The sequence below is a fragment of the Neltuma alba genome, unplaced genomic scaffold (genome assembly GCF_004799145.2).
Source record: "Neltuma alba isolate B1F8T4 unplaced genomic scaffold, ASM479914v2 tig00006923_pilon, whole genome shotgun sequence".
NCBI classification, from domain to species: Eukaryota; Viridiplantae; Streptophyta; class Magnoliopsida; order Fabales; family Fabaceae; genus Neltuma; species Neltuma alba.
In genome coordinates, this window is record NW_021634621.1 from 1 (window position 1) to 54,637 (window position 54,637).

Consider the following 54,637-nt stretch of genomic DNA (forward strand, 5'->3'; position numbering starts at 1 on the left):
TTTATCAGCCCTAGTTTTGCCTCTTGTAGCCTGAACACCACTTTCCACATGCTCTGTTCTGCTGGAAGATGACCCTCCCAACTCGGACCCACCCCACCTTGGTACTAAACCCTCCAAGCTCTCGCCAGCCACAACACATCTCGTGCGGTTTCCAACCGGGCTCACGTACTTCCCTTTCCTGAATTGATGGTGAATTTGCAGCTCCCCCCTCCGACTTGCTCCCCTCCGGTCCGGTGGCCGGAGAGAAAGAGAAGACGGCAGCAGGAGGAGATGGGTGGGATCGGACGAGGCAGTGTCTGATGAGGAAGCAGCAGACGTACGTGGTTGGGTTTGAGGTTGAAGCTGAGAGGGGGAAGGACTTGATTCTGCAGGAGGGAGTAGAGGGATTTGCTGAGAGGAAGGAGAAGGGAGAAGCTTCCATTGGCCACTGGTGTATCTGGTTCTTTTGGGATTAGTGGAAGAGTCGAAGGGGGAAGAAACAGTTGCACCAGGGGAGACATAGAGAGGAGTGGAGATTATAGGAGAAGCACAACGAACCGGTTTGTCGCAGGCTGGGGCTGATGATGATGATGATGAAGATGATGAATTGGCCTGGCCGGCTGATCCGAAGATTCCTCCACGAGAGGAGAAGATGAAATCTGCTGTTGCGGGAGTGTGTGTCTGAGACTGTTGCGCCTTCGTCTTGGCGGCGTCTCCTTGGTCACTCATCTCACACAAAATGGGCCCGATCGAGAATTAAAAAAGAGAAATAAAGAGAGAGTATAGTGATGAGGGCGGGAGAGAAAGGAGATTTGTGTTAGGCATGAACAGGAAGCATCGGCATGGAACTAGCTAGTTTGGCTGAGGAAGTGGCAATTATCAAAAGCAGCTCAAAGGGAAAGTGAGGAGAGAGAGAGTGGGAAGTGGTGGAGGCGAGGGAGACGGCTCAGCAAGTTTAAGGAGTTAATTAATGGAGGCAGAGTTGTACTATTGAAGGGTGACACTCATCCAGTGTTAAATATACGAGTTATAAGGTTTATATTTATTTTAATTTTCAGGTCAAAAAATTATTTATTTTAATTTTAAGGCCGAAAAAATATTTATTAGACATATTAAGAAAATTTTATCAAAAACTGATTCCAATAGATATAATTAGATAATTAACTTGATGAGTGTTTTTAATCTATATCAGTTATATAACTTTTATAATAAAATATTAATACAATATGAGGAGGAGTAAGAAAGGGAGGGGGAGAGAGATATGGAGGGGGGGAATGATTAGGGAGGGTGATGAGGCATGATGATGATTGTACTGAGCTCTGAGAAACGCGGCTGTAAGAATTTGTAACATATCTCTCTATCATTCAATGTTGTGTGTCCATATGCTTTTCCGATGTTTGCAAAGTTAGAGAGAGAGAGAGAGAGCTTCCCTTGTTGCAGCAGCAGCAGCGTATAGTGAGGGAGGGAGTGAGTGGAGACTGAAAACTCTGCAACTCAGAGAGAGAGAGAGAGAGAGGGATTCGCATTAACAAGAGCCACTGAGAATTTCTTTAAAAAAAACAAAAGTGAAATTGGATTGTGTGAGAGAAGGAGGGAGCCGGCTACGACGCGTCAATGAAAGGAGCACCTACTCGCTTGTCACCATTTTGGCTCACTATTCATTCCCTTCTTTCTCATCTCTCTCACTCCATCTACTTGTAACTTTCTTATTCGGCCTCTCACTTTAATTTCAGCAAAATTTAGGAATAATTCATCATTCAAAATTTAATTAATAAATAAGATTTAAGATGATTGATTGTATAAGAGAATATTAGTTACACACAAAGAAAAATAAGTTACACAATGAAAAAACAGTTTGCATGGAACATTATTTGAATATAAAGAATTAGTTTATACACAAAAAAGATGATTTATACATAAAAGAATTTCATTTACATAAAAAGAAAATTAAATTACACATCACACAAAGAAATATTATTGCACATAAGAAAAAATAAATTACACACAAAGAAAATTAAATTGTACACAATAAAAACTAACTTGTACAAAAATTTTAAATCTTATTTGCCAATTAAATTTTCAATGAGAGATTTATTCTAATTTTTCCTTAATTTTATCCTTTTTACATTTTTTTGATATATTTTTATGATCTTTTATTGGGCTTCTGTCTTCTCTGCGCGCGTCTCAGTGTCAGTCTCATCTCTTCAGTTCGGTCAAGTGGGGTATCTATCGTCTTCGTTCCTTGTCACGGCACGCATACACTTCCATATATATATATATATATATATGGAAGTGTATATATATTTATATGGAAGTTTATGCGTGTATACTCGTCAACTTATTCTTTTTTTTGACCAAATACTCGTCAACTTATTCACTCCCTACTATCTGGCAAACTTTTAATACGCACCCACGCCATAAAAAATCATACATTAAACTGGATTGATGACTTCTCCAAGGCGTCTTGACTTGATGCTGGAGAGAGTGGCTTTAATTTAATAATTTGTACATTCAATTGGCCAATCTTACAGTGCTTTTAAGGTGCTTAATGAGTTCCTTTCAATTTTAAAACCACAATTACAGCCAATTACATTGGTTTTACTTAGCAAATCTGCAATGCTCCAAAAACATCATTTCATGGATTTTTCCCCATTTTTGTTTGCATGTATCTCCCTCTATATGTATATATAAATATGGTGAATATGAGATTATTCTCAATGTTTATCAATTCACACATAATCTAATGTTATATACAACTTAGAACTATTTTAGAGATATCATGTCATATTAATAAAATTAAGTAATTTATTTTGCTTTCTTAATCCATCATAATTAATTAAATAGCTTTTACATTTTCTACATGCATGTTTTAATAGGATCAAATGAATGTTAATTTTTTTTAGCAAAAATACCAATCAAATTTAGTTGGAATACCAAAATTTAAATTCAAACGACTTGTTTAATAAATTTCTAATAACGTGAAAAGGACTAATTATGAATTTCTAAATCTTTTTAAATAATCACGTTCTCCTCATTGTTTTCTCAAAGCCACCTCTTCCCAAAGTCAATATCACCATTCAAGATTCTGAAATTCCTAATTAATACTTTTGATTTTATTGAAATTTGTTAAAAGTGCAGACATAAATCTGAATTTTGATATTTTAGCTAACCTTAATTGGGAATTTTCCATATTTTTTAATTTTCATAATGATTAGTTGGGATTTTAGGAGTTTATTATATTCTGGCATGAAAGTTAGGTGAAATGAATGTTCCATCTATTGTATTAACTATAACTGTAAACGATCCTGCTACTAAAACGAATTAATTTTACTCTGTTTAGCCAATCCGAAGCAATATTAAAATTAAAAGTTATTTTCTATAATATATAATTCATAATTTCTTTTTTCTTTTTCAAAATATTGACCTATCATCTAAGCTATAGGTCAGTTTATATTACAACAACTGGACTAAAATTTAGGTGAATTACACTCAACATTACATCTTAATTAACTCAAAAGTTTAAAAGAATTAAAGTGCAATTCTGTCATGAAAGTTTTCATTCAAAAACATTAAACACTCGTAAGATTTTTAAGGTTCAAATTTAATTCAAAAGTTTAAAATTGTAACAGTTTTGTCCCATGTTGTTAAAAATATTGTTATTTAACGTTACTATTTTAACGGTTAATATTATTCTTTTAAAAATAGGAGACAAAAGTGTTATATGTGAATTTTTAGAGTAAATTTACATCTACAAAAAATTTTTAGAGCAAATTTATACCTTAAACTAAGTTTAAAATCTAAGCCTTCTACTTATGTGTGTATATATCATGGCAAGGTGAATAAGATTTACTGCGTCGTATCAAGTCCACTTACTCTCGGCATCCTAACACATGAAATACAGTAGATGTGATTAGAAAATTGGTCACTTAGTCCTTATAATCTTTATGTAATTAAACTTAATTTCTGAATTAAGCAACTCAATTTAGTCGAGCTATGAAAGCCAATGGATTAAAAAGCTAAAATTTGAGGTATTTAATTAGTTGAACAAATTAGACTTTGAAGAGTGAGGTAACTAAACTGTATATCATTAATAATTTTTTTTTCTATATATCTTTTAAATACTACTACTTCCAATCCTAATCATAAGAGCTAATTGACTAATTTGATAAAATTAAAAAAAAATAAGTTAAGTTAGTTATTTGTAATAAATAGGTGTTTTTTTTCCTAAAATATCATCGCTAATCAAGTGTGTTGGATAGAACTATCATTATTAGAAAGGCTATCTTAGAAAAAAAATACATAAATATTAGAGATAAAATTGATTGGAATTTTATATTTAGAACCAAAATAAAAGTCAAACAAGGTCTTATATTAAGGATCGGAAGTAATATGATTTTTTTTGGTTGATTTTCAATGCTTTATTTCTTTCTTTGGTTTTCATTAAGGTGCAACTTGATCAAGAAATAAGAGAGTGATCTATTAATTATTTTGCATTATTGGTTTGAGAAATATAATGATCCATAACATAATCTCACTCTCAGCCACTCTCTTAAATGCAGGTCACCTGTAGGGAAAGTTATGGTTTAAAATGCGAGTCACTTATAGTATATTTAATGCTTATATTTTAATTTTATTCTTATTTAATTTTTATTAAAAAAAAGAATTGAGAGATATGAGAATTATTTATAAATATACAAAGAAAAATTTTTAATAAGGATAAAATTAAGATTTTTTTGTCAATTTAATATATATTTTTAACTTATATTAAGAACTAAAGTAGTATTATCTATCTATACGCATGCACGCGTGTGCGCGTAAAATTTAAATACAAATAATTAAGCTCTAAATAATAATAGTTTGGGGGGGGGGGGGGGGGAGTACCTCCATTAATCATTCACTCCGCCACTATTCTTTACAATATTGGCCGCTTCCCCTCAACGCTGCCTTTTCATCAATGCCTTGTCGTTTTTTTGTTCCCTTTGTCCTTTGCCTAAGTGAATAATGCTGATTTGGACTGCATTATAAAGCACTTCTATACATTTTATCGAAACAAAAAAAAAGGTTAAATTATTAATTTTATCTGAAAACAAATTAATCTTCGATTTTACGTCCATTCAAGTAGAAAATTTTTCAGAGGTGCATGGTATTATCTCTCATAGTTAATAATTTTAAATAAAAGTAATATTAAAAAATTAATTAATATCCCATCCTCATGTTAAGGACCATTTACGCTTTCCAAAAAGTATATTATAATAAGCACGAGGAGTATGATATAGAAAGTTTCTTCACATCATTTTTTTTTTCACGAGAATACTAATTAAAATACTAAAATTTAGACTCAGAGATACTTCTCTGGTCCTATTTATAAAACAGAGAGAGAATGTATTTTTTGTCCTATTTATAGGACATTGAGAGAAATTTTTTGTATAGATGCACAATGTTACCCCCCATTTATTATTGTATTGACTCTGTTTATATGAAGTATAATGTATATTAAATAGAAATAAAGTTAGAAACCTATTAAATTTTAAATGAGAGTTAATGAAGTTTAATGTTTTCTTTGATCTGTGTGAAACATATTGGAAGTGTCTTATAAATAGGAAAATTTCTAATGAGGCCATAAAAATTAATCAGGGATTATTGGATCTTGTAAATTTACAACAATACCCCCAAATAGTTATTAGTCCCTTTCCTATCCCCTCAATTAGAAAAATATTGAGAAAAAAATTACTCGATTATTATGCACTTGTCGTTATTTTCTGTATATCACTATTAAAAAAACTCTTTTTATACCATCTAATTTATATTGTTTATTGTGGCAACGATGTAAAAAATGCAATGGATAGTATTTTGCAAATATTGATAGATTTTTAAACTAAAATATACTTTTCACACCGCTTGTAAAAAGTATCAAAAATATTTTTTAAAAAAATAATATTTACAAAATTTTTAGACTGATTTTTCATACAATCGATCTAAAATATACTTTCTACACCAGATATTTATTACAACTTGTATAAAAAGTTTTTAAAATATTTTTTAAAAAAATAATATTTACCAGCTTTGGCAAGGTGATTTAAAATAAAATATAAAGGTTTAACCTACTTTTTTTTGTGGTCGTCTCTTCTAAATCAAATTTTATTTTCTAGTAATCTCTTTAAGTTTTTTACAATCTTCTTTTTATGTTTCGTCTATTAGTAACCTCAATACTGGTCTTTTTATTCATACTTTTCTCTTTTGTACTGTGACATCTTCTTCGTGCTTGTCTCCTTATAACACATCATGTTTTCCATACTCATTATTTTCTTCAAGTTTATCAACTTCTCCACCATCATTAAGTAGAGATCCATGCTCACACCATCTAGAACTATAACCATCCATTTAAATCTATACTATCTCAAACTCTCATTGTATTGTTGTTCAAATGCTCATATTATCTAGATCTGTACCTGCCTTCATCACCGCTATATTTATTTTAAATTTATACTCTTTTTCTATTTGTTTGTTCAATGAATAATTTTGAACTTTGTTAAATATTTTTATTGTATGAACCAATATGAACCAATATTATTTCTGAAAAACTTGGTTAGTTTTTTTAGGTCTCATTAGATCTGATTGTTTATACTTTTATACTATTTCTTATTTATTGGATTGTTAGATTGTTTGTTGTCATGTTACAAGGCCTGGATTTCATAAGATAATCCTAGCTTTTTCTGGATTTTATCAGATCTTATAAAACCGCAAGTTTTTTTTTTTTTGGTTTTATTCTATACCGGTTTTGCAACCAACGTAAAAAAACATCGGATTTTAAACATCGCTCATTTTTATACTAGTTATTATGTCAAATGGTCATTCTAATCTTTGTGAAAAACTTTTTTTAGTGGTGTATCTTACTCATTTATTATTTATTATGAGATTTTTTCCTAATTAAATTGGTTATGTGAAAGACAATGTAGTTATTGCTCCAGAGAGATAAAACTTAGCTAGCTAGGACCAGGGGGCGCGTTGTTTTTTCCTTTTTACCAGAGGGGGCGCGTTGTTACTATTACAGGTAGAAATAGATTTGAATTTTTTGGGCTCCTGGCTGTTGAGAAAATGACCCCTATAGCCTATATGTCAAGAGATGTAGGGCAATTATATTGTATGTACTTAGCATCATGATTTATTTTTAAGGAAGAAAATTAACTGTACGCAGCCTTTTGGCCTTCTAATTAGGTGTAAATTTGTATATTAAAATTTCTCTTATCGGTTTGGGATATTAATTAAATCTAATTGAGTTTATTACTCTTCATATTCTAAATACAATGTTTACACTATAAAAAAAGTCTTATATTTAAGACTGAAGTATATTTTTATTACCCGTTCCATTATCATTAATATTTTTGAAGGACTGTTGTCAAAAAAATATTTTTTGAAGGATTATGTGTAAATACTCATTTCCATTTCTTAATAAGTTGAATAAAAAAATTCCATAGACTTGCAGTTTTTATATAACAACTAGTCATGCACACTGGAAGTAAATGTTAACAATATTAATAATAAATTCTAAAATAAATAATATATAAAAATTTACATATTTTCCTTTGATTCGAAACAAGAATCTTAAGTGTAATTTTTTATTGTAAATTAAGGCACGCGTATAGACAAACAACTAATTAAAAGTAAAATACTCTAATTATCTTTCTATTTTATTTAAATTTCAAAGGAAAAAATTGCAAATAAAGATCTCCGAAATGTAAAATTGTGATTTGGGATTCTTAATTTGGAAAATAGCAAATAAGAATCCAGTCCTATTTTTGCAAATATGAAATCATGATTAAATGTCTAAAATGCCTCTCAATCAAATGACAAGTTAACTATAAGAAATGACAAGTTTATTTTAGCGAATGACAGCTTTAGTAGATCAAATCACAACTTGGTTGAGAATATACCAAATGACAAGTTGACTATAGGAAATAACAAGTTTACTTTAGCGAATGACAACTTCAATAGTCCAAATCACAATTTAGCTGAGGGGTATTTTAGACATTTCACCCACATTTCATATTTGCATAAATGGGACCAGGCCCTTATTTGCTATTTTCTAAATTTAGGATCCCAAATCGCAATTTTATATATTGAAGGATCTTTATTTGCACTTTTCTTATTTCAGAAACTTTTTTTCTATTTTGAAAATGTATATAAACATCTATTAAAATAAAAATGAATATTACACAAACCTTCCTTGTATATTTGAGATTTTATTTGCTATTTTCTAAATTTAGGATCGCAAATCACAATTTTATACATTGAGAAATCTTTATTTGCAATTTCCCCATTTCAAAAACTTTCTTTTTATTTTGAAAATATATATAAACATCTATTAAAATTAAAATGCATATTACACAAACTTCCTTGTATATTTGAGGTTTTATTTTATATTTATCCAATCGTTAGGTGACTATTAAGTTTGACTTTTAAACTTTTATTTTGGCCAAAATATCCCTTTTTAACATAAAATTTATTTAAACATTTTTATTTGTCAAAAAAATAATTTTTGATATAAAAAAATAATTTTAATACATGTATTTTCAAATTTTTAATATGAAATAAAATTTATTGATTCTGATTATATATAAAATTTTATATTTTTAATTTTTCACTGCATAAAAATAATAAATAAATATTCTTTCATCATACAATATAAATTGTCTAAGTCTGAGAGACTATAGAAATCATTTAAATTTATAATGTATAACTTTTCAATAAAAATTTGGTTAGAAACATTTATAACATATCTAGTTTATTATATATTATTTAAATAATTAATCAAACTTTCATTTAAGGTTGTTATGTCTACATAAACTAATTAATTAATGTTCCATCCCAATATGACAAAAACACTAAACAAATAACTATTTGTCAAAAAAATAAAATAAAATTAAGGAAAAGGAAAAAAAATTTAGATTCTTCAAAACTTTTTAGCCAAAATTTAGAGACTTAATACTATGAAGGACAAATTAGTAAATAAAAAGCGCTTTAATATAACTTTTAATTAAAAATGTTTTTAGAATATTCTCAATGGAGCTAACAATTTGGACTTAAGGCTTTGTTTGGTTCAACAGAGGAGAGGGGAGGAGAGGTTGATTAAAGAAAGAGGAGGGGATGGGAGGGGATGTCATGATTTTGTTTGGTTGGAAGGAAGGGGAAGGGAGGAGAGATTTCTTGTTTGATTCATAAGAGGAAAGGAGGCGAAGTAATTATAAATTGACAAATATGCCCTTATCTCTATATTTAGACTGATTTATTTTTTTATTATAATATTTATATCAAAATTATTATTTCTTAATTTATCAATTAAAAAAAACTAATTTCCTCACTTACATGTGATAAAAAATGATAAAACTAAAAAAAATTAGAAATACGATAAAAAAAGTTTAACATTCTATCCCATTAATTTTATAAATAAATGTATTAATATATATGATATGTATATATTATATAATTATAACACGCACGTTATGATATATATATATATATTAATATATATGCATGTTATCTGAGATTATAATACACACGCGCTATGATATATAATTATAATACACACATGTTATGATATGCACATATTAATATATATGATATGTATATATTATATAATTATAATGTTATATTATTATCATCAAATATTATTAGTGGCTAGAAAGAGAAAGAAGTAAAAAAAAATTTTAAATAAGATGGACAAACTTGAAATATTGAAAAGTTAGTATGGATAGTTTGGTCAATATTAGACATAATATTTTTCTCCCCTCCAAAAAAAATTCCAAATTTGGAGGAGAGCATGGGGAGGGGAGGAAAGTACTAAAAAACAAATTTCTTCCCTCCTCTCCCCTCTATTTTTTTAAACCAAACACACTTATCACCTCCCCTCCCCTCGCCTCCCCTCCCCTCCCATTAACAACTTTCCAACAAAACAGAGTCTAAGTGTTATATTTTTAAAATAGAAAAAATATCAATGTAATTAGGACAAAATGTAAGAGATGTCAGAGTATTTTACTCATTAATTAATAGACACATCATACAAATTAGGGTTAAGGTGCGCCCAGCATCCCAAACTATTTTTCCAGGTACATCCAGTGTCCTAAAGTAATTTTCGGTGCATCCAGTGTCCCAAACTAATTAAAACGGTGCATCCAATGTCCCAAACTAATTAAAACGGTGCATCTATATCCCGGGCTAACAGAAAAGTTAAGTTTGACCATTAGTTGACCGAAAAATCTGACGTGACGGACACGTAGGCGTCTGATGTGTGTTATTTTGAGGAGTTAAAGTGTGCCCAGCATCCTAAACTATTTTCCCAGGTGCACCCAGTGTCATAAAGTAATTTTTGGTGCATCCAGTGTCCCAAACTAATTAAAATGATGCGTCCACATCTCGGGCTAACAGAAAAGTCTCGTTTGACTGTTACCTTCTTAATTCAGCTGAAGGTTGACTGAAAAATCCTGCATGGCGGACATGCAGGCGTCTGATGTGTATTATTTTGACTGAAAATTCAATTTATTTCCTCCTCTTCTAACATTTATCTTCTGCCAGTTTTTAAACTTAAAAAAAATAAAGACCACCGATCCACCCTCTTAAATCCTGGTACATGTACCACCCATTCAATCACATCCTCGTCTTTAACATTTTATCCAATTTCTTCTACCATTCCGATTTGAAACCACAACTGCTGTCATAGCACACTTCCATCTTCATCTCTGTTGACTCCTCATTTGACTCGCATTTGCTTTCCTCCTCGTAGAACACAGTAAACTTTCCCTTGGTCACTCCATCGACATCGTCGTTGCCTTCCGAGAAAACACCCGCCGCCACCGGGCTCGTCTCGGGAGTTTTAGTCAAAATAATACACATCCGACGCTTGCGCTGAATCAGCAAGGTAACGGTCAAATGAGACTTTTCTGTTAGCCTGGGATGTGGACGCACTGTTTTAATTAGTTTGGGACACTGGATGCACCAAAAATTACTTTAGGACACTGGGCGCACCTGGAAAAATAGTTCAGGGTGCTGGGCGCACCTTAACTCGTCAAAATAATACACATCTGACGCCTACGTGTCCGCCACGTCAGATTTTTCAGTCAACTAACAGTCAAACTTAACTTTTCTGTTAGCGCGGGATATGAATGCACCGTTTTAATTAGTTTGAGATACTGGATGCACCGAAAATTACTTTAGGACACTGAGTACACCTGAAAAAATAGTTCAGGGTGCTGGGTGCACCTCAACCCTTCAAATTATTCAATGAAGACTTACATATAATTTAATACATGATTTAGTAGTGAAGCAATCCAACAATCCCAATAGTTAGGAAGTGAAATTTTGCATGATAGCATCCAATATAATTATTTGTAATTTTTTAATTAGATATTTACTTAATTAGCTTATTAAAAATTTTTAAAATTAAATACCGGAAACTATAATACAAAAATTGCAGAATCATCATATGGCCATAACAATCAAACTATCTTAATTATAATTTACATTGAATTCAAAGTAATGGACAACGCAAGGTTAAAAAAAAGAAGAAATAAAGAAATAAAGTGATCGAAAATTTATTAACATTTTCGTACTATTTATTGATTGAATAAAATTTTCTTTCCTATATCTATGCAATAAAATAATCTGTAATATAATATCTTTCTAAATATAAATAATTCAATTATTTATAAAAATATTTTTCATTATAAATTTTAATTTTTATAATGAACCAATAATTGATAATTATTCATAAAAGAGCAGAAAGTTAGAAAATAAAGATCACATTATTGATCCTTGTAGGGAAATAAAAATTACCGAAAATCTCAAAAAAAAATTGAATTTTAAAATTGCAATTCAACATTTTTATTATAATTTAATAGTATTTGACTACACTTGAAAAGAAAATGATAACATATTTTTGTAGCAATTTCTGATTTGAGATTTTTGAAATTTCGGAAGTATTTTTTTGGGATTTTCTCCCGAGATTAAAACGATGGCCAAAAAACAGTACTTAAAGTTAAAAACAAATTTTATATCTTTACCCAGAAAAATAAAGCTTTTGTGGTTAAAATATGTAGACACGATGTGAATTCATATCCTTGTAAAGTATGATATCCGCCCCTTTTAACAAGATAAAATTTTAACCGCAAATAATTTGATTTTATATTTGCAGAATATAGGTGGGTTAAAATCTTAACAGCTCTGTAAAACAGGAACTGCGTATCTAATGCATATTACCTCCGGTCCTAATTATAAGAGCTAGTTGACTAATTTGAGGAGATTAAGGAAACAAGTTAAATTAGAAGGATTATCTTAGAAAAAAATATATAAATATTAAAGACAAAGTGGATTAGAGTTTTATATTTAGAATCAAAATAAAAGTCAAACAAGGTGTTATACTCCTCCGGTCCTAATTATAAGACCCAATTGACTTATTTGAGGAGATTAAGGAAGTAAGTTAAGTTGGTTATTTATAATAAATAAGTGTTGTCATTCTTAAAATATCCTTGCTAATTAAGTATATTGGCTAAAACTATCATTATTAGAAGGATTATCTTGAAAAAAAATGCATAAATATAAGAGACAAAATGGATTGGGGTCTTATAATTAGGACCAAATAAAAAGTCAAATGGGGTCTTATAATAAGGACCGGAGGAGTATTAAGGACCGGAGGTAGTATAATAGATTAGAGTGTGTGCGCATCTATTATCACTAGCCCCATAAATATTTCTTGTTTTTTTAATACAGTGCCCCATAGATATTTTTAATTCTGAAGCCAATCTCAGTTTGCACCGCAGCAAAATATACAGGGAGGAAGTGATTATTTGATTCCGTTAATAATAATTTTCCCCCATCGTAGATTATTTTTGTCAGTTATAATAATTAAAAAAATACGATTGCAGAAAATTTTTTCCCCATCGTAGATTATTTTTGTCAGTTATAATAAATTTTGTTGCATATAGAAACAAGATTACAGAAAAATTTACGATATGAACATTTATAGAAGAATCTATTTGATTTGGAGCACATTCCAAGCTCATGGTACAAGTTAATTTCATTACAGCAATGAATATACGATGTAGCGATGAGCACTGGATGAGATCCGATTTGATCACGAACAAATAGTACAAGTTTAATGTTTTTATTTAGTATTATATTAATTCAGTAAATGTATCATTATTTTCAAATTCACCTTGTGAGGTAGGCATGAGTTGGCATAATACATATAATAGCGTTCGGGTTCCAATTTCCTTACAAACGGCATCACGGCTTGGTTTTGTCCAAATCGTATGTGCAGATACTAACATGAATTGGTCTAATTGGTAAGAAATAGGCTCATAACCCATAAGGTCGTGAGTTCGAATTTCACTGCTGATATGAAAACTTTATTAGTGAGTGATCTGTAAGTACCTCTATAAACGTTTTTTGAGCCTTGAGGCATGTCCTGACCCTAGTGAGTTCCCGAGACCCAACTCACTTAAACTTTTTCGTAGGAAAAAAAAAAAAGGTATGTGAAGATGACATTGAAAGCCTGTAATTTCACTTCTTTTAAAAGCATTAAAAATGGGATTGACCCTTGTTTTTGCCTATAAGGGATCGTACATGAATTTGTGCGTGCGTGCCACTCTTTGAAGCTAAAAGTAGGGCTGAATTGAATTGCGGCGACAAGGATTTGGTAGTTTGGGGCATCTTCAATATGTGAGAGTTAATAGACTTCATACTTTAAGGAGAGATTGTTTGAATGGCCAGTGTAAGTGAACTTGAGTTAAGTAGTAAATCTCAAAATTCTCACATCATATATAGTGGGGAAAAAAAACAACTATAAACTTGAGTTCTAATATTTTGACTTAAAAGCGTAGATTTCCCGTTGATGCTTGTTTGTACTTGTTTTCTATTTTTAGGTTTTGCTGCCTGTTTTAACTCCATTTTTGCAGTTCTCAACCCGGATCAAATATCTAGCTATAGGGTAAGGTACCTCTAAATGTCCCACTTTCTAATATTCTTTGTAATTCCCCTAGCTTCTAAATGTATTTTTTTTCTATGATTATTAGATTTCATATAAAATACTACCTCCGGTCTTTAATGTAAAAGTTCGTTTGACTTTTATTTCAGTCCTAAATATAATATTCTAATTCACTTTGTCTTTTGTATTTATCTATTTTTTCTCAAAGTAGTCATTGTAATAATAGTAGTTCTAACCAATATACTTAATTATCAAGGATATTTTAGAAAAGATAACCCCTCTTTATTACAAAAAATTAACTTAACTAATTTTCTTAATTTACTCAAATTAGTCAACTAGCTCTTATATTAAGGACCGATGATAGTAAGTGATATTTTAATGTCTTATGAGCATGAAATGGTGTAGTTTTGAATTTAATATATTTTTCAAAGAAAAATGCTTTAAAAGTGTTTTGTTTTAATTTGATCTTTTTGAAAAATAAAAAATTCAAAATTACAACGTTTCATCCCATAAGATATTAACATTTCAGTTTTTATATATAGAATTTAATGATCAATAGAAAAGAAAAATACATTTAACCCAAGGGGCATTAGAAAGTGGCGCATTAGAGGCCTTTTGCCCAGTATCGACCATACTAATTAAACGTGCATAGCTTTTGTATAATTATGAACTAAATTTGCACCCCGTCTTGCCTTTTTATTAGCATTATACAATTATATATAACGGAATATAAGTTAGATATATTCTTTCGGTTCTTAATATAAAACCTATTTAACTAATTTGATTAGATTAGGAAAGTTAGATAAATTAGTTAATTATAAGAAATATGATATGTTTTTCCTAAAATACTATAATCATCTTCTTTAATATCCTTCCTCCTTCTCCTACTTGATTATGATTGGGAGGGTATCAATAGAGATAACTTAGAAAAAATTGATAACCATGAGAAATATGTCTTATATTTAGAACTAAAATCAACTTAATAATTAGATTTTATATTAAGGACCAGAGGAATATTACACAAAAACATAAGTTTAATAATCCAATACATTTGTTTAATCAATTATGCCTATATATCAAGTGTATGCCTGTTTTCAGGTAAAGCAAATTGTTTATTTAGATTGTTGCAGTTAACACATGTTCTAAACAACTAAACAGGAAAAATATGTCTCTAGCTGGGGAGCTAGTTGCTTCTTGCAAACACATATACTTTTGAGAAGTCATTAATTTAACGCAAAAATCTCAAAGACCATTAGTTTCTAAATCATCTCACATTGATATATTTTTCGATCAGTCCTCCTGAAACTAAAGATATATTCTAATAAACTGAGAGCATCAAATTCAGCGTGCAATAACTTTCTGTGTTGAAAGCGATATGAAAAGATCCAAAGTTGAAGCTGAACAATCCCGCCAAACATGCTTCCATCTGCTTCTACAAAAACACGCAAAAGACGAAAAAAAAAAAAAAAGAATCAACATGCACAATCATCCATCTTCAACACATTACCCACTCACAATGAACAGTCCATAAATGCACAGAAGAAGAGACGACGAATGGCTTCATTATCCTCTCTCTCTATACAGTACTCTATTCTTATGACGCCCTATTGGATGATATCGAAACTGAATATAATATTTTACTTGTGAAAATGGACTACAAATCTATGTGTGTTTATATAAAAAAATTTAGATTCTCATTTTATATATATATATTTATATAAGGTGCTCGATCATATCGATGCATGATGCATCTACGTCTTACTTTGCTTTAGAATTTTGATATATGCGTAAAAGGGCCAACTTTAAATGAGAACAATGTCTAAAGATGATCATTACTGTTCAGCAACAGAGCAGAAAGACAAAGAATGTCCCCAAAAGTCGTGCTTGACTTTCTGCAACTTTGACGATTTATATATACATATATATATATATATGTATATATATCAACAACCCAAAACGAAGAAAGAAGGAAGTTGACCATCGCGCTTTGCTCTGCATATAATATATATATGTACATATAGCGTGTTTGTCATGTTCCTTTCGTCATAAAACAAATATAACAATGTTTTGTATCAGTGTATCATAATCAAAAGTCATTCAGCTTGCTTGATCTCTTAGCTGGCTAATAATAATTATAAGCTCTCTGAGTCGACCATATGACAGAGAGAGAGAGCGACCACTCATGGGATATATGTTTCCATAGTGCATGTTATTAAGAAATACAAGTAAAACTAAGTGCTATAATATCTCCGACAAGTAACATCAAATTCAGAGGCACAAATGTGTGTGGACAATGGACACTGTGTTATTGTGGTCTCTGAATCAACATGAATTTCGGGTTTGGATCCATTCAAAATTCTGCAGCTCGTGACTGCTACACAGCACTATAAATATATATCATCTCTCTCTCTCTCTCTCTCTCTCTGTGTGTCCTTTTGAGTATAAGGCTGCAAATGCGAAGCTGGAGAGCATCATGAAAGCCATGCATGCATGAGTATATATGATTATTATATGTATAAAGACATAAAAAACCAGATAATCTCTCTGTGCCAATAATCCTCCATTTTCGTTGTTGCAGTTCCCCTAGAGTGTTTAAATTTCTAAAACCGTTAGCTGTAGAAACACAGAATGACAGGTAAATGGCATCTCATGAGTGGGGGGAGAGAGAGAGAGAGAGAGAGAAACCCTAATCCTATATATAGTACCCTATACCTTCCCGTAGGCCGGCTCCTTCGTATATTTTCACATATATAGATAGCCCCCTCTACCTACCTGTGTGTGTGTGAGGATCATATGTGCGTGTGTGTGTGTATGTTACAATTCTTCAAAATGGACACACAGATACAGTGAGGGAGAAGAGGCATGCTTTTATGGAGGTTAATTGGAAATCACTCCCTTGTCTTTAAATGTTGCTGTGATAGGGTACAGAGGAAATGCTTTCAGAAGCTTTTTTGCAGATAGAGAGGCTCTTTTGCATGAATGCAGGAGGCGGGGTTCCTATATTACTTTCTCTGAGCTATGAAAGCCCTAATTTACCTCGAAAGCAAAGCCTTCGTCTCCTATAATATTATGACTTATGAATAATCTTCTAGGGTTCCTGCTAACTAAGGGGCTATCTAGGGGGACGTAGGACGATAGGTTTGGCCTCTTTTAACTACACAAATATGCACGTTGGGATTTGAGTTCATAAAGCTGTTTCCCAGACCCCCTTTTGTTTTTGGCTCTTCCTCTCCCACATGCTTCTTCCTCTAGCCTTTCTCAATCCACGTTTGACTTTTCTTTTTTCTTTTTTCTTTTTTCATTGTTAGTTCTGTTCCTTGATATATCCTTATGAGAAGGATCTCCAGAACTTTTTTTTTTCAATATAAAATACCAACTTGAATTTCTTGACATTTAATTTTGTTTGGACATAATTGGCCAAACATGTCAAGCATCTTGCAAGCAATTTTACGAAGTCATCACTTTTTTCACGAGTAGTTTTTGGACACACTAGGAAGTATAGGAAATGTCTTACGGCAAATGGGTTTTTATTACTAGTTCTCTACCTTTATATGTCCCTTATGAAAAGGAACTTTGTGTGTGTGTGTGTGTGTGTCAACTTGAATTTTTTTTTACATTTAATTTTGTTTGGACATAATTGGCCCAACATGTCATGCCATCTTGCAATCAATTTTACAAAATCATAACTTCTTTCACTAGTAGTTTCTGGACACATTATGAAGCATGGGAAATGTCTTAAAGCAAATGGCTTTTTAAATTCTTTTTTTTTTAATTAGGAAAAGTTTAAGTGAGTTGAGTCCCAGGAACCAAGGAACAAAAAACCGGACCGAACACTAAATCTTTGAGGTAGTGGTTCAAGGGTTAATGGATCAGATCGGGGTCAACTCGGATCAAACCGGTCATATTAAAATAATATAATTTAATTAAAAATGACAAAATATAACAATACTAATAATTACTAATAACAAAATATAAAGAAATACAATAAGAATTTGATTGTAATAATAATAAAGTACAACAATATTGAGAATTTTGATCTTTATGATTTTTCAATAACTAAAATTAATAGCTATTGATACCAAACTTATCATTAAAATTCATTTAAATCTATAATAATTGAGATATTAGGAGTTAAATAAGAAAAAATAGGATAAATATCAATATATTTATTTAAACCGGTTCATTGCCGGTTCATATCGGGTTTTACCGGTTCACACCGGTTTAACCGGTTCAATCCGGTTTGAACCGATTCCTGGTTTAGCTTATGAACCGGACCGGACCACTGACCGGTTCACCGGTTTACCGGTTGAACCGGCCGGTCCGGTCCAGTTTTTTTTACACTGCCAGGAACTCACCAGGGTCAGGGGTGTGCCTCTAGGCTCAGAAAGCGTTTACAGAAGTACTTACAAATCGCCTACCAACAAAATCCTCATATCGACAGTGTGATTCGAACTTATGATCTTATGGGTTATAAGTCGACTTCTTACTAACTGAACCAACTCTTGTTGGTGGCTTTTTAAATTCTTTAAATGATATTAATTAAGAGAGATTTGGTATGTTTGTAACTCAATCCGCATGTTTTGACTCGGTGCAACTTAGTCCTTATAGTTTAGACTCGGTTGTAACTCAATCTTTGAAATTTGACTTGCTGCAACTTGGTCCCTCTAGTTTTATCCATTTTATAATTTAGACGTCCTTGGGTTTTTGAAAAATGAAATTATATATCTAATAAAAAAAAAGGGGCTAAATAATAAAATGGTTAAAAGTATAGAGACCGATTGCAATGAGTCAAATTTCAGGGATTGAGTTATAATCGAGTCTGAACTATAAGAATTGAGTTACACAGAGTCAAAATATAATAACTATGTTACCAATGAGTGAAAACTATGGGGACCAAAAGATCAAATTTTCCAATTTTTAATCATGTGTATCACTCTTTGTTGGCTTTTATTTGCCTAAATTTAATAGTCAATTATTTTAAAATGTTCAATATGAATAATTTAAAGTATTAAAATGAGTATCAAAATTGTAATGTGATTAATATATATTCTTTTGAATAATTCTTATCCCTATGTTTGTGCATAAATGATTCATAGTTGAAATACGCCGTAGTGAATCTTTTTTCCCTTTGTTTTTTTCTGCCTGAAATTTAGTGGGACTTATATTAACATGATTGATTATAATATATTGCCATAAAAAGACAGTCAATGTTAAATTAGATCATCAACAAGATTAAAATTTCTTAGCCGGCAAATGAGATCAGTTTGTCGGAGAGAAGCATCGTGAGGGAATAGCGCTTCGAGGGATTTACAGCCCATTAACAAAGCGGGTTATGCCCAAAGTTAGTACTGGCCCAATAAGGATTCGAGTTCGCCACCAGCTGGGGCTTGAACGCGGTATCACTGGTACTGATATGAGTTTTTTTTTTTGAACAAATATGAAAATAAACTATGTTTTAAAATAAACTTTGTATAAGCCTATTAATGTTTGAATTTGTTAAGTTAGTGGAAGGAGTTAGTCTGACAATTCAAGATTTAAATCCCTACTACAAGAAGTAGCTATATTTTATATTACCTTCAGTCCTAATTATAAGAACTAATTGACTAATTTGAGGAGATTAAGAAAAAAGTTAAGTTAGTTATTTGTCACAAATAGGTGTTGTTTTTCTAAAATATCCTTGCTAATCAAGTGTATTGGCTAGAACTACTATTGTTAGAGGGATTATCTTAGAAAAAAAGCATAAATATTAGAAACAAAGTGGATTAGGGTCTTCTATTTAGGACCAAAATAAAAGTCAAATAAGGTCCTATATTAAGGACAAAAAGTAGTACTTAACAATACTTTGAATATGATTGCTTCTAATAAAAAGATACTACATAGTAATAAAACAAAACAATGCCCTTTCAATCCAAAGTTAGTACAGAAAATAGCTCTTCTCCCTTTACCTTCCATCGCTTAGGGTTTTGAAAGATTTTACAAGAAAATGTATAAGGTAGGTAATTAGTCGCAAAATAATAGTAATACTCGAACTCGCGATTTAACCAAATGACAATTAAGGAACGGTCCTTTATTACTTTTAAAAGAAATGCTATGCAATAAAATGACTTCTCTCTCATGGAAACGTAATGAATTTAATAAACAAAAGTTTAATTGAAAAAATCAAAAGCTTAATTATAAATAATATAAGCTAGCTAACCTCATTTGCAAATTCTTGTGCTATTCAAATTTTAAAGCTCAAAAACTTGGTTGAAATAATAAATAATATAATTTCACATTAGGTAGACTTCTTGTTTATGATTACAATTATGATATTTACAACTAAAATTTTCATTTTTTTACAACTAAACTTCTAATTTTTAAAAGTTGCATTGCTAGGGTTGTAACTGAGTAGACGTAATTTAATCCATATTTTTTTAAGGTCAATAAAGGATCTTAATCTTTAATTGTTATATATTTCATAAACAATTATACATCCTTCAAAATTGTTATCCTTAATTTTTTTTTTACTAATATCCTTCTTTCTTATCTTTCCAATCTTTCATCACTTCCTAGATAGATCGAAAGGACAAAATTGACGATAAAAAAAAGAAGTGTAGCGAAACTAGAGTTTGACGTTATTAATCTATAAGTGATTTGACAATGACTTTTCTTACAGCAGTAGGCAAGAATTGTTAAAAAAAAAAAAGGCAATTATGTTCTAAAAAAAAAATTGCCCTTAACAACGAAGGAGTATATAATGACAAATTTTAAGATAAAAAATAATAATATATTTATATTAGTTTTTGTCATTGAGATTTCTTAATAATTAGATATTTTTATTGGACCTCATGTAATTCTCCCATTTTATAATAGGGAGATGTTTGTCATTGAAATTTTTATTAAAAAAAAAAATTCAATGACATATCCATAGAACTCGAGTTGGAAATACTACTAATACAATTTATAAGTCTTATATGTATCCACACATGTGTGAGAATATATGATAGCGCCTTAATTGATTTGGAATGACAAGAAAATATTTCTTACCATGTTGGGAAAAAAAACTCAAATTTCTTCTTCTTTTTTTCTCCCTTAAATAATTTACTCGTTTTATTGTGAATTCCAGACCATCGAACTGATAAATTGACGCAGCAGGATTCCATATAAAAGTTTTTAATTCTACACTGTTAGTAGCTGGTGGTAATTTGTAGGAAATTGTATCATTTATAAGTTACAATTAAAACAGCTTGTATGAGATATATATATATATATATATATATATTAGAGTCACATCTAATAATACATAAATAAATTTATATAATATTTTTGATACAATATAATTATTTTCTATTGAGCACTACTTACCAAACTTACCTTGAACATTTGGATATTACAAGAGATAACTTTTTTAGTGCGGTTTCATTCATCTAAAATTTTTGAACATCGAGCTTTCTTAACGTTCGGCCGAAAAAGAAAAATTGCTTAAAAAATGAACCAAATCTTCTTGCAGGTCCTAACATTTTTCCTTTTCCTCTTGCTTCTTTCCTTCTTAAATTCTCATATCCATCCTTAGATAAAAATATGGATGGCTCATATTCTATATTTTATAAAGTTATTATTATAAACATAAATATATAAAATTAGATGGTTAGAATTTGATATGTATACTTTATAACTGCACTACAAAACAAATACAAAATTTCAATTTATAAAATATTATAATAGTAGTTGTATAAAATATTAAACATGAATGGAGTAGAGATAAGATTTTGAAAAGGAAAAAAAAAAACAAAAGAAAAGAAAAGATCTGTTTTCAATCTTCTTTTATCAAATCTAATGAGTATTAGGGTACGTTTGGATTGACAGTAAAAAAAATGACTTATTTTCAATTAGACTTTTGAGTTGAGACAGAGTGTTAACTGTTCGAGCAGGATTGCTATGGATGTGAACACTAAGAACTAGAGGGCCCGATGGAGCTGCAGCACTTGACCACACCACCCAATGGTAGAGAATGAGAGAGAAAAGAGAGAATAAGTAGAGAATGAGGGAGAAGAGAGAGAATAAAATTCTTGTGGGCAGCACTAATTGTGTTATAACTGTTCTTACCAGCCCGTTTAACCACAACTAGTTAAGCCATAAGATCGGGCTTCATATCACAGCCTAAGCCAGATTGGATCAAAAGTTGATCCTAATGTCACTAGAGCATGAACCCAAACATATAGTTGATTTCCCTTGAGACCCATACAGCTTAACTTGTCTACTAGAATTGAATGCGAAAACGGAGATCACACTGGTCTTTAAAATAATGTACTCAATTACATATGTGCCTTGAGAAATAAGTCCATTGCAAGAATAGTCATAATCATGGGGTCATTCGGCCACACGGCATCAGAAAAGGTGGGAAAGCCAAGAAGATATCTCAAACTCCGAAATATAAAAATCCATAAATCACTTTCCATCAACAATAGAAACATTCATATTTAATTTCACAAAACACAGAAGTTATCAAAACAAATCATCCTTTTTTCATATAAAACCAAACAGCATCATCTTATTTTATATCTATCGCTTGGTATTCTCAACATGGATTGCCTCTTTCCCATGTCTTCGTAGTCCTTATCATTCCTGTCATTTTCTTCATCCCTCATAGCTGCCGGCGGAATCTCTTTTCTCCTCCTCCCACCTCCGCCTCCGGCGCCCTTGAGCCACTCCACCACCTCCGCCATACTCGGCCGCTTCTCCGGGCTACTATCGGTGCACTTCACAGCCAGCATCACCAGAGATTTCAACTGCTCCAAGTCAAACTTACCCTTCAACTTTGGATCTGCAATATGATTGAAGATACCCTTTTGAACGTAAGGCGTCACCCACTGAACTATGTCCCTTTTCACTCCTCCTGGTAGCTTCTCTATCGGTTTCTTCGCACTAATAATCTCCAAAAGCAAAATCCCAAAACTGTACACATCACAGCTCTCTGAAACCTTCCCCCACATGGCGTATTCTGGCGCCAAATATCCCAAAGTTCCTTTCACCCTTGTGGTCAAATGGCTCACACCTTCTGGTATTAGCTTCGCAAAACCAAAATCAGCCACTTTCGCTTCAAACTCTGTGTTCAATAGAACGTTGCTTGCCTTTATATCCCTGTGTATGATATGAGGATTCGCCTCATGATGAAGATACCTTCATATAATCACAAATGGAAGCAAGTCATATAAACACATAGACAGAAAACTGAAGAGAATCACATTAAGCCAAGTCTTTTCACACACACACACACACGTGTGTGTACTTACGCTAAGCCTTCAGCTGCTCCAATGGCGATGCTCATTCTTTTAGGCCAATCTAGGAGACAACTTGAAGCGAGGTGGCCGTGAAGATGTGTGAGCAAGCTATGATTGGGCATGTAATCGTAAACAATAAGTCTTTCTTCTCCTCCGGCGTAGAATCCTCTTAGACCCAAAAGGTTCTTATGCCTCACCCTTCCAAGTACTTCTACTTCTACTGCAAATTCCATTTCTGCTTTTGCAGTCATCGTCTTCAGTCGCTTCACTGCAATCTGCAGAATTCACGTTACAGATATTAATAATTGGATATATGTTTAAGTTATAGAGATCAGATCAATGAAGGATACAAAATATGAATATATATGTGCATATATATATAATTGCCTCGATGCCTTTACTTGTTCGACCCCAATAAACACTTCCAAAGCCACCTTCTCCTATCTTGTTATCTTGATGGAAATTGTTTGTTGCACGGAGCAATTCCTTCAGCGTGTACATTTCCCATGGATATTCCCTATTTTTGCTGTCATTTCTATGCGGAAATAGGATCGATCAGTGAACTGAAACAGAAATATCAGAATTGTTCTTGTTTGATGGAAGATATTTAAACATACCTTGTTTTGACTAGCTGGTTTTCTGCTTGTAGGAGGAAGCAACAAAAACACTTGGCGGGCATTTCTTTGATGGGTTCTGGAAGTGTAAGATGAAAAAAACCAGAATCTTATAACTTTTTCCCTGGTGGAAGGAAAAGAAGGAAGGCTTTTGGGGGAATTTTTGAAGTTTCGAGAAAGACAAAAACAAGAATGATTCCGCGAGAAAAGGCAGCAAGTTAATATCGGCAAATGCTAGGAACCGTGTAGAAGCCTCATGGTGAAGACAAGGGGCTGCCTTGGAAGTCAAGGACTTTAAAAGCTGGCTAATGGTTGGAGAGGCCCAAATTTCGATTATTTTAATTGTAATTTCTTTTCTCTGGGTGTGTGTACAAACTTTATAGACCGATTGGCTCGTTGACTAATAAAATACGGGCAAAACTTACGGGGACTGAATCAATGTAAAATCGCAAGAATGTTCACTCCGAGCAGGAATATTAATTAATATATGTGACATTTCCAGCGAAATATGTGGCTTGACCGAAACCAGCATATACTTTCTCCGGTCCTAATTAATACTACCTCCATCACAAGTTAGTTTAACTTTTAATTTAATCTTAAATATAAGACTTAAATCTATTTTATCTTTTATATTTATTTATTTTTTAAGATAGTTCTTGTAGTAGTTGCAGATGTTAAATATTTCATCAAATAACACTTGATTAGTAAAGATATTTATGGAAAACGACATATCTATTACAAATAACTAATTTAACTAATTTTCTTAATTTACTCAAATCAATCAACTAGCTCTTATCTTATATTAAAAATCGAAGATAGTGCAAAAATTATTTGAAAATTAAATTTGATTCTAAATATATAAAATCTTAATTCATTTTGTCTCTCATGCTAATTTTTTTTTCCAAACGAACTTACTAACTTATAAATTAATATTAACCTAATGTTGCACAACGTTATTTAAGAAGATGGACCCCAACTTTTAATACTGTTTGTAATATACCCCACTTCTTACACACAAACATATTGATTCATTAATCTATGTATGAAAATGACGGTATCTTAGCCTTTTGCAAATCCCTTTTAGCATTAGAGTGACCCTATAGAAAATAAAGCCAAACCATTTACAATTGAATTGCTTGATCAAACAAAATTAGTTGGATTTCGTTTATTTTATCAATTCTAGGAGGAAACTTTTTACGGTATATATATATTTCTCCGATCCTTAATGTAAGACCTAATTGTTGAGTTGATCTTAGTCCTAAATGTAAGATCTATTTGTCATATTTATCATAATCGAGTAGGAGATGGAGGGAAAATATTAGAGAAGATGATTAGGGTGTTTTGAGAAAAACATGTCATATTTCTTATAACTTATCTAACTTTCTTAATCTAATCAAATTAGTTAAATAAGTCTTATATTAAGCATCGGAGGAGTATATAGTTTTCATTGTTATTTTGATGCAAATGACGAGACTGCAGTTGTTAGTTATATTAGGTATAAGAATCATGACAAAGGAAAAACGTTGAGGCATAAATTTTATTGTTACCTGAATCGGTAATAAAGATTCGAAACATAAAATTCTCTAAATTTAATCATTTGAAGATATATGCTTCGGGAAAAAAATTTTCTGGCCAAAACGGTTCTTCATTCCTTTGATACAACCTTTAAAACTTGCCCGGCGGCATTTCCTCCAAAATGCATTCAGATTTGAGCCATTTCACCCGCATTTTTAACTACCGTTTAAATTTAACTTAGATAACTTGAATGATATTATTTTTTTATACTGTTTATTGGAATAATAATTTTTTAAATTGATTGATAAAATTTTGTGGTTATTTTATATTCTGTTTCCTTAAAAATAAAATAAATAATTAAAAATTAAATCTTTCAAATTATATTTGGATGACCTAAATCAAATGTGTCCATCAGTACATCTTAAAGGCAAAGTTAATAAATTTTAAAGTACTCTTATTATTATTAGCGTGGATCCTTTACTAGTAATTAGAAATAATTAATATAAAAACTGTTGGCAAATTATAGTTTATACAATACATCAGATTCAGAGGACGGAACTCCTACATATAATATTCCATATACAACGTAACCACATTATCATCCGCCTATAATATAAATAATCTAAATAAATAAAATAAATTAAACAAATATGAGAGGAATGTTAGATAGTAAACTAATCAATGTAGAAGGGAGGCAAGGGGAAACTGCATGCTTAAGCTAGATGCAAGTGATTAATTAGGCCTCCATAAGGCTGCTTCAACTTTGATTTGGAATGAGATAACTAATTACTCCTCCGGTCCTAATTATAAGACCCAATTGACTTATTTGAGGAGATTAAGGAAGTAAGTTAAGTTGGTTATTTATAATAAATAAGTGTTGTCATTCCTAAAATATCCTTGCTAATTAAGTATATTGGCTAAAACTATCATTATTAGAAGGATTATCTTGGGAAAAAATGCATAAATATAAGAGACAAAATGGATTGGGGTCTTATAATTAGGACCAAATAAAAAGTCAAATGGGGTCTTATAATAAGGACCGGAGGAGTAATTAATTTAAGCTTACAGCTCTGTGTACTTTGGGGGTGCAATGAAACTTCATTTTCATTTTGTTTTACTTTTTTTTTTTTAAATATACTTGTGTGTCAGTGTGTGTGTGTGTTATCTATGTGTATCTATTCCATTGATAGGAACAACATTCAATTAATATGTGTGTGTGTGTCTTTTTGTCACTTTGAAAGTAACTACTTCAACTTTAACTACTCTTTTTTGATAAAAATTGGTCGGAATGTAAATAATTTTTTTATTAGAATTTGAATATAACTAACTTAGATTTTTAAAAGTGTACATATAATTTGTTGTTAGGCATTTAATTATAGTTTAAAGTTAAAAATTTTCTTTTGACATAATTAAAATGATTAATTACAAACAAATGCAATGAAAAAGGAGTTTATTATCTACACAAATTTTGAAGTTTATTCACACAAAAAAAACTTTTTTGAAGTTTAAAAGAATTCATGATCAATTTTTAATAATTAAAGAAATCATCCATATATATGTGATTTAGAGTTTTGATTGAAAACTTGTTCATTCGTAACATGTTTTTTCAATTATTTTCTAAACACTAAAATATCACTTTTTCGTTTCTTTTAATTTAATTTTGGACTGTACGAAAAAAGAGCGCTACCGGCTAATAGTTTTTTTTTATACAAACGAGGCGCAAAGGCCAAAGAGGAAACTAAACTACAAAGGGAATAGATCCCAACACATCTTTATCGCACAACGCCCGTAGATGAGTCGGGCAACTGGTCAACATAGAGGAATAGAAAGACCTTCCTTAGCAAGAGCATCAGCAAGCTGGTTTTGGAGCCTAGGAATATGGTTGAAGACAATCTCCCAATTTAGACCCATCAATCGACGAATCTCCAAGAATATCAGGCTGCGCGTGTTATGGACATCAGGACTCAATAACATATCAATCAAGGTTTTGGAGTCAGATTCTAACAGAACCTTCTTGAAACCTGAGTCCCAAGCTAACCTGATGCCTTTAAACATAGCCCACTCCTCTGCTTCAAACACGCTGCAGCTTCCGATTGTTTGGTGAAATCCCACAATCCATTGGCCTCTATAGTCTCTAATTACACCTCCGCATCTAGCCACGTTTCTGGAATGAGAGACAGCCCCATCTACGTTAACTTTCACCCAATCATTGGGTGGGAGTGCCACCGGCTAATAGTTGTTGAAGTGTTTCGACTCAATCAAAACAAAGACTACGGGCCGGAATACTGATAAGTGACGGCAATAGCCAATAGACTTGGTCAACGAAAATGAATTAAGCTTTTGAATAGAGGGGGAAAAGAGGCAAGCCAGTCGGACCGGCATATTTAGGTCTAAAAATTGTGAAAACTGGGTTTAAAATTTTTCCTTTGAAAGAGGAAACATGTTTAAAAGGATTCGTTTTATAGAGTCAATGGCCTAAACTGGTCGGTCTTATAGGGCTAAGGACTAGTTTGTTTAGATCTTTTTATAATTTTTTTTAAAATTTTTATATAATTTTAATTTTATTAGTTTTTTAATTATTAATGATATTTTAAATATTTAGTTATTATAATCATTTTCAAATTAAAGTTCATAAAATGGTTTGATTTAATTATTTGGTTTTAGACAATAATTTGTTCAATTAATAGCTAGAGTGCAAAATTTAAAAGCAAAATTTTTATGGGAAAAAACTTGATATTTTTGCCATCAAAGAAGAGCATACTCATAATGATGATAGTAATGACAAAGTTTCAAAAAATTGATAATAATATTGTTTATTGCACATTTGCACTTTTGATATAATTTTTTAATATTGTTATCTTGTTGATTAATGTTTTAGATGCTCTTAAATGTTGATAGGTGTTTAAATATGATGATATTTTCTATTTATGACTTAATTTTATTCATATCTATGTTTTTTATTAGTAATTTTATTACTTTATTTTTATTTTTGATAAAATATATGAAAAATATAAAAAATTGTTTTTTTTCCTTAAACTAGCAAAAAGTTCATGGCCAGCCTTGAGCCTGTCAGCTTAAGGATTAGGTTTGATAAAATGGGATATTTCAGAAAGTTTCACCCTACAAGGCCGACTTGCTTTAAACCCACGGCCCTATAGATCAGTCCTGCAGGGTTGAATTGGCCCATATATAGTACTACTTTTGAATTCCCAAAAAACTAAATTAGGATTTTGAGTAATACTATTTTTTCAGGTTTTTAGTATTATATTATTTTTATATTTTAAGCTATTTTACGAAAATTAACAAGAGATAGTTAAGTCATTAATTTTATATAAAAATGAATCAAAAATTAATTTTGTTTATATTTAAACCCATGCATTGATGAAAGGATAATAAAAAACTCTCAAATGTACATTGCACCTTTTTTATACGGTTAATGATTTCAAATAAAAATAATATTGAAAATTAGTTCATAGATTTTGATCATTTTATAATAAAGATTGTCCTTTCCATCTAAAAAATATCTTATACTTCCTCCTCATGTCTTTAATATATGAGTTATATATATCCTAGCCAAACACTCAAAAAAGTACAATTATATTACAAATCAAACTAATTCGGATTGGGGCCATGGTATGATCTATATGGGTGACGACCCTACCATCTAGGCTGGTGTGTTCCCAAATGATCGAACACATGACCTTTAGTTAAGCTGGAATAATTCCTACAAGCTGATCCAATCATTTGGTGGTGTTTTCCTTCTTTCTTTAATCATATGTGTTAGCCTACATAATTAACATGTGCAATCAATATGAACAATTTAAAAAAATTATAAATTTATAAGACAAAATAAAATTAGGTCTAAAATTTAAACTAAAAATTTCCTACCTACCTGCTATATTTAGAATAAAATAGAATAAGTAATAAGGATTAGGAGAGTGGTTGAATAATGGCTTTTACTTGTTGAAATATGGGAGAACGATTCACGCGATTGTACGTGGTCGCAGATGGAGAGAAATGGGACAACGTCGTGCTTTGAAAGTTGAAAACACACCTACCATGTGTTGCACACTATTTGACAATAATTCTACGGTCCAAACAACCTTTTGATTATTTTAACCCACATTTGATGGTTTACCACGATTCGTCAAGGAAGTAAGAAAAGTGAAAGCTTTATATATTCCTCTTTAGCTTTTGAAGCGGTTACACCTCGAACACCGTCTACATTAGAGCCAAAATCAACAACCCGTGAAGGAAGAACTTATTAGGCTGCATGTCTTTGATAAGAAGGATTCTCAACTAAGTAATGAGATGAACATCCATGATGATTTTTTATTGTCAGAAAATCATTCATTGGGTGAAAAGCGGGAAAAAAAAAAAATCCCTTTTTAATATATAGGCATGATTAATAAATCACAAGTCCAAATATATGAATTGGTTTCATTCGTTAACTGCACATATGCAGTATACTCCTTTGCTACTCTTGCCATATATATTGGGTATTTCCAACATATTTTATACGAATCATGGAAAATCTTATACAGGTGAGATGCCAAGTTCACATGAAGCAAAATACTTGGCCGACGAAGCTCTTACTTGTGCAAATATTCTCCTCTGCAATGCGATAAGGGGTGGAGACAGATTCCATCACGTAGCGTTAGCACAGAGCAGGCAAGTCATGTTACAAACTTTCCAATGTAAATTATGGCAGAAAAATGTCCTGAAGAGACATATTCCTCTAAACCAAGGGTCTATTTTAGCCTTTTGTTCTATCTACTAAAATCTGCTGAGCAGAGCACCAACAAAGTGACAAAGGGATGGTTGTGGACTTGGCTTCTCTCAACTATATAACTAATTACGTGTACAGCAAAACAATTCCATGACTTCAAGATTAGCATTATCATTATACTGCTTCTTTAACTAATCCCTATCCCCTTGCATTATGCCTTTATCTGATTCTGCAGGTAATTTATTATCTGACTGACTGCTTCCTTCATCCGATCTGCCCATTAGACCTTCTGCTGTTGTGCAGATCAGATGCAATGTCATATAGCTCGTGGGATTGAACTAGATGAGTGTATTTATAATATACAGTTCGTCAGAGATGGGTTAATAATGTGGTTTTGTAAATTATAACTTGATGCAGTACATTGATGATTAATACATGTGGTAGTGGAGGATTATTTATGTATATGAAGAGGATATACTCTTAAGACATCTTATTATTTAATTTCACCTGTGTGCGCGCGTGGGAGTCAAAGTAGGTAATATAATATTCCCTCCGTCCCTTATAATAAAAAATAACTATAAAAATCATATGATTTAAAATATTAGTTAAAAGTAATAAATATGTAAGATATATTGAAATCATATGATTTAAAATGTTACTCCCTCCGTTCCTTATTATAAGAGACATTTGATGCTTATGACATGTTCCCATATATAAGAGACACTTAAAAGTTGTCTTTATTTTTTTGTATTGATTTCCTATTTTACCCTTATTTATTTTGTCTCCAACTCATACTCTCTCTCCCTCCCACTTCTCTTTCTTTTAATAATTTAATTGTTTTCTTTCATACTCTCTCTCCCTATTAATAGGGGTATTGTTGGAAAAAATATTATACTTTTTACACATTAATTGTCCTCAACTAATTTTAACCGTTTTTTTTATCAACGTAATTTGGTTATTTGTCTCTTATAATAAGGAACGGAGGGAGTAGTTAAAAGCAATAAATACATCAGATATATACATTTCTTTTAATTATACCTTTATTTGTAAAAAAAAGTACATAAAAGTTAATAAGTGAAAATTTATTTTATAGAGATAATAAGTGACATATATTTAATATGAGTAAAAGTGAAAAGATAAGTTTAAAATTTCATATAGAGAGAATTTGTTTCTTATATTTTAGAAATATCACTATGGGAGAGAGAGATTGTTTCCTAACAAAAAGAAATGAGGGATTAATATTATTTACTTATTTAGTTCTTCTTCCCCGTTCTGGTGCGGAAAAAAAAATAGTTCTTCTTCCCCTCTCTTGAGAGAATAATTTTCTCTCTCAATTTTAGTGGCCATAAATGTCCCGTGTGACTTTCTTTTTCCGGATATTGATCTCCTTGGTTAGTGGTTACTGACAATAGGCACCAAACACTTTTGGTAAGCGCATTTAAAGAAAAGTAATAAATTTTAGGTCATCTTTGACTTTTATTTTACGAGGCTCAAGTACAATAATAGTCTTTTGATTTTTCTTCTGGATAACTTTGGATTTTCCTTTCGGCTTTTTCTTATTTTGGATGAAACTTTGGATCTTTCTTAAAGCTCAGACGTTTTCCTCCCCCCGCGGTAACTCTTAAAGCTCAGCTTGCTTATGTGATTGTTGGCCCATATTCCGGAAAGCTCAATTTGAAGCTAAACTTGTGGGCGGGCACACAGGTTCGGCTAGGTTGCTTAGTTTTTAGTATTTGGAATTTTCTCATCGTAACACTTAGTGGGTTGATGGGCCAAAACTGTAGGCCCATTGTATACCATAAATCTTTTTACTGTTTTTTCAAATTAATAAAAATTAAAACAAATTTCAATATCCAACCTCTCCTTAAAATGAAATAAATAATTCATTAAAAACCACATACACACATTTAAAAAAATTCAATTCACAAAACTAATTTCTCAAATTGATACAAAACAATTCCACCATCTAAACGAAAATGCGTCTTTCATCTTCATTTTTAGTAACAATATTTGAATCATTTTTTTAAGGAAATGCCTATATTTAGCATTTTTTGGTACTATTATCTCCATCATTTATCAAAATAATGTTATGATTTTAATTAGGTATTTCCATCAACCGAAACAAGAGATTGTGAATGTTAATCTAGAATACAAAATTTAGTTTTAACTTGAGAAAACTTCATCAAATGCTTTTCAAAATTGGACTAGCATATAATATCATTTTGACACTATTGAGGGGCATTAAATAAGTTTTATGAAGTACAATAATGAGAGATAATGTTAGGTTTTAATTGTTTTAAAATCAAGTTTCGAATTTAGTTTTTTATTAAACAATTTTCATTTGAGTTTTAACCATTTTATTTTAAACAAACCACCTTTTTCAATGTTTTCATTTGACATAATTGATACCATAGCTATGATATTTGACTTGATTTTATCTTAATTCTTGAGGAAATCATGTTTTATTACTACTTGTGATTCATGTGCTTGTGGTTTCCGTTGGATGGTGAATAAGTGTTTAATGTTGCTGGCTAGAATTATAGCAAAGTTTGTGTGGTTAATTGTTGCAACTTTACAATTGATTGCATTTGATTTTTTCTTTTGTTGTTTTAATTTTTTCCTATAATCACAGGAAGTGTAGTTAGTTTTGTTAATTTAGTGATTCTAATTATTTTGATACTATGTTGATTTAATGATTTTAATTTAGAATTAATTCTTGAAGGTGTAGTTGAAGAGGGATATTAATATTGTACCACAAACTTCACAAATACTTATCAAAACCTGCCAAATCCAAATAAGCTAGGGCTAGAAGAGTGACACTAAGAGGAGAACTTTTATCTTTTAGGCAATAAAAAGGTGAATTATTTTATGAAGCTTGGGAGCGATTTAAAAACATAATTAGTAACAATCTCAAACCATGAATAGAAGAAGTATGTCCTTAGAAACTTCTCCTTTATCTCTAGTTTCTCCTTTTCTCTTGTCATTATTTGCTCTCCTTTTTATCTTTTTTATTTTCATCTTATATCAACTGGTATCAAAGCTTCTCTAGTCTTTCTACCTCTCTTTCTCTTCTCCTTTTCCCATCCTATATTGGTATCAGAGCCAAGTTGTCACTTCTCTTTTGTTGCTTGAACCAAAAAATCATTTTAAAGACACCATTTAGGTGACTTATTATTCTCTTTCTTATAATTTAATTTTTTATTTAAAAAGGAGAGAAATAAGCTAAGGAAAAAAAAAGAAAAAAGAAAAGAGAGCTTCATATTCAATTCAATTTTATTTTATTTAGGAGGCATCCACAAAATAAAATGTATTGAAGGTTATTAGCCTCAACTCTAATTTTATGAAATAAAGGGAGAAAATTCTAAAATCTTAAAATTAAATGCACGTAACAATTAATAATAAAAGAGAAAAATCAAATTAACATTAATATTAAATATCTTCTAATAAAAGCTAAATATATAAAATATCTAAAATTTCTATTAAGCTATAATTGCACAAATTTGATTAGAGTGAATGAATATACATGTGAATATGCATATATCAGTATTCTTTTATATTTATACGTTGCAAACAAATACAGGATAGTTACTTCTAAGAATTTTGGTAATTATAATTACTATAAGATTGAAAAGGAAGGGGAAAAACAAAAAAAGTATATCATTAGGATATATTTATATTACTGATTTTTATTACAATCAAGATGAAATTGATTCATTTTGAATAAACTTTTGTTCAGTTAATTTAGATAGTCGTAATCTAAATTTATTACTACCTCCGGTTTTTAATATAAGACCTTGTTTGACTTTTATTTTGGTCATAAATATAAGACCCCAATCACTTTGTCTCATATTTATACATTTTTTTTCCAAAGTAGTCATTCTAACAATAATAGTTCTAGTTAATACTTAATACACTTGATTAGTAAGGATATTTTAGGAAAGACAACACCTATTTAGGACAAATAACTAACTCAATTTACTTCTTTAATCTCCTTAAATTAGTCAATTGGCTCTTATAATTAGGACTGGAGGTAGTATATGGAAAGACTTGGTTTTTTATTGGAGTTCACCTTCTTGGGGAAGTGGTCGGTATTCTAAATCTCATATAGAAGAATTATTTGTAGTATGTATCTGATCATAAATATAAAACTCATTTTATAGTGTAATCTATACTACAAAATAAGTTTTATACTTAGGATTAGATGAGTATCTATTTATATACAAACATTAAGAGGATCTTGTTATTACCCATAATATTTTTTTTTTACTTTCAGGAAAAACGTTGTTCTCGGTAAATTCGGCTAATTTATTTTGCTATCTAATTGACACATGTTGCAGTGAAATAACCTTGGCAATTACTCGTACAAATTAGTTGGGTACCAAGGATGCCAACTTTTCAGTCCAAAAAAAAAAACATACCAACTTGCAAGGTCAAAAAAAAAAATAGAGGATACCAACTCATATCAGGCAGGCCTAGCTAAGAGGCTTAGACGCTTGAGTGGTCTCCCAAATAATTTATTCTCGATTGATCACATCAGCATTCAGTATCTACAGAAAATCCAATTTAATTGGAATTTAATTCACTAAAGCATATAATAGTGCCCCATCAAGCCGCTGGATTATCCTAGTGTATATTTTAACAATGGGATAGATAAGCCGAATATAGAAGTATATGTTTTATATGATTATGCACGGCAATTTCATTTCCTTGATTATTTGTTGAGTTATTTACTGGGGGCCACTAACACCAAATATTTAATTAATTATATCAAATCAATTTAATAACTTGCCGGTGGTAATAAATCAATGATAGAGAAAAGGGAACAGAAGAATTTATATCGCTGACAAATGTGGCACGTGGGCCTTAATAATTTTATCACATTTTTCTATTAGTTAATTGACCATTTCAAGAGTGAATGCATTACTAAGCCAATGCCAAATACCAAATGATTCCTTAATTACGGTCAACAACTCCGAATAGTTACTTTTAGATGAAGTAGCAGGTGATTTCTACAGTGAGAACTAGTGGTAATTAATTAATTAATTTCTTCTGCACATGAAAATTAAGGCTAAATCAGCCACAACTTTTGACTAATATTTGTATAAAATTTTCCCTCATGATAATTGTGCGCTAGATAAAATTTAGATCTGAGTCAGTCTAGGATATCCTGTCTGATTGTGTAGAAGAAATTTTGTTCATTTGTTCCAATCTGATTGCACTTGTCGTTGTGTTACTCGATCAAAACAAACAAAGGATCAAACCATTTTAATTGTGTTAGATTGAAAACTCAAGAGAGATGTGAACTTCATGCTATGCAATTAAATAAATCACCCATTAATATGGTCAGAAAGTTGATATTTTGGTCAAACCAGCACTTAAGAGTTAAATGATATATTTTCCCCCCTTCAATTACACGTGATTAATTTTTGTTCAAAGAAAATAATACCTAATATCTGTGTCAAATGGTTCACTGATGTGAACATGAACGGATGGCGCCGTCGGGTTGGATAATTGAACAGTGTTTCAATAATGATGACATAAAATAATTTCCTGTCATGATATATGTGAAGGGATCTTTGTCATTTGATTAGGTTACCTCATCGAATTAGAATATATACCCTTAAAACACATCATCTAGTTTCTCTCTGGCCTTTAGCCTTAAGCCGCTCCCACCAATAATTCAAGAATAATTTAGAGAACTTTTAGGTTTCTGTATATCATTGAGCAGAGAGATCATCATGTTTCCTTTACAACGAGGCAATGAGCTGGTGATCCAGTTTTCCAGGAGTCCGGATCCTCAGAACCACCAAAGCAAGATCTCAGAAGATCCGATTCTGGATGATTATGCTTCTCCTCGTGTCAGCAATTCAGATAAAAAAATTGGTAACACCGCAAGAGGGAATATACTTTCTCAGGCTATTAGCAATAATAATAGTCCCAACGAAAACAAGAAGAAGAAGATGATTCACAGAGAGATTGAGAGGCAAAGGAGGCAAGAAATGGCTTCCCTTTATGCTTCCCTCAGATCCCTTCTTCCTCTTGAGTACATCAAGGTGAACAGAATTCCTATTCTCCTTCTTCTTTCTTCTGGTCACTTTGTAATCTTGTTTCCCAAAAACCCTATCAAAGTCAAGGAAAGTTTTTCTCATGTTGGGGTTATTTAATTTCAGGGAAAGCGATCGATATCAGATCACATGAATGAGGCAGTGACTTATATAAAGCACCTACAGAAGAAAATTAAAGAACTTGGCGATAAGAGAGATGAACTGAAGAAACACTCATCAGATAATTCTAACTTGGAGACCCCAGATGAGGGCCAACAGAAATCGGTAAGCTTCACTGTCCATGAGAATAATGGTGTTGTGGGAATCGAAATTATCAGTAACTTCAAAGACGAAAGGTTCTCAGTCTCAAAGTTGCTGGAATTACTGCTTGAAGAAGGGCTTGAAGTTGTTACTTGTCTCTTCACACAAGTCAATGGTAGAATACTTCATAGTCTCCACTGCGAGGTAAATAAAGGGCCTACTTATTTTATGTATATATTGCATATTTCATTTAAGCTAATTTTACTTTAGCTAATCATTTACTACTTGATCTACAGGTTAACTGTTCCAATAGTGTAGATCTATCTGAGCTGAGAAGGAAAATTGCAAGTTTCATTTCCTAGATATGTTCAGGTTATGAATGAAGAGCCGCACATATATATAGCTTTTAGCTTTTATCCTTTTCTAACTGGATGATTAGCGAAGTTGGGTGAATTCATGTACATATTTCCCGCTGTCTGTTGTATACCTTAATTTTTTATTACATATAATGAGGGAAGGAAAAGGAATGCATGAGCACAGAAACATTTTAATAATTTCTTAATTTTTCCTTCCCCTTGCCATCATCGGTGCTTTGCTCTTGTAAATTTGCTGGTCTGCAATACTTCACAGTACAATGGTTATTGAAGTATTGTTTACCAATCTAGGTTTTCATGGTTTCTTTGTAAGTATAAATGATGAATTTCAGTTGATTGATGTGAGCTAAATTGTTGGATAAAACTTCTCTTTCTAATACAGATTTGTTTTTGTTTTTCTTCTACTTGAAAAATCTTACGTGCCATGGTTCTTTTGTGACTTCCATGTTAAATGCGAGAGTAAATATTCATCAGGCATAACTCAAAAGGTTTCAAATTAACTTGTGGCTTATGACTGATCTGTCTTTTTTGTGTATTAATTAGGACTAACTGTTGCTCCTGCTGAGTGCTTCGAACAAGCATATAATATCATGGCTAGTTAGTTTTTGCTATACTGCCTGGTGTATACTGTATATATATATAATCTGATACTATGATAGGGCCATTTGTGCTATATATGAATCATAACATAAAAAGTTTTGCTGGTTTTTTAAGTGAATATATAGCTTGGTGTACATGTATTGATGATTGAAATTAATTAGGTATAGATGCATCCTCATTGTTGATTATAATTCTGATGAAAAATTCTTATTTACAAAGAGTGAATACATTTTTCTATTCACTACGTCGTGCTTTTGGAGAGTATTACTATCAATTCTTTGCAACTGCATATGAGGACAAATTCTAAAGATTGACCTAATGCTCTGAATTGAAGCAACTTATCGTATAATGATCTTGCTATATATCTTCAACATTATTATTTTCTGACAATTTGCAACTCTTGAGCTTTCCTGTGTTCGGTTTTAGATAATCAACATATATACAATATATGCAAACTTCCTATTGATTATTGTATATCTTCCTTAAACTCAATTCATACATATATAAGATTCATCTCACGTTTAAGAGCTTCAACAAAGATTGTTTGCTTGCACGTTGACACCAGTTAATTAGGTGAATAATTTATTCATTTGCTCATGATATCCTTAATTCTTATTAGAAGTTATTCAAATGCGTGACCTTAGAAATGCATCGGTGATATATATATATATATATAAAATAGCAACTCATTATTAATATGTGCAAGAAAAATAAGAAAAAAATCTGAGTTTTACCAGCATATCCAATAAACTAGTACTACTTTAGATACCTTCATGTGTTGCATGGTGCTCTCCCATGATTAACAATATTTTTAGTAGTTGAAATGGTTGACTTGTTATTACAATTAACAATAGTAGGATTTTGTTACACCTACCCCAAAAGACTTTCAAAATTTTCTGCGCAAAATACCATGTCATCTGGAACATGTTTAAGGCATTGATTATTATAGCCTTACTAACAAATCATCAACCTAACAAGACGAGATTATAAGATCAAAATTATTAAATATATTTTCAGGACATTACGTACGGAAGCATATCTTATATAACCTGTTATATATACATATATATATATCCAGTCTTAGGGATATATATTCTTCTTGATTAAGGCTATATATAAAGACTTCTTTAATCTCTAAGCATAATTTTCTTTCCTTTTGACATCGAAGCGAACACAGTGTTCAGCCTAAACTTGTTTTCTGCTAAAATGCCACTCAAAATTAAGTTCATTTATAGAAGTTTCATTGATTATTTTGGGGTGAAAATATAAGTTAGAGTAACCCCATTTTAGAGATACTCAACAAATTTTGATTTATTCCAAGCACAAGTAGAATATTACTAAAAAAACTTCTGCTGCTCCTCTTAGTTTTGCACTATTGCTCCATTTCCCATATTGACATTTATTTTCTTAACGGTTAATGTGACGAATGTAGGTGGAGACAATAATTTTTATTCGATGACTTTTCTTGAGTTTATATTTAACTAGTTTAAGGTGTATAGATACACACATAAATTATTACTTAATGATATTTTTATGAGCATTGTTTTTTTTAATGTTTTTCTTAGTTGCTATAATTATGATTATATGCAACACTAAAGACTTTTCTACTATATATTCCACCCGGTCCTTATTATAGGCATCTTCTAAATAAAAATTTTAATCCGTATTACAAGTTACAGCTATAAACTCTTGTTATAAATCCTTTTAACTTATATTAATGATAAAAAGATAAGACTAGCTGCTCGGTTGGACTCAAAAACTGATGAATCGGTCCATGGTTTGATTCCGAACTAGAGGAAAACAAGTGCGAATCAACAAAAACTCGCACAATCAATGAACTAGTAAACCTTCCCCCCCGGGGGGAAGTTCTTTTGAGTTATATGATTTTAATTTTCAAGTTATTTTTTATTCTTGTTTTTATATATTAAAGCATTGAAAAGGAAATAGGCCAGAAATGTGTGTGAGTGTCTTATAATTTATAGAATAAAAATATATATTGAATTTTTTATTTTATATAATTTAAACACACATGAATAAACATGTGAACATGTTTTTCCCCTTATATTGAAAATAACTTGCATATGCATTTGATTTTGTAGACCAGACAATGTTAGCGTTAGGCAACCTGGGAGTGATTCCTGTTTTGAAGCCCATCGTTTTGTTTGGGTTACGTTAAGACCAACGTTGAAGGCGGTGAGGCCGTGAAGGAATTTTCCGGTCAAATTTTTTTTAGTAAAATATTTGAGAATTTTTCACAGGGATAATTAATATATAAGTCCTTATAGTTGCAACTGGTTTTTAATCAGGTCCCTATAATTTTTTTTCTTTTTATCAGGTCCTTATACTTTCATATATTTTTAATCAAGTCCTTATAATTTTTTTCTTTTTATCAGGTCCTTATTGTTTTACTTTGTTTTTAATTGGGTCCTTGTAGTTTTTATTTTTTATTTTACAAATAATAAAATTTTAAAAATAATAAATTATTGTAACAATCTTATGTTAATATTCTTTTAAATTTTTAGTTAAACAAATATATTATTTATTTTCAATTCGAATTTTTATAATTATAAAATTCAAATTATAATAATAAATTTTTCTAAAATTAAAATATGATTATAAATAATTTATATTTAAGTATAATTATTATTCTGATTATTTATTAATTACTAAATGATTATATTAATTATTTTGTCCAATTATATAATTATTAATTTAAAAATGAAATTAATTTTAAAGAATAAAGTTAATAAATAATTTTTCAAAACTACAAAGCACCTAATTAAAAATAAGTGAAACTATAAGGACCTGATAAAAAGAAAAAAAAAGAAGGACCTAATTAAAAATACACGAAAGTAAAAGGAGTTGATAAAAAGAAAATATTTTATAAAGACCTAATTAAAAATCAGATGAAACTATAAGGACCTGGAGATTAATTATCCCTTTTTCTCAAAAACATCATTTTATCATTTATAAAAAAAAATCCATCCATTTCACATGATTTATTTTCTGAATCCAAAAGAAAGTTTAAAAAAAATAAGAAAAAATAATTCTATGGTGCTTATATGTTTATTTCATTTTTAATCAAGTCCTTAATTTTTTTATTGGGTCCTTATAATCTTTTTCAATTACAGGCGCAAGTCCTTGTGATCATAATCGAACTAATTATAGCTAATGTAGTTGTTGATTAAATGATAGGTAAATTGTCAAAAAAATACGAAACAAAATATTTTTAAAAATAAAATTTATTTATTATAACGTAATAAGAAATTATTATGCTCATGAAAATTTCCTTGCTTCCCAAAATAATATGTAGTAATATAATATGATTGATTTTGATTTTATTTAAATTCATGTCGCAAAATTAATCTTGATAGATGTTAAGAGCGAGCTATCCCAACAGCTACTATTGTTGTTTTTTTCCCCTTCAAATTAACAAATTATAATGATAAAAATTAATACCTATAATTTTTTTGGCAAAAAAAAATCAATACTTGTAATTGAGAAAACCATGTTAACTCAATAAGAAAATGATACCAAATCAAATATAGAGCAAAATACTCTGATCACTTTTCTAGTTTGCATCAATTACATAGATCTCCTTTTTATTTTAAAAACATATAATTTAGCCCAATTAGTTAACACGGTTAGGAATATTTCAAAAATATTATTTTTAACTCAAATTTATATTAAAAAAGATCCTATTTCCTATTTGTCCTTTCACTCTAATAAGTTCTTAAATTATATTTTTATAGTTACATGAAATTTTATTTAGTCAAGGCAAATATAAAAGACTTGATTAAAAATTTAACTAATTGTTTCAATAAATATGTGTATACTTGACTAAACATGTTTATAAATTTTTGTAATAAAGATGTGTTTAAAAGTTTTGAATTATAAATTTAAATAATTTATAAAATCTCTCAAAATTATATCATTTAAACTTTACAATAAACAAAAGTTGTGTATTTGAAATATGTTTTTAAACTTTTTTTGGATAAAATGTTTTTACAATTAAAAAAAATAAAATTAAATAATTTTCAATAAGGTGATAAAGTATTAAAATTATAAAATTTTATTATTTGGATCAAAATTAATAAATTTTAGGGAAAATTGCAAAAAAAGACCTTGGAATTGTAAAAACGCAGATAGGGACCCTTGACAATTTCACTTTAGGTTTTGACAAGAATAATATGCCCTGAAGTTGTCAAAACCCAAAGTGAAGTTGTCAAGGGTCCCTATCTGCGTTTTTGCAATTCCAAGGTCTTTTTTTGCAATTTTCCCTAAATTTTATAACATATTAGAAATTTTAAAAATATATGTATCAAAATTATTTTTTTGATTTTATAAAATATTTTTAGAAAATATAAATATATAAATAATTATTAAGTTACAAAAAAAGCCTTTTCGTTAAAAACTAATTTAAAGCCAAACTTAACATTCAACTAACTATTTCGGTTGATGAAAATAGAATCTTAAATATAGAAGAAAAGGTTACGTAACATTAAAATGTAATTGAAGTAAAATAGAATAGTGATTGGGGTACTTTACTCCAAAATTTAACGTGGGTAGATAAATGCTTGGATGATAATTATAGCAACTTGCATATTACTTTTTTTTTTTTTTAAAAAGCATATTTTACAGGTGAGCACAGAGCAACTATTCTCTCGCCTTTTACAACATAAGATGCCTGTTTGGACCAAATTATAATTGGGCCTGAGCCCAATTCCAAAAAGATGGACTAAAGCAGGCCTTTCAGCACACATTGCTCGCTTTTGGGAGAATTGTGAAGTCTGGTTTCTCTGGCACACCTAATTAATAAGCCCATCCCACAGGACTTTAGTCTAGTAGAAAAGATTAGTCCATCATAACGTGATAAATCAATATTTAAATTTTTACTAGAAAAGGTGTTTGCATTTAGTGTCCGATAATATCTCAAATATGATTGTTTTTAATAGAGTGATACCTATGCCTAAAAAAATGTAACAAGCCCAACAATTCCAAACAAAATGTTGCTATATACAAAAGTATTTTTTTTATTGAAAAAGGAATTTTGAAAGTATAGTCTTAATCTGCTGGAAAAAATTTCAAAATTAAGAAAAAGGTGCTGACAATAAATTGACGCTTCGAAAGTAGCAGTGTGCCTTAAAACTAGAACACTAGTGAACACAATATGCATGGGGAGGAAGCAAAGGTGGGTATTATTTCGATCCAAAGAAATAATAGTGTTAAATAATTGACGTGAAATAATTATAGATGTATGACTACACGTGAACATAATCGAGAAAAAGTGAAGAAAAAAAAGAGCAAATTATTAACTAGAAACCATAAAGCAAGAAAAGACAAGTGAACATGGCCATGTTAAAGACAGCAGAAAACAATATGTGTCGGTCAAATGTTGGACTTCTATGTTTTTAAAAAAAAAACAAAAACAAAATGCTTTTTCCTCACATACAAACGTTGAAATAGTAGAATTCGCAAAGTCAATTTTGGTCCCCGGTTTAAAAAAGGGTGCTGAGGTTAATGACTTTCAAGGATTTTCATTTTGTTACGTTTCCATCATTCAATTGTCCTACACTGGGATCAAAGCTTTCGTAACAAAAGTTCTGGAAAGTGATTACTATTGACTTCAGCTAAAGTGGACCCCGAAGCCTGAAGGGAAGTTATTTGGGAGAATTACCCAATAATGATACATTATTTTTAAATAAGGATCAAAAGATCATGAAATTATATTGCAGTACCAAAACACCAAAGTGAAATTATATGTTGATGGTAAATGGTCAAAATGCCTTCAGTTTTTTATGAGTGTAGATAAGCATGTTAACAACTCTCAATAGTAAAGTAACAAGTATTTGTATGAAAACTTGTAAGTCCTACTTTAAAACAACTGCCTAATACAAAAATTTAGTGAGTGTGTACAAATGAATTTATAGATACATATAAATATTTTTAACAACTAACAAAAATAAACTAACAAGTATTTATATAAAGGAAAGGTATTCAATTTGGTCTTTTGATATACTATTCTAATCATATTTATAAGACATCTTCAGTATGTTTCACACAAATAAAAAAAAATCTTAAATTGTATTAATTTTCTACTAAAATATAACAATTTTTTAACTTTATTATTATTTAATATATTTTTTTTAAAAAATAACTATCAATACTACAATAAATGAAGTATATTTATACTAAAAATTTGATGTATAAATATGACCCCAAAAAATCTTCTTTTTCTATCTTATAAAGAGGAGTAGCAAGTGTAATTTTAAAATCTTTTGATTCTTGATTTGAACCTTTTTAGTCGCCTTGGGTTAAATCAAAAATAAAACCAAATTATGCAGTAAAGCATAACTCGGGTCGTGTCTCTTGAGGAGACTTTTATTAATTCCTAAGTTGACTAAGTGACAAAGAATAAAAAGGGGGTTGAAAAAGGATTTTTCAATTAATAAAACTAATTATGAAAATAAGAAATAAATCTAAACTATTTTTTTTGGGTATTTTTAATAAGAAAGAATGAAAAATGCAAATTTGAATTTTAGAACATCAGTAATGAGAATGTTTCTTGAAAATGGAATGTAGCTATCCTTGCTTAATAAAGATGTGGGAGTAAAATAATGCACCAAGTTAAGAGAAACAACCCCAAACACGGTTTGGGTCAAGTAAACTTAACACTTGACTGCCATAAACGCTAGATAGTAATCACATTATTAAATTACCTTTAAAAATTACTTGATTTGCAATTTAGATTGAGTTAATAAAACTTGTTTTCCTCTTAAAGAATGCTCACGGAGACACTCAATCGCAATACACCTCAATCATAAAATCTAACAACGCGTCAGATAAAATAATTTTAATGAGTGCAAAGTAAATATATATAAATTCAAATCCCAAGTAATACAACTCAAATTAAACTGCAAAAATCCAATTAACAAAAATTATAATGTATAATCTCAGTCTCCAAAATAAATAAAAAAATCCTAACGCAGGAAAAATCTAATGAAGTTCAAGAGAAAATTAATTGGAAAACTAAATACTCCCCTAGTTGAAGCTCCAAGCTCAAGTTACTCCTCCATCTTCAAGAAGCACAGTGGAATTAGCCTCTCATAGCTCTAGAAGAATCCACAATATATTTGAAGCAATGAGAATCCATGGAGGTTATGGTGAAAGAATGGGTGTAGAAAATTTCTACAGAAAGAAACAAGAAATAATAGAGGCCAAAGGTGATGATGATAGTTATGGAAGAGATGGACGATGATAATGAAGCCCATGGAATAAGTGGACAACGCGCCACTATTGGTGAGGTGCGTTTTTGGCCGAAGGGTGAATATGAGAATTGAATGGGTGCGCCGCTTGTGATTGCGTGAGAACTGGTGTATATGCGTGGAGCGGGTATGAAGGCTGTGAGTATGAGTCGGTGTGTGTCCCTGATTGTTAAAGGGGGGCGGTATATATAGGAATTGAGGGAGGCGGCGGAGTGATATTGCGTAAGGGAGGGGAGATATATCCGAATCAAATTTGAAGGAGCAAGGATAATTTCTGTGTCCTCTTTTTGAATCCATAAAAATATAGATAATATCATAATCTGATGCTATCTAAATTGTGTCTCCAATTTTCCTCTTTTTTTCTTTTTTCCTTCCTTTCAGCTTTCCTATTATCTTTATTTCCTTATTTTTAAAGCCTGCAAAAAATAAATTGAGATACTATCACCAAATCCAAAATCAATTATTTAAAAAGAGATAAAAATATGATAAGATTTTCTATTAAATCTCTAATTTCATACAATCAGTATTTGATTCAAAATACCCACAATTAATACAATTTATCCCATTTTAATTGATAAATATCTCCAAAAAGATATCAAATAAGATATTAAAATTAGGATTTATCAACTCTCCCACACTTGAACTTTTGCACTCCTGGGCAAAACAATCAATTACATGAAAAACTAAGACTAACACAAAAAGCAATTAAAGAGTTATACAAATTCATGGAAAGAATATAATAATCCAATAAATGATATCTAACAAACTAGCAAAATTCATAGTTAAAACCAATGCAAAGGATTAGTCAAGTATGTAATCAACCTTGAAAGTGAATAAATGAGAGAAAGCTCTCAAGGATAGTAGTGTTTCACTCATGTCATCTCATTAGGGTAATTTTCACTCAAATCTACTTAATTCACACTCTATCATAGGCTTGTAACAACTCTACTGTCTCAATTACTACCACAATCATACAATAAATCATGAGGATTTTAAAGGGTTGTAATGATGGAATTAGGTCACATGGAATGAATGAGAAAAATGACAAGAACTATGCATGCACATATGAATGATAAACATCTTAAATACCACTAGATATTCCATAAAATCATGTCTCACAAATCTACTTTTGCTACTTCACAGAATCCAAAGGAATGCCTTATTTCCCATACTTCTTTTTTTTTTCTTTTTTTTTTTTTTTACTTTTCTATTCTTTTTCTATTTTTTTTTGTTTTTTTCATATTCAACTTTTTTTTCTTTTTTTTTCACTCTTTTTTTTTTTTAAATTGGCATTCAAACACATTTATGAAAGACAGTAGCAACAATCTATGATATGACAAGTCATACATATGTTAAGTCGCTTGTCCAAAACGAGAATAAAAGAAAGTGAAGGCTCAAAAGGGGTATGCAGTGGATAAAGATGATAGAGGTTTGTGTTTGGGATAATAAGGTTATAAATATGAATGCCTCAATCATTTTTATCATATAATCACAATGTAATTAGACTAAGAGTTGAAACAAGTTCTGCAGAATGAAAAATTAAGTGGATAATCACACAAAGAAAGGAAATCAAGCCTAAAAATCTTCCAACAAGGTTTATTCTCTCATGCTCATCACATTGGCTAATTAGACACCAAACTAATCACAAAGCATTAATCAAACTACTCAAATTACTAGTTGTAGGAGTATCATAAATCAAAGCATTATATCCAATCATGAACAAGCATAGCTCAAAATTAAAGAAGTCTCTGTTTTTTTTTCAAAAAAGAGTAGCAATAGTCAAAGTACGGGCACAGTGAGCAATAATGGCAGAATCAACAGGGCTCAATCAATCAAAGGATTTCAATATGAAATAGAAAGGCTCACAAATGTGGAACATGGAGGTCCTCCCCCACACTTAGCCAATACATTGTCCTCAATGTATTTCAAAACACACTATCCTTACCAGACTCCCATGTGAAGTGGAAGTTGTGAAGTCCAGTTTAAAATTGAAGCACAACACATAAGCTTCACTAGAGAGAGAGGAGATGAGAGTTAAGTAAAGATAGTATGGGGTCATGATCAATAAAACAGTAAAGACTAAGTGTTGAGTGGATAAAGCAGAGAGCTTGGAGCATTTATTAACTAACAAGAAAGGAAAAAAAAAAGAAACAAAAACTAATCCTAACTACTACTACTGGAATGGCCCTCCCCCCACGCTTATCTCAAACATTCATGTTCAAAACATTTCACAGGCAGACGTATGCATGATATGAGAGATATAGAGAGGAAAGGGACAACCTGGCCTTATGGAGGTTTTGTACTGTCGTGGTAGAGCTTGAGAAAGTGTCTATTGACTTTGAATTCTGATCCACTAGCCTCATCAAGTAGCTCTACCGTCCCGAAGTCATGCACTTTGGTGACTTTGTATGGCCCATCCCAATAGGTTTTAAACTTTCCTGGTTTGAGCGCAAATCGGGCTTTGAAAAGTAGCACTTGGTCACCAACTTGAAAGTGCTTTCACAGTATCTTCTGGTCATGAATCTGCTTAGTTTTCTCTTTATATATGAGGGAACTCTCATAAGCATCCAACCGCATCTCTTCTAGCTCTTGTAACTACAACTTCCTTTCCAGACCAGATTCCTCTAGGTCCATATTGCACATCTTCACCGCCCAGTAGGTCTTATGCTCTAGTTCAACCGGAACATGACATGCTTTCCCATAAACAAGCCGGTATGGGGACATTCCTATCGGTGTTTTCAAGGCAGTTCTATATGCCCAGAGTTCTTCTTCCAACCTCAAGCTCCAATCCTTTCTCGAAGGCTTCACTATCTTTTCTAAGATATGCTTGATTTCTCTATTAGAAACTTCTGCTTGCCCATTTGTCTGTGGATGATAAGTAGTGGATGTTTTATGGGTAACCCCAAACTTTGCAAGCAAACCATCAATAATCCGGTTGCACAAATGGGTACCTCTGTCACTTATTATAGCCCTTGGTACCCCAAATCTACAAAAGATAGACTTAAGAAACTTGGAGACTGTTTGGCCGTCATCTTTCCTAGTAGGGATGGCCTCTACCCACCTAGATAAGTAATCTACTGCTAACAAGATGTAATTAAAACCTGCAGACGGTGGAAAGGGACCCATAAAATCAATTTCCCAAACATCAAATACCTCACAGAACAACATATAATGCTGCGGCATTTCATGCCTTTTACCTAGCCCCCCAAACCTCTGGCATTTATCACATGCCTTACAATACAAATAAGCATCCTTAAACAAAGTTGGCACCAGTAAAATCCAACATCTAATACTTTCCTAGAGGTCTTTTTAGCGCTTAAAGTATCCCCCACAACTCAACGAATGGCAGGCAGAGAGGATGGATTGAAATTCTGTCTCTGGTACACATTTTCTAATGATCTGGTCATTGCAGATTTTCCACAGGTGTGATTCATCCCATACATAGTACTGGGCTTCTCTCTTGAGCTTCTTCACCTGAAATGGAGACAAATAATCAGGAACCAATCCTAATACCAAATAATTAACCAAGTCAGCAAACCAGGGTTCTTTCAAACCCACAACACATAGAGCAACATCAGGAAAATCATCACAAACTAAATTAGAATCATCTACTCCCCTTGTATCACTAGGAAGTCGACTGAGATGATCTGCAACATGATTCTCTGCTCCAGCTCGATCCTTGATCTTAATGTTGAATTCTTGCATAAGTAGAGCCCAGCGGAGAAGTCGAGGCTTAGATTGTGGCTTTTAAAGCAAATACCGAACAGCTGCATGATCTGTGAACACTACAACCTTAGAGTTGATCAAATATGGCCTAAATTTATCCAAAGCAAACACAATGGCAAACAACTCTTTCTCAGTGGTTGTATAATTACACTGAGCAGCATCCAAAGTTTTTGATGCATAAGCAATGACCTTAGAGACCTTACCATCTCTTTGGCCAAGCATTGCTCCAACAACACCATTAGAAGCATCACAAGACAGTTCAAAAGCAAGTTCCTAATTAGGGGCAGTCAAAATAGGAGGAGTAATCAATCTATGTCTTAGTTCATCAAATGCATGCTTACAATTATCATAAAAAACAAAGTCAACATCTTTTTGAAAAAGCTTTGACAAAGGTAGAGATATTTTGCTAAAATCTTTTCTGAATCTGCGATAAAAACCAACATGCCCCAGAAAAGATCTTAAGTCCTTAAGTGAAGAAGGGTAGGGCAAGGAAGAAATAACCTCAACTTTTGCCTTGTCAACCTGAATACCATTCTTAGAAATCACGTGTCCTAGCACGATGCCTTGAGTTACCATGAAATGACATTTCTCATAGTTCAAAACAAGTTTCTTCTCAATACATCGAGCTAGGATTTTATCAAGACTAGATAAGCAAGCATCAAATGACTCACCATAAACTGTAAAATCATCCATAAAAACATCCATGCAATGCTCAAGAAAATCATAAAATATAGACATCATGCAGTGCTGAAAAGTACCAGGAGCATTACAAAGACCAAAAGGCATCCTCCTATAAGCAAAAGTACTGAACGGGCAGGTGAAAGTGGTCTTCTCTTGATCCTTAAGAGCTATAGGGATTTGAAAGTATCCAGAGAACCCATCTAAGAAGCAGTAATGACTCTTTCCCGCTAATCTCTCTAACATTTGATCAATAAAAGGCAACGGGAAATGGTCCTTCCTAGTGGCTTCATTAAGCTTTCTATAATCAATGCATACCCGCCACGAATTCTGAACCCTAGTGGGGATTAACTCATCATTGTCATTTTTAACTACAGTCAACCACTCTTCTTAGGTACTACCTGAACTGGACTAACCCACTCACTATCAGAAATGGGATATATGATCCCTGCACTCAAAAGTTTGGTGACTTCTTTTCTCACAACATCTAGGATCAATGGGTTAAGACGCCTCTGGGACTGTCTAATAGGTTTGGAGTCCTCAGTAAGTAGTATCCTATGGGTACAAATAGTTGGACTGATCCCAGGAATATCAGCTAATGTCCACCCAATCACCTTTCTGTTTTTCCTAAGCACACAAAGCAACTTAGCCTCTTCATCAGCGAATAAAGCATTTGAAATAATCACATGCAAGTGTTCATCATGCCCAAGAAATGCATATTTAAGATTAGAAGGCAAAGACTTCAGTTCAAGGGTCAGGGGTTGAGCAATAGAAGGGATTAACTTAGGGAGTTTAAGAGAACAAAGAGAACTCCCTTTTGTAGCCTCAACTAGGTAGCTCAAATTCAGCTCCTTTGAATCTACCTTTTGCTCATTGGCCTTCCCAAGTGTTGAGTCAACTTCAGGTTGACCTATAGCAGCAACAAACTTGGGGTTTTCATCCTTCACACCTGCATCCCAACTAGGAACAAGATCTTGCAAGTATTTCAACGTTTGAGGAGAAATAATAGAGTGATTAGAAAGTGCAAGTGAATTGTTCTCATAATGCCCTTTATCCTCAAGTAAAGATTGCCTTGGTTGTTGATCAAAGACATGAGTAGGGGAGCTAGATGGAATTGGCCTCTCTGTTGAGCCAACATCATCAGTTTCAGCTACAATATCAGATTCCATAAAAGTATCTGCACATTCAAGAAGCAAATCCTTTCCCAAACCAAGGTCACTTGCAAAAGCAGAGTCAGTATCAAAGAGAGAAAAGGTATAAACCTGTGAAGTAGAGAGGGTACTACTAATCTCAAAATTAGAATATATCATGTCACTATCACAAGTATCAAAAAGAGAGTATATAGAAGGAAGAGAGGAAAAATACTCATCATAAGCAGACATGTCATCATCAAGCTCAAAAGAATCATGTTCAACAAGCATAGGCAAGTAGTTATTATCATGCAAATTCAATTCAAAATCATCCCTTGCCGCTTCAATAGCCAAATCAATAGCATTAACACCTAACAAATAGTAATCCTCATAGGGGTGTTTTATGGATTCATACATGTTAAAGCATATCTTATGATTCCCAACCTCCATGGTTATGGCACCTTCTTTCATATCGATAATGGTATTTGCTGTTCTAAGGAAGGGCCTACCTAGGATGAGAGTAGACTCACTAGCTAACTCATTAGACACATCTAGGACATAAAAATCAGCTGGGAAAACAAGGTCTTTCACTTTAACCAATATGTCCTCTAAGATACCATCAGGGTGCCTAATGGACCTATCAGCTAACTGTAACACAACACTGGTGGGTTTGACTGCCTTGATTCCTAAGGCGATGTAAACAGATTTAGGCATTACATTAATCACGGCTCCTAAATCTAGCAGTGCAGCGGCTATGTTCATTGGTCCAATGGTACAAGGAATGGTATAGGCACCGGGATCTTGGCACTTTATGGGAAGTTGAGGCTTAAAGATAGCTGACACATTAGAGCTCGGTTGAACTCTTTCATTAGGCCTAAACTTTCTCTTGTGAGTGCACAAATCCTTTAGAAACTTACAATATGCAGGCATGCTTTTAATCATGTTGAGAAAAGGCATATTGACTTCTAGCTTACTAAAGAATTCAATCATTTCCTTTTGGGTTTGATCATCATGCAATTTCTTACCTCTAAAGTAAGCATTAGGAAAGGGAATGTCAAAAATTTTTAGGGAAAATCCCAATTAAATCTATCTAAAATAATGAAATTCCAATTAAGGCTTATACTTTTAACGAATTCCTAATTAGGCTAAGAGGCCTTATTAGGGATTTTCAAATGTTGCTAAAAGACCGGAATGCCTCTTTGTAATCAAAAAGAAAAATTGAATGTAGGTGTAAATCTAATTTTAGTTTTAATTATTCTAGTAGATTTACTAATGAGAACGTGGTCTTTCTTAGATTTTATGTCAAATGTGTGTTTTGTAATTGTGAACCTTATGTCAACTCTAGAATTTATAGCCTTTTATTTTTATATAATAAAAATTTGATATTGAATAAATGTTGAAGACCAGAAAATTGAAGATGAATTAATGAGTCTCACTGTAAGTTGTGAAATAGTAAAATTAATTTTGATAGATATTCAAGAATTCCATGAATCTTTGATTTGGTCTTTTTCTCACACAAAAAAAAAATCTTTGATCTTGTTAATCTTTTACATTTGAAATCGTAAAATTTTTATTAGTTCCCATATTTTTGCAATTCTATATATATCTAGAAATTATATATTTTTTTATCTTGAATTTTCAATTATTTTTTATTGGCTATAATCGTTATTTTCTTTTTCTTTTTTATATGATAATTTTTTTGGCCAAATTTTCATGTGATAATGTTTAAAGAAAAAAAAACATGTTAGTTAAATTCAATTAAAAGAATTAAAACTAAAATTAGGCTTTTTAATTATGAAGGGCATTTTGGTCTTTTAGCAACATTTAGAAATCTCCAGTCAGGCCTCTTGGCCTAATTAAGAATTTGTTAAAAGTGTAGGCTTAAATTAGAATTTTGCTATTTCAAATGGATTTAATTAGAATTTTCCCAAATTTTTACCTCTTTACCTTTTGTTGTTAAGGCTCCTTGCATGGTTGATTCACTTTTCTCATGTGTGGTTGGAGCTTTTTCATTGATCTCTTCCAGAAGTGGTGGACTTGCCACTTGAGATCCTGGCCCATCGGTAGACCTTGTTTCATCTTGAGTAAGTTTAGCATTCTTGTTGATCAGTTCTTTCTTCTTGGCGCTTTCGGAGTGCTCCAGCTTCATAGGAGTTAACGGAAGGCTATCACATTCAATTTCCTCATCAACTTCATCATCTTCATCAGAAAACTTGACTACCCTCTTGCTTCTTAGATTGATGGCATTAAGGGATTTGGGGTTGATCACAGTATTTGAGGGTAGTCCACCCCCATTCTTAGCTTGCAATTCGCTCACAGTGTTGGAAATTTGAGTTAGGTGAAATGTCAAAGTGTTATTCTTCATTTCCAATGCCTTAAACCTTTTACAAAGGTTTGTTAATTGAGCACTATCATTCACCTTATCACCTTGCATCTTTTGGAGAATCGAGCAATAGAGGAGAATTGGCTGTCATTCAGGGCCTTATCTTCCCTTAATCGGTTATCCATATTATTAAGCTGAGCAGACATACTCTTCAGAAGTTGACTGGTCTCATCACTCTTGGGTTGAGAGAGTGAATTATCTTGGAGTGGAATAACCATTCTTGAGGTGTCTTGAAACTGGTTAGAAGGAATACCAGATCCAACATTGCCTTGTGAAAATTGATTCTGTCCTCTAGCCTCATTATTCCTCCAACTAAATCTAGGGTTGTCTCTCCACCCCTCATTGTATGTGTTGGAATATGGGTCCCATTTCTGATTGTTAGTGCGACCTTGATACATTGCAGAAACTTCCTCAATTCTGGATGGGCAAACACTGCTAAGATGCATAGGGGAAGCACAAAATTCACAACTTGAGGCTACCAGGGCTTGAGAAGTACCCATGGCATTACATTGTTTTGGGCCCCTGTCATTTTCTAGCCTCTCTAGTCTTTTGTCAATTTTTTCTATAAATAATTTCTTCATCAGTAGTAGAAGAAGAAGCTACCTCCCTCACAAACTATTTGTCTCTAGTGCCATATTGTTGATCATTTGTAGCAGTTTTCTCAAATAAGTCCGAGGCACCTTGTGGAGTGAGATCGAGTATCGAACCATTAGCAGCAGCATTAATTGTTCTATGATGAAGTGGTAAAAGACCCTCATAGAAATATTGAATCAAATTAGATTTGGAAATCTGATGATTAGGGCAACGAGCCATCATGGTAAGAAACCTGGTCCAATATTCATAAAACGATTCTCCTTCATCTTGTTGTGCACCAAAAATAGCTTTCTTAAGCTTAGAAGACCGGGATGCAGGAAAGAACTTTTCAAGAAATGTAGTCTTGAGTTGCTCCCACGTAAGTGTAGTGTAGTGCTGAGGAAGTGTTCTTAACCATTCTTAGCTTTTCCTTCCATGGTGAAATGAAAGGTTCTCCTCAAAACTTCCTCGACATTAGCACCTTGGGGCTTCATGGTGGAACACACCATCATCATGGTCTCAATGTGTCCGTAGGGGTCATCTCCTGAAAGGCCAAAAAATTTAGGCAAAGCATTAATCAAATTACCTTTAATTTCAAAATTAGTATTAAAATTGTAAAAACCATGAGGATCAAAGTTCACAGTAGAGTTGTTTATTTTCTAAGACTCATCTGATCTTCACCATTATTCCTAGGCCATTATTTTCCCCATGACCATTATTGTCCCTATTGCCCCTATTCCATTTCCACTATTTTCACCATTACCCGCATTCTCAATACGATCAGCCATGTCTAATATTTGGTTAGGTGTACTAGGGATATGTTGCTTCAAAAGAAGTTCCCTATCACTCTTTTGACCCTTTTTTTCTTATTTTTCCTTTTAAGTTGTTTCAAAGGTATGTCAAACTCAGGATCGTCAGGTAGGGTTTCTTTATCTCTGGTCATACACAAAGAAATTCAAAACAGCAATGTGCGAAAATGAATGAAGATTAATGCAAAGATGCAAAATGCAATGCAAGATATGCAAATAAGACAAAAAAATAAAATAATTAAAATAAAATGAGGATTTTTTTTAATGATATGCAAATGCAACCTAAACTAGGAAAAAAATAAATTCAAGAAAATATAAAGAGAAAAAAATTGACACTTAGTTTACTAAGAAACCAATTACTTGGCTCCCCCGGCAACAGCGCCACTTGATTTGAACATTTTTAGTCGCCTTGGGTTAAATAAAAATAAAAAAAAATTATGCAGTAAAGCACAACTCAGGTCGTGTCTCTTGAGGAGCTTTTTATTAATTCCTAAGTTGACTAAGTGACAAAGAATAAAAAGGGGGGTTGAAAAAGGATTTTCAATTAATAAAACTAATTATGAAAATAAAAATAAATCTAAACTATTTTTTGGGTATTTTTAATAAAGAAAGAATGAAAAATGCAAATTTGAATTTTAGAAATCAGTCATGAGAATGCTTCTTGAAAACGGAATATAGCTATCCTTGCTTAATAAAGATGTGGGAGTAAAATAATGCACCGA

At 31.5% G+C, this 54,637-nt stretch overlaps 2 protein-coding genes across 2 annotated transcripts; one reads left to right on the forward strand and one right to left on the reverse strand.

Annotated features, from left to right (window-relative positions):
- Positions 1-10,656: 10,656 nt before the first annotated feature.
- On the reverse strand, positions 10,657-29,991 carry LOC114751440 (probable serine/threonine-protein kinase At1g01540). The gene is made up of 7 exons (XM_028940112.1): positions 29,920-29,991; positions 27,176-27,572; positions 23,832-23,907; positions 23,602-23,749; positions 23,227-23,489; positions 22,526-23,113; positions 10,657-10,921 (listed from the first exon to the last, which is right to left on the reverse strand). The coding sequence occupies exons 1-7, from the start codon at positions 29,989-29,991 to the stop codon at positions 10,657-10,659; spliced, it is 1,809 nt and encodes a 602-aa protein (XP_028795945.1).
- Positions 29,992-35,795: 5,804 nt separating this feature from the next.
- LOC114751438 (transcription factor bHLH118-like) lies at positions 35,796-37,052 on the forward strand. Its single transcript, XM_028940111.1, has 3 exons — positions 35,796-36,125; positions 36,243-36,581; positions 36,674-37,052. The coding sequence occupies exons 1-3, from the start codon at positions 35,811-35,813 to the stop codon at positions 36,737-36,739; spliced, it is 720 nt and encodes a 239-aa protein (XP_028795944.1). The 5' UTR covers positions 35,796-35,810; the 3' UTR covers positions 36,740-37,052.
- Positions 37,053-54,637: the final 17,585 nt, after the last annotated feature.

Bases quoted from the DNA above. Each gene is read 5' to 3' on its own strand.
- LOC114751440 (XM_028940112.1), bottom strand. From the start codon at position 29,991: ATGGAATCTGTCTCCACCCCTTATCGCATTGCAGAGGAGAATATTTGC. The intron at 27,573-29,919 runs GTATTTTGCTTC...AACAACTATTAG, and splicing joins GTAAGAGCTTCGTCGGCCAA to CCGGTGGCACTCCCACCCAA. The intron at 10,922-22,525 runs GCAATCCATGTT...TCCACATCCCAG, and splicing joins TACGAAGACATGGGAAAGAG to GCTAACAGAAAAGTCTCATT.
- LOC114751438 (XM_028940111.1), top strand. From the start codon at position 35,811: ATGTTTCCTTTACAACGAGGCAATGAGCTGGTGATCCAGTTTTCCAGG. The intron at 36,126-36,242 runs GTGAACAGAATT...ATTTAATTTCAG, and splicing joins TTCCTCTTGAGTACATCAAG to GGAAAGCGATCGATATCAGA. The intron at 36,582-36,673 runs GTAAATAAAGGG...CTTGATCTACAG, and splicing joins TTCATAGTCTCCACTGCGAG to GTTAACTGTTCCAATAGTGT.